This window comes from Anas platyrhynchos, chromosome 14, assembly GCF_047663525.1.
Source record: "Anas platyrhynchos isolate ZD024472 breed Pekin duck chromosome 14, IASCAAS_PekinDuck_T2T, whole genome shotgun sequence".
Taxonomy (NCBI): domain Eukaryota; kingdom Metazoa; phylum Chordata; class Aves; order Anseriformes; family Anatidae; genus Anas; species Anas platyrhynchos.
This window is the reverse complement of record NC_092600.1, coordinates 10500649-10572460: the sequence shown is the minus strand read 5'-3', so window position 1 is coordinate 10572460 and position 71812 is coordinate 10500649. Positions and strand designations below refer to the sequence as shown.

The 71812-nt window shown below is 40.5% G+C and overlaps 2 protein-coding genes across 6 annotated transcripts in view; both read left to right on the top strand.

Moving 5' to 3' along the window:
- The first annotated feature begins 21016 nt into the window (after nt 1-21016).
- On the top strand, nt 21017-64350 carry CPEB4 (cytoplasmic polyadenylation element binding protein 4). 4 transcript variants are annotated; one of them, XM_027468724.3, is made up of 10 exons: nt 21017-21158; nt 21267-24052; nt 33959-34040; nt 49631-49654; nt 51665-51838; nt 54160-54249; nt 54862-54980; nt 55883-55997; nt 56213-56394; nt 59835-64350. In XM_027468724.3, exons 2-10 carry the CDS (start codon nt 22931-22933, stop codon nt 60060-60062), a joined length of 2136 nt encoding a protein of 711 aa, XP_027324525.1. In that variant the 5' UTR covers nt 21017-21158; nt 21267-22930; the 3' UTR covers nt 60063-64350. The 4 variants fall into 4 exon arrangements, with proteins under 4 accessions (XP_027324525.1, XP_071879412.1, XP_071879413.1 ...); XM_072023311.1 differs by lacking the exon at nt 21267-24052 and having other exon boundaries at nt 21040-21158; XM_072023312.1 differs by lacking the exons at nt 21267-24052; nt 49631-49654 and having other exon boundaries at nt 21043-21158.
- A 6556-nt stretch (nt 64351-70906) lies between these two features.
- The window catches only part of C14H5orf47 (chromosome 14 C5orf47 homolog), a 12629-nt gene continuing 11723 nt past the window's right edge, over nt 70907-71812 (top strand). Inside the window, exon 1 of one of the 2 annotated variants that reach the window (XR_011803361.1) lies at nt 70907-71407. The gene's annotated coding sequence lies outside the window, so the exon portion shown is untranslated. The other variant, XM_072023313.1, reaches the window with a different exon arrangement.

The window sequence follows — 71812 nt, the reverse complement described above, 5'->3', positions numbered from 1 at the left end:
GCTCCTGGTAGGAGAAGCATTTTCCCTCTCCCTCTCCGAATGTTCTCCCCCAGCAGCAACCAGACCCTCACGACTGATTTTTATGTGAAAACACAGGGGATGTGTTTATTCGCCTGCAGAGTTACAAATCTGCGACTTAATCAGGCTTCGGTTTCTTTCATTGCCCAAGGAAAGCTGCAAGCCGTAAATAGCTTTTCTGGCCTTGCTCCTTACATTCTGGAGGAGATTTTTGCAAATCTCTGCTTTGGTGGGCAGGTCGGTTCGGGCTGCAGTATTGCCAGCTATTGCTGCTATGGTGAAGGATCAATAGCATTTTCCACTGTGAACTATTCCCCTTTTCCTTCCCTGCTCCTCCATCCTTTTGGCTTTGGGGGCTTTGGCTGCAAGGCAGACACTTCACCTGGGGAATCAGGGTCCTCTCCCACATAGGAAATTAATTTAGCCTGGGATTTTCAGTGCAGTCTATAGGTGCACAAATTAATTGATATGAATCCTAAAAACAGCTTTGAAAAATCTCTGTCAGTGTCCCTTTTAGTAGTGCAAAAGCAAAATAATTTGGGGATGACTTCAGATGCCTCATTTAATATCTAGAATAATGTAGTTCCTTGTTATTTATTTATTTATTTATTTATTTATTTATTTGAAATGTATTTTGGTGGGCTGGATAGATGCCTCAGTAACAACTGGGTTAACCGCTCGCTCTGCCAAGATGGTGCCAACAGGATTCAGCCTTGGGTTGGTGTTCAGAGCACAGCCCGAGGAGTTGGTGGCACTGAAGCTGAAACAGCCGCCTGGGGCTGAAAAGCAAAGCTGGGGAGAGCAGGCAGGGTATCACCTGCTTCTCCTTTGCATCGCCGTGCCTGCAGATGGGCAGGAGTCGTGTCAGAGCCTGGCACTGCCCTGCTGTGGCTGCACACAGCCTGGGGCAGCTCAGAGCTCCGCCAGGGCGCATCGGGGCTCCCGTGGGCCAGGTCGGATGCAGAGGTGCAAAGCCACAGGAGATGTTCGAGGCGAGGGCTGAGGCACAGAAGCTTATTACGTGGGTACGACTAGATAGAGGCAAGGACGAGCTTTACTGCTCCTGACAAGGGTGTTTTGACAGCTGTGGGAGCTGGGAACTGGCAGAGCAGGTAGAACTGTGCTGGATCTCGGGGCCACAGCGCTGGTACTGCACAGGGCTGAGCCAGCTCCTGCTGCCGGGAGCTCTGCCCAAAGCCACGTCCTGCCCAAACCTCCTGGCCTCACCCCATGCCTTCCATCTTCTCGTCCATAAACGCTGCATGCAAAGGGCAGGGGTGCAAGGGCATAGTTGGTGGGAGGCTCCGGAGCAGGAGCAGTCTGGATTGTATTGAACAGGTAACGCTGGTGGTGTTGTGGCACAAAGAGGTTTGCTACAGGCAAGTCACAAGGCAATGTGTGTTCGGATTAGATTTCTCAGTGTGGAAACAGAGGAAAGGCTAAAATTGAGCATAAAGCAGAAGAAATGACAAGCATGGATGTAATGTTGAGTCAAAGACTGAGTCAAGGAGGAAGGCATGGCTAGGACTAGTAGAGAAGGGGGCTAAATATTTTCTGAAAAAAAAATATATAAGAAGAGAAAGTTTGGGGTAAGAGATGAACATCCATGGCTGTACGGCATCAGAGGACAGCTGTCCTCTGCTTTGACTGTGTGCTCCCCAGCAAGGAGCCCTGCTCTGCCTGGGAAAAACCGCCACTATCAGTCCCGCAGGGCCCAGGCTTTTGGAGCAGCTCAGAAAGTTATTGAGGAGCCAGTGTTTCCCAAGGGACTCTCACAACACTCTCGCACTCACCAATTTCTCCCACACACAACACCAGATGAGGAGTGCACATAGTGATATATTTTTCAGAAGGCAACTGAGGAAAGGTGAGTTGTTCCAGTGGGGATTTGCCGTCTTTCACCCGGTTCTACAGCAACAACAGGAACTGAATCAGTCCCATCCTGCTTTCAAAGATGGGCCCTGGGAACGGGAACAGGGACAATTCCAGACTAGAAATCATTACAGTTCCAGGTTGCATGCGTATGGTTTTAAGAAGGCATTCAGGTCAGCCTCCGCCCCGCAGGGAACCAAGCACACGCTGTACTGGGAAGGGAAAAGTCTGAGCCAACTATGTAATCATTCTCCACCTTAGCATTGCCCCAACATGACTAATGAGCTAGGGACAGTCTGGAGGGAATGAGGCACATGGAAGCAGCGGGGAAAAGAAAAGAAAAGTAAAAAAAAAAAAAAAAAAAAAAAAGTAGGTGTTTGCAACACCTCTTGTTCTGAACAAGTGCACTGAAATAATGCAGCAGTCCTGCCTGCAAAGCAGAGGGAATAGCTCTGGGTGAAGCTCTAGCTCATTTTTTAATTTCTCCCCCAAAATGAACAGTTTTCTTCCAGTCTTTCGGTTGAGGTGGGGAGTAGAGGAGCTGTTATTTTATGTTTCATTTTTGATCTGATCTTCCTGTCTCGTGCCTTCATTTCAGTTTTTGTGGCAGACCCCAGAAGTCAGAATGACCTCCATTCTATAAGCACAGCTGCTGGTTACATGCATCATGTGCTTAATACATACCCATGGCCCAGATGCTTAGTGCCTTGAAGACCAGGTCTGAACGAGGTAGATTTGTGTGAGCAGTCTGCAAGCCGGGGACGTGCTCTGCCTGCCAGGCATCAGTGCTCCTTCAGCGCTCCTCGTCTTTCTTCTCAAGTGGTGGATCCCACAGGTCAGGGGTGAAGATCCTCCTCGCCGGTTATTTATAAAGTGCCTATTGACAGAGCTGGGAGGGAGGGAGAGCTGGGCTGTATTGTCAGTGACCAGAGCGAAAAAAGCCCTTGCTTTCAGGAACACTAAATTAACTGCAAAATAAATAAATAAAATGAAGAGCTCTCTCTTGTTATTGTGCTGCAGGCATCATTTATTAGATGCTGCTCTACTGCGGAGTCCTTATCTCTCCCTCCAGATAAAGTAAATCAGAACTCCCGTAGCTGACACCCTGGGAGTGTTCTCATCTGTCAGAGATTTAGCTGCCCTTTTCTTGTATGTTTTCCCAGAGAGTGATTTTTTATTTTTACTTTAACCCTCAGCATACTCATCATTCATGGCTTACACACTCAGGAAATAAAGGGCCAAGGAGGGATGCTCCAAGGTCTTTTGTTGCCGTTGATGAACGTTTCTTTCCATCCTCAGTGAGAGGATCTCTGTCAAAGGCGGATGCTTTTGCCATGCTAAATATGCGGTGCCTTGTGCAGCTCAGCCAGGGCTGCCAGGCTGCCTGCCTTCTCCCTTCTCTTCCCCATCCACCTGCAGCAGCCAGGCTTCACCCTCTGCACTCTGCCTTAGATTTGATTCCTTTAACAGGCTTAATGATTTTTTGTGCTTCTGAAACATGAATCAGACATACAAATTTCTCTTGGAGGTACTCAGGAAAAGCTGTCAGTTTTTAACTTGTGTGACTTCTCGTGAGAATCGCTAGAGACGAGGAACACACCCCATGTAGAGGGGTTATCCACCTCAGCCAGCAGTAGGTTTGGTGATTCATCACCTAGTTTAAATACACTTTCCATTATCCCTGATGACTTACTGTGGAGATTGGGCCAGAAAAATCTACTTCAAATTAGTCAGTAGTACTCAGACTAGAGTCGGACACTAGGAAATAGGTTTTCCTCTCTGCTCAGTGGATCCCTCCCTGACAGTAAGGGACTTTGTGCAGAAAAGACCCTTATGGAAAGCATGGACTTCATGGAGTAACTCTGCTTTTTGGTAATATTCCTTAAATACTTCGATGACCTTTTCCATCCTCCTTCCCTTGTGACTCTCTTATCTGTGCTCCTCTTGGCCTTACTGAAATCGATGTCTTTCTCCAAAGCTGCTCCCTTACCCCATCATGCTTATGTGTTTCACAGCCTCTCTGTGAAAAGTGGCATGAAAAGTTGAGTTTGTGAAAAAAAAAGAAAAAGAGAAAAAAAAAAGAAAAAAAAGGTGCCTTGTTATACATAGAGTTACTTTAGTGAGTAGAAAAAAATATATATATATATATATATATTTTGGTTGCCATGATAACCTGGTTTTAGCCTGATTCTTTCTTTCAGCCAAGGTTTTGAGTAAACCAAATAGTTGTACCTATTTTTACCCATTTTTAAAATCTGTTTGTGAAATGGGGATGTCCCCAGGTTCTTATGCTTAATCAGAAGACTGGAAAGATCTCAAACAAAAATGCACAAAGATCTCAAGCAAATTAAATTAATGTAATGTGTCGAGAAACAATCTGAGTTCTGGTATAGACATTTAAAAGTGTAAATTAGTGATATGTGTTTGGGTTGGTGATCAAGGACTAAGAAAAATTAAATGGTGCCTAGCTCTACAACAAGTGTTATGACAGCTAAATGACATACATGAATGCAAAAAGAAGGTTTGTTTGTATACACTGTGTATACATTTATATATACACACATATCACTTTAAATATGAGTAGCAGTGTGTATTTCATGTGTGCGCTCTGGACTGAGATATTCTGCTCCAATTTTAGTGCAACTGAACAGTGTCAAAAAGGCTGGTTTTCATTCCGGAATCGTTCAGAGACAGAGACTGCTGTTTTGTGCCCAGAAAATATTAGTCTCAGGAAATGGAGAGTCACAAAATCCAACTCCCTTTTATGGTGATTTTGATGCAGCTGTATTTAGCTTTCAGAGTTCCTTAACAATCCAAACAAAGCACCCATCACTTCAGGAGAACTTCAGAAAGCAGCTCCGAAGCCTCCTAGCAACAACCGCTCAATTATCTCTGCAGGTCGGTGTTCTCGTTTCAAGCACGGGTAAAACAATCTGTCACCAGCCTGATCGCTCGGTGCTGCAACTCCTGGGGCAGGAGCTGACTGCTGCAACCCCTTTGGAAACAGAGAGCAGCCTGGCTTGAAGGTCTACAGAACCTTGGTTGTATTTCAGCCCACAGCACTAGATGACTCTGGGGCAAGCCACATACACCTCAGGAACGCTGCCAGAATTAAGTCAAGGCTGCACAAGAAGTAAGCCAGTGGGTTTTTAACTGACCTGAGAGGTCAAATCTACTTTTACTATCCTGAAGAACCACCTATTAGGATGCCCAACAATAACATTGGAAAGATAGCTTATTATTTCAGGTGATAGTAGAGGACACCCAAATTGCTCTGCTACAGATCTATTGGGTGAATGTATCCCAGTCAACTGGGCTGAGGTACTAGAAGATGTTTAGGTTCTTGATTGCTGTTGATATCAAGGCAAATTAGATGCCCAGTTCTTGTTTAGATGCCCAACTTAGTCTGCCCCCACTCCTACTCGTCAAATGTGTTCTACTCTTATTTCCTTGCTCATAGGATGCCACAGATAAAAGAGGTACCTGTTTCAGTGGTGCATACCACTATTATATACCACTATTATGCATACCTCTATTTAGAAGAGGTGTCTACTTTCTCTGATAAGTATGAAGTGATGTAGGAGGACATCACGAAAACACAGGTTAGATTGGACTAGCTTATAGCAGATTAGGAGGTAGCTACTTCTCGTTCCTTTTGTCTTGTGCTGTTTAATTTGCTTTATTATTTTTTTCTTTTAAAATTATGCTCTTAATGCTATGATTAAAAGATTATTTTCAGAATGCAGATTAATTTCACGTAGTGCCATGGGCCTGGGACAGCAACCTCAGGGATGGTGCAAGTGCACTGCAAGAGGGGACCTGCCTTTACCGTACAGAATTGTGCTGATGCTGAAGCTCAGCAAAAGTGTATGTAAACCTGTCAGCATGGTCTGGCTTGGATAATTAAGTACTAGTTGGTGAGTGCTGCTGTCACCTTGTTTAACATCAACAGCTACTAATTGTTCATTTCCACAGATTGTTGCATTAACTATATTCTGCAGCTGAATACATGGATAAAAGCAGAGGAATGTTTCAGATGCAAAAAGTCAGCAGAGTCAGCTGGCTTTAACATAACCTGGAAACACAATACGGCTCAAAAATGGGACTGTGTGGCCCAGAGGATAAAGATAGAATCTTTTATCTGTTAGATATAGGCTAGAGCAGCAAAGTTCACCTACAGTTTTCATCAGTGATCTAGTTCGGTGTTATCCAGCAGGAATCTGACCCAACAAAAAAAAAAAAATGGTCTGTTTGCGGGATTTTGGAGGTCTGCTTTTCTTGCATGCTTCCACGCACGTTAGATCAAGGTCCACCAGCGTAAAGTGCAAAACTGGGTGTGGAGCCACCACCTTCCATGGAACTGGAAACATAAATGGGAAAACCACAAAGAGCATCTTCTGCCGCTTTAGTAAGTGGACTTCAGATTGCAGCAATGGAAAGCTCAGTTCCGTTGCTGAAATATCTCAGTTACTTATTGTATTTATTTTTATTTTGAGTGGCTTTTAGGGCCCCCATATTTTGTGGAGTACTTTACAAATGCAGAGGAAGAAATGGTCTACAGAAAGCAGACGGGAGAGAAGGGTCAGAATGAGCTGAAAGTTCCTCCAAGGCAGAGAGAGGACATCAAGGTGATGAGGACACGTACTGCTGCAAGGGAACTGTGATCCCAAGCTCTGGGACTCCAGACACCAGACATTTCACATTTCTGATACTTTTGGTGCTTCTCTCCCTTTATGTGCTTCACCTGCCATTTGTTTTTCAGAATTTCAGCTGTAAGCTTCAAATTCTCTTCATCCTGCCTTTACTTTATGAACGTCTAGGAGATTCTGCACTTCTCTGAGGGCTGCCGTGCCCTGGTTTAAACTGGAGCTGCCCTGAGGATGATTTTATATTTAGTTGCTTCTTATGCACTGCTGTCGTTTGAAGCAGCCCAGAATGCCTGATACACTAGTTGCTGTGGAAATCCCTCTCTTGCCTTTCCCTGTTGCAATGTAAGGATAAGGCTGACCTTGAGAAGGGGCCAGTGCTTTACCCAAAGTCTGCCTGGGTAGCAGAGCCTTGCAGGACACCATTTCTAGCCTCTTTATGCCAACAGAGTAACCCATGAGGTTTGGAGTGAGGGATAAAATTCTGTCCCACAAAATCTGGTGCCAGGAGAGCGTGGCTATCAGTTGGTGTCACTTAGAATATATAGGCATAAAAGGCCTGATTACATGCAACCTGCTTTTCTCCCCTCACATGTATTTTCTTGCATTTATTGCAAGTGAGTTATATTGATTTGGAGGACTTAAGAGTTCTTCCACAGGAATGATAGAAATGCAAAATCACCTGGCTTCTGCCATCCCCAGGGCTCAGCATTTTAACAGGGAGCTTTCAGGAATTCCCTTCTCAACTTTTTATACATTTTTTAGTATCCAAGTGCTTTGAGATGACCACTGCTCCACACGCCAAGTCCTTGAGATGGTGACGGGGGGAAGCTCTACCCCCCGGCCTTCCTCTTTTTAACAGGAAGGTCGGTGGTGAAAGTTCAAGGGACAGCAAAGGACAAACACCCTCCCCAGCCCTCACAACCCGCTGGGCTCCGTGCCCCAGCAAACGAGCTGGACCCTTATAAAACCATCCTTATTTCAAGCCTGTGATGCTTTTAAATCTGACAGCATGTGGGTGGGCAGCGGTGTATCAGATGGAGCACAGTCTCACTCCCAGCTTTGTGAGCCTGCAGAATAAAGCAGTGGCTCGGTGTTGTTTCGGTGGAGAGCAGCCTTTCCTGGAACATTTGAGCAAGGCAGCAAGGTGTTAACACAGACTGGTCCCTCTAGACTGGGTTCCTGGAAAAGCCGCTCAATTATTGATAAGGGTCGTACTGACATCACCCAAAGACAATGGGGCTCTTGCTTCCCTTCAATAATTTCTTACTCAGCAGATCTTCAGCTTACAGCTCAGCAGAATCAGCACTGCAGGCACATCAGCCGAAATACAATATGCATGCTGGAACGGCAGACAGGCGACTGCCCAGCTCTTTTATTTGCACACTGGAAAGGGATACGGACACGGCAGGCCAGGCCGATTCTGCTCTGCGAAAGCCTAAATGCCATTATGGGGTTGGCACTGCCAGGCTGTCTTTTCTGCTGATAACATTTGGTCCTTGTGCTTTGTTCAGAGCTGCTCTCGACTTCCTCCTCCCCCACTTATCACACAGGCTGGAAATGAGGATTTCCCAATAAAGGTAAAGAGAAGAGGCTGATACTAATGCTCCAGATCTAATTCAATTTAACAAGCACTATTCTAGCTCATAAAGCTGCTGCTGTTTTGTTCAAAGTATAGTGCTGACAGCTTATGCAGGGAGGAGCATTAACCCCATCCGTTCCTTGTGCTAGGTCTAGTATTCCAGGGAAACTTATGCTGGAGAGAAAGCTCTAAGCCTAGGTGTCCCTTTGGGATGTGGGACCAATGTGAACACGGCCCTACAGCATCAGCTCCAAGCCTGAAGCAAGGTGAAGTTTCAGAGGGCCTTCATGGGGTTCTGGCACACATAAACCTGAACCCATAGTGAGTTTGGACCAGAAGCTGAGCTGCCACCAAAAATAAATGCATACGAAGAGTGCCTTTTTTAATGTTTGCATTTTTCAGTGACATTTCTGAGTCTTCTGCTGGCAGCTGCTATTCACCCAGCTAATGGGATCGCTAGCCGCCTGTGATGTAAGGAGCCTAATGATTGAGGCTCATTAGCAAATGGAATAGATACGCTCTCTTATCAGCAGATCTGGATGTCAGGCAGGGCTTCCCATCAGTGCGAAAACAGGAGACCTGTTACTTGCCGGAAATTTCACCCAGTGCTGCAAAATCAAAACCGCACACCGGTGCCGTGCCTGGGGAAGGGGCAGCCTGGCGATGGAGCTTTACTTCTGCTCTTCCATTTCATCCGAGGTGCGTGAAGCCTCAGAAGCTCTCAACCCACCTGCTTTTCCACTTCCATTCCGTTTTCACAGCAAGTGCTCTGTGTGTGCTTAAGCAACCTGCTCACCGTGCAAAGGTAAACAGCCAGGTTCCATTTCCACAATTAGTCCTGTGTTAGAGGGAGACGCAAACATTGGGTTGCCAGCACTACTGCGTCACAGATGCAAACAATTTTCATCGGGGTGAAAGCCCGGATGATACCACCATGGCAACCAATTTTACATAGGAACAATAGGCTGGCTCCTTCGCTGAGATAAAGGCACAGGACCACGGGATCTGGGTCCATAGTAGCACAACATACAGTGCAATTTCTGAGCATTCCTATTTTTTGTGCCTTTGTCGCTTCTTTCCTCAGAGGATCTCACTCTGCTGCTTTCAATTCACATGCAGTAAGTACTGAAGAAACGGAGCCATCACTGCGTGGCTTGCAGCAGTCAGAAAAAAACACAGTGGATAAAGGAAGCTCTTGCCAACATCTTTATCCTTCCAGCTACAGAACCTTTAAGCCCCATGCAGAGTAGTTAGTCCAGCTTTCCCTTGAAAATCTCCAAAAAGTGCTGCATCATGCCTCCCACGCTTCAAAACTCGTGTTCCACTGAGCCTAATTATTTCACACTCGCTACATAAATCTTTGAGCAGCCTCTTCCAAGAATATTCGTGGTGATGGCTGAAACAGAAAGTTCTGACGAGGAGTCTAACATTGGGACAATAGTTCTGGTCAAACTTCACTGGAACCTAACAATGACTTATCTCATAGGAATGGGATTTTATTTGGCACCAAACAACTTCGAGCAAACTTCAAATGGCAGCGAGAACAGTGCAGTTAATGTGCAGCTGACTGGGTGTACAGAAACCGCAAGAAAATGTTGAACATATTTTACAGCATTTTAGCCTTTTTAGTTGGTGTATCTGCAATGGGGTGGAAATAGGCAGAATTCCACCAGATCTCCCTCTCTTGTTGCAGTCAACATGCCCTGACCAGAGCAGAGTCAGTGGACGTAGAAATAGGAATCTGCCTTCTGCTGTTGCACGGTTATTGGGGACGGGGAGCTACTTATTTATTTTTTTCCCCCTAATGATCACTAAACTACAGCAAGTTCAGGCAGGGCATGTATCAGGTACTCCACAGCCCTTAATTCCGAGAAGGAACTTCAGTGCTCTGCTATTGTTTTCCCATGTGCCATTTTAACCTGACGAGTAGTATCACTTCCAGCAACGATGTGGCTTTATTCCGTACTTTGTATTGCAATACAAATGGAGCTGAATGCTTGTCATAGTCCTCTGGGCAGGGCTCCTTACTGCTGCAGAGTTTAATATTGAGATTGGCAGCGCTGAGTTAGCTGATGTAATCCCTTCCATTACAGATATTTACGGCACGCCATATTACAATACAAAGGCAGAGCTTTAGACACTGGAAAGATGTGACAAGCCAAAAAAGCCAACCCATTCAGAACTGAGGCTGACACCATAGGGGCCTATTCCCCTCACTGTACATTCACAAAAAAAATTCCTTTTAATGCCATTAAGAGTATACATGAAGCAAAATTCAGGTCAGGCATAAGCAAACGGAAACTCCACTAAAACTCCACTAAAGTCACTGTTATCCACGCCACATCTGACCTTAGATCTGTCTTTAACATTAGCTGGTGACTCATGATCACCGGCATGTATTGTCCAAAGTCACTCCTAGGTTTCCCCATTCTTTGGCCAAACATCACAAGCCCTGGCTGTATTGCAATGCTGGGGGAAGGAGCAGCAGAGAGAAATGTTTGTTCCTCTTTCTAGCAGCCTCGCTATGCTCCTGCAGTAGCCCAGGAGCTGACACAGTGATCGGTGAGCTATTAGAAGTCAGGAGACTATGTGCAGCTGATTTATACTTTCAGAGCCCTGGGTATTTCCGTCTTGCTTGCCGTCAGCCCCCAGCTGAAACAAGGCTCGTCAAGCAGCTCTTTTAGAGTTGAGGGTAGAGGCTGAGTGACTCCCACCTGCTTAAGAGGCCGTTTCTTTCCTGCAGCACTCCGGCAGGAGCTGGGGCGCGTTGTGCAGAATTACCACTTGCCTTGGTTTCAGTGGAGCCTCTTTGTGTGGAAGACACTGGAGAGGCTTTGCACGTAGCTGAGGAGTTCCTATTACAGACCGTCGAGGAGATATACCCCACGGTGCCTGCTGCTTGTAATTGGAAGGGAAAAAAAAAATCTGATAATGTGGTTTGAATGCAGTGCTGTGTTTCAGATGCAGATGAGCCCAACGTGGGTGCATCTTTGCATCTTTCCATGAATTTTTTGAAGTTAAAGGGAGGTCGGAGCCAAATCGATTAGATGAACAGTATCACTTGGTGTTTACTTTTATTTGTGAAGGGAGTGGTAAAAAATTGGCTGTATGAAACAAATGTTGTTTGCTATACCATTAAATCAATTTCTTGCCTTTTGCAAGGGCTTCTAAGTGCTGTTGGTAAAATAATGTTGCTTTTCCAGTATATCATGTAAAGTGATTTCAGCTGCAGTTCTTCCATTCTTGACCTCTGCACTGCTTGTATTTCAGACAGTTTTATACATTTATTGATTACCTGATGTACTATTCTAATTTCTAGGAAGTAAGAACATAGCTCTTAAATCATCCAGACTCTTTGAAATGCTTTAATTTCCTCAAGTAAATAGAGCATATTTTGCCAGGAGCCTTAAATGTATGATGCATGGACCTGATTCCACTTTTACACAGGGCTTATACTTGCATAACTCCCTTCACTTCAGTGAAATTACTCCCGATTAGCATTCAGAATCAGGTCTGAAGTATGGGGAGGAGGGTGGTTAATGCCATTTTTTCCTGACATTGAGTGCTTTAAAAGCACTCTGAGACTGTAAACCATTACCATTTCTCTGCAAGTGCCCTCTGAGAGGATTGGGAAGGATTGAGGGGTTTTTAACCAACAAGTCACTCCAGGTCTTTTGGAGAACAGTAGAGATGTAATTTCTTGATACTGGCTATCTGGTGATTGTGTGGTAAGCTGGTGGTCTCAAACAGGTCCAAGTGGACAAGTGTCCACACTAACCACAGCTCTTGAATTAGGTCCCTCGCTGGCTGTCTGGAAAGAGGGTGGTGAATGGGGCACGGGGTTGGTTCTTTTCCCAGCCTTTGCAAGTTTTCCTGTCAACCATATGGAAAGCATTCTATAAAAATGCTTTACGAAATTGCATTATTTGCCTCCTGCAGAATTGTCATGCTCCAGCAGCTAAATACACAGGCTGATATTCTCTCAGAACCCCGTCAAACTCCCACACTGTGGATGACTGCTGGAAGTTATAAGCACTCCCAAAATAGGGCTGGATTTTCACAGTGATAATTGAGAGCCATAACTTTCCACCAGGCAGGCTCTGTAGGTGGAAGCAGCAGCAGAGACAGCAGTATCAACGCAGTCAGGGCTTTTTACCAGGATGTTATCTAACTTTATTACAGTACATATGCCACAATCCTATCAATGTATAGCCTTTCTTTACTGGATGTCTCCCGTACGTGTTCATGGGCCCACCTTTTGCCAGTGTCAAAAGTCTTGGGGAGCTGAGAAAAAGACTTTGTCCTTACAGCTGCCCTAAGCTCTGGTTCAGAAAAATGTTCTTATTCAGGACAGCACTTAAGCTTTATGGACATTGCTAAATCCTCTTGGCCTCAGTGAACTGATGACTAGAAAAATAATGTTCCTGCCGGGTTTTGTTTTCCTTCCAAAGAACTGAAAATGTTAGTGCTGAAACCACCACCAACCAACCACTCATTAGCTCAGATCTGATGTAAATATCAGAGTATTTAAAATGCAAGTTAAATAACAAGAAGCCAAGCAGAGCAATATCCTCAGTCACCATAAGCAATATCTGTTGTTCTTTTGGGACTACACGGCTAGGAAGATTGAATCAAAGAACACTTATGGGTCACATTTTTATCTGCTACACCGCTGTCTCAATCAAATAACACCAGAGCTGCGTGGTGGTAGCTGCTGTGGAGATCAGAAACTGCATATAGATATTCTGTCTATCAAGTTCTGAAAGTGCTGTGATATTTCAAGTCAAAGAGCAAAGAAAGAGAGAATAAATAACACAATTTATTGCTGCAGATTATTTTTATGCCTGGGTGCTCCATTTAAAAGAATAATCTGTAAATGACTTATTATCAAGAAAAGTTATTTGTTTGCACTAATCAAGCCTTAAACTTGAAGGCATAATATGGATCTAATTATTTTTAACTAACTAATCAACATGTTTCATTCATAAGTTGGGATTTATCAATATAGCACATGAAAGGGGAGAACATATTATTATTTCAATTTAGATAATATGCAAAAAGCTCTGTGTTTGTAATGACCTGCTTTCACTGAATATAATCAAGCTCCAAAGCTCTATTACAGGCTGGAAATAGCAGCAGCTTACTTTAATGAGATTTCTGGCTCTGGGCCCCAGCTGTTCTACGCAAGGCTCTCCCTTTGCTCTATGACCTACCAATATGTGCTGTCACCAGTAATGAGACAGGACCTATTTCCTAACATGGGGAAAGACTGGAAAGCATGAGTTCATTCTGCTGTCGGTGGAAACACACCCTCTTTCCCCTGCAAGGCAGAAGGAGGGGAACACTGCAGATGCGACGTCCCCCCTCCCTTGCCAGGAGAATATAACGTGAAACCCATAAGGTAGAGAACTCAAAGGTGAGGCTGAAACTCTCCTCTTAACTCATCGCCCTCGCACACAGCACCAGCATTCATTAGATACACACAGAATCTGTCTCTCCCCTGTGAAGTACCCCAGCAGAGGACTCCATCTGCGAGGGGAAGGGGGAACGGTAGCGGCCTCAGACTCTGAATTTTATGGATTTTGTGGAATTATGCTCATCTCAGAGCTGCATTGGGAATGTGCCAGGAGCCGAAGAGCTGCACTTAATTTGCCTAAAATGGAGCAGATTACCACTGCTCTCCTTTTTAATAATGGAGCTGCAGCCTGGAGACTCCAGATTTCAGCCAGCAGCGCTGCACAGCGAGCTGGGCGGCCGGGCCAGGTCCTGCGGGGCTGCCTTACGCTGTGCCGTGGCTCCAGGGGGAAAAGAGTTTGCATCTGGGTCCCCTTGGGACCCCTTGCATTTGGGTCACTCCGGGTTGGACTCTTAATATTGTTTTCCTTACTCTTTTTATTACAACAGCCCCCACTTTTCAGAAGTGGGGGAAAATTCAGTTCCTGAAAGTGTTTGATTAGTTACCATTTGTATTATTAGTGCTATTTTTATCCTTAAGCTGTCACTTGCAATCATTACCACTTCACACGTGAATCTCTGCTTTTTAGGACAAAAAGACACTTTTTTTTCCTTCATTTTTCCCTGAATAGCATTGTTAAGTATTTCAGGAATCAGAAATCCACAAACTATTTCTGTGCCCTGGATACAAACCTCTTTGGAAAAAGCTGATGAACATTTTAGTCAGAAAATTGGAAAGTGTGTGCTTAATGCACTTTGAAATTAAATGATTTGGTGCTTTTCAATTTGTCTTTTTGCCCTTCCCAAATACCCAAAGGCACTAGCCCACTTTGTAAATGAATAGGCTATGAAATCTTATTTTGAGAAATGAAGGTGTCACCGAGTTGCTGTAAAAATTACACTCAGCACCAGTGCACTTTGTAAGCCCTGACTAATTGGCCCTTGCAACTACCCTAATGCATTCCTCCTTTATTAATAGGAATTAAGTAGCCAGTTATTTTATTTTAGAAGTGGGAAAAAAAAAAAAAAAAAGAAAAAAAAGAAAAACAACATAGGGATTAGAAGCTGCCTCCTTCATACGAGCAGCTCCTTTCCCAGTAAAGCTACTGCTCTGCTCCTGCCACCAGACACCTCTCCCACTCCCATAAATTTGGGAAAGGGCCCCCTGGCTGTGCCCAGGGCCCTGCCTGTGGGCTGGTGGTGGTTGATGGCAGCCTGGCCGGTGTTGAAAGGGGCTTGGGGCAGCCCTTGGTGTGCAGACCAGGCACCAGAGAGGTGTCTGCCTCTTGCTTCCCCCTGGGCTCAATGCCGGGATGCAGTTGTGATTAACATTTAGGAACTTTCAGCTTCAGAAATCCCATTTTAGTACCATGATATCAAAGTGCTCTGCAAAAGCCCACGGTGAGCAGACGGATACCCTCCTCGTCTCCTTTTATTCCTCCTACAATTTCATAAAGAAAATTAGCTTTCAGATTTGCATTGTAAACCTCTCTTCCTCTAGCAAACTCTTTGTCCAGCTTAAGGGAGTGGTGTTCCCAAGCGAAAAAAAAAAAAAAAAAAGAATTTTCAAAGGCCACATCACCAGATGCTGAAGTACAGCAATAAGAACACCACTGCTGTCACAACACTATTTCCTCTTTTAAATTATTTATGTATTTATTGTATTTTACATGAGTCGTGGAGGCTAGAGGCATTTTTGCAGAGTCAGGTCATTCTAAAGTACATTCCATACAAAGAATAGGGCTGGAAAGTACAGTTGTACATAATATTGTTCATTAATATTACATAATTACCGCACACAGAATAGTTCTCTGGGCAGTGATAAGGATTTTCTTCATAAAGAATAAAGACTCCAAGGCAATGTATGCCATTAAGGGGTTGCTTAATGTATGAGGCTATATCAGTAGTATACGTGGTACCTTCATCCAGATGCAGAAATATGACAAAGCCAGCTTAGCCAAATGAAGCTATTAGCATGTATAATGTGTTTTACACAAGACTTAAATGGTTTACTGGGTTTATAAAATCATACTTTGATATTGCAGTGACCAAGCTGAGATATGATCTAGCAAACAGCAGTTGCAGCTGCATCAGCACAAAAATGAGCAGTTGGATTTTCTCTGAGGCCTAGAGAACACTTTCCGCAGTCTTTGAAAATTGCCCTGAAATAAAAATTTTCTTTATGTGCAGGCTAATATTAGCTACTGACAGCTTGCTCGGAGTTTGTAGCTCAGCCTTTCTGGAGCAATTGTTGAGGATAAAGTGTTGATGCAGCTTTTTGGGCCTGTTGGTTATCTTTATTACCATTGAACATGAGCAAGTTCTGTGTCTTGTGTGATACATAGACCTAAGGTAATGTGGAGGAACACCTGCGTGACTAATAATACCATAAATGATTCCTCTACATTTTTTTACAGCGCAGTGCACTCATCCTAAAGTCCTTATTTTCTAAGTGTAGTGTTGATTTTGAATTTTGATTTAATTTAGTAAATTGTCTCCCTGTGCTGTAGAGTGTTGTATGGACATGACACGCCTATGTATATTAAAATAGAACTGGAGGCTTGGACGTCCTGAGAGGGCTTTTGGCATTCAAGAAAACATCAGGCCTCGATACAGCTTTTGCTGCACAAGATCCAGTTGATAATTCTGTTCCTAGAAAAATGACTTTTTTTTTTTTCTTTTTTTTTTCTTTGTTTGTTTTTTAATGTAGAAGATGACTTTAAATTTACAGCATTGAGATTTGAATTCTGTTTCCCCACCAGCAGTGTTCAGTAGGTGCCTCAGCCTGATGTTTCTGTAATGGGCAGTGTGTGCAGTGCGAACGCCTAAAGTTCACATGTTGAGTCACTGCGGGTTCACCTTTCTTTCCAGATGACACCATGACAGCTGCAATCAGCAGATGCATGAGAGTTGACACTCCTTTGATTTAAAAAAAAAAAAAAAAAAAAAAAAAAAAAGCTTTGCTGGCAAGGCGTTTTCCATAAGGAGTTCCTTCTAAGCTCTGCAACTCATTTCTCTCAGCTCAATAGAGCCCTGATTTGCTAACACTGGGGTGTATCACACACTGCACATCTGTTCTCCCAGAGTCTCCCACGGAGAGCATTCTTGTTGGGGAATCCTCTTTTTCAGGTTTAGTTTATCTTTGAGCTAATTCTATGAAATTATCGCTAATGATTCCACTTGTTATGGGTCATATGATCTTTCCAAGGCTGTGCAGCCTAGCTGACAAAGTTGTTCTGTTGTGCACTGAAGATATTTACCCTTTGCTGTGTTTTATTGTGAATAATACTGAAAATTCAGATGGGCACTATATTAGATCCAAGCAAACCATAGATATCATTCTTGTTTCTGACTAAAAGTGAGCAAATAGATTTTTCTACACCAATTCTGCCATCCTCAATTTTTGCTGTGACCTAAATCCCAATTGAACGTTTATCAGGTGATGCGTTACCGTCAGAATAAAAGTGGACAAAGAAATACGATCTTTGGCAGAGACCTGTATGTTCCTACTTATAAGGTAGTCTCCCAGGGGCTTTGGGATCCTGGAGATTGGTTCTGGTAGGAGCCTGCCTGGTGCCCCTATAGCAATCATCAGCCACAAATGCCTGATGATGCCACAGTGGCCTGGGAATCCTCTGCTGTAAGGTCACTGGAAGAGTTGTGTTGCTTCCAGAAATGAATCCATTACGTGTTGCTTGAGATTAGTGTGAGCTACCATAATGACTAAAAGTACTGCAAAGGTAAGTCAGTTTGAAAACCCTTGGAGGTGAGAGGTGTACAATACACGGCAGCCAAACTGCAGGGGTCTATTTGGAAGATGTGGCAGTAAATCTGGATACTGAATTTAAGTTGTACATGAGCAATGGCTGCTAGAAAAACTTTAACCCTTCCTTTCTTTTGAGAACATTTTTGAAAACATTTTTATTTTTGAGGTAAAGGGAAACTTAATATTATTATTATTATTTTAATTATTTAGTTGGCCAAGATTTTTATTTTTTAATTATGGATCTTATGTTTAAAGTTTCACCCAAAAGTTAGGCAGAGAAGAGCAACCAAGCTCGCATGAGGAGCAGTTGGGGAACTGGAGTTGTTTACTCTGGAGAAGAGGAAGCAGAGAGAAGCCTTCATTGCTCTCTGCAGCTCCTTGAAAGGAGGTTTTAGTGTGGAGTGTGTCAGTCTCTTTTCTTAGTTAGTCTCTTTCCTTCTTAGAATAGAAGGAAATGGTTCCAAGATATGCTAGAGGGGGCTTAGACTGGATTTTAGGAACATTTTATTCATGAAGAAGGTGGTCAAGCATTGGAACAGGCTGCTCAGGGAAGTGGTGGAGTTTAGTGATGAGACCTGGTAGGTCAGCTTGATGGTTGGACTCGATGATGTTGAAAGTCTTTTCTAACCTAAGTGATTCTATGATAAGTTACAGGAAAATCAGTATGTCACCTACTAAATGAAAAAGGATCAATCTGACTGCAAAATTTGAGCATATGGTTTGAGATTAAAAATACAAAACAACAACAACAAAAAACAACATAAACAACAGCTTCCGCTTTTAGACATATATTGAAGTACAGCAAGAAGGAAGTTTTTAGGAATGCTTGCCACTATTTTAGTGTGTCTATAACAAAAAACAACAATAATAATATCTCCGTTACACCATGGAAACTAGCTTGGTTTTGCAGTTAGGCAGCTGTGAAAGACTCTCCCCTCCAAAAGAAGGTGGCAACTGAAATTCTAATGCTATTAATAATAAAGAATCTTAAAATGTTTGACAATTTTGTAAGCTAATCATGTAGCTGACTTGATGATTAGCTTCTGCAAGACTTATGTGGCAATTCAAAAAAGACCTTTTGGTTTTCATGCATTCCAAAAAAAACTCACGCATTATTTGAGACTCTCGTTACATCATCAATTCATCAAAGTGGCAACTTTCTCACAGGTTGTTAAATGCAGTTATTTATAGACACTACTCATTTTCTTTAGTGATTTATTCTTTGCAACTAAATGTGGTGACTGCAATCCCTTTATATTGTTCATTTTGTTGGCATTTTTTCGTCAAAGAGGTTGAATAAAATGACACAAATCCTGCTAGCAGCTGATACCATCAAAATGTCAGCTGTTAAGAAACCTCCCATGTTTTCAGCAAACCATGTTTGTCAAGTGAAGTGATTAAAGTCAGATTTTGGAAGTTCTTCTCCTATCACTCCAAGGGATCTGCATCTACCCTAATGCATTGCAAGGGTGTGCCTGAAATTAAGGCCATCCACTCAGTCTTTCCCAAACTATTCATGTAATAGCACTGTACTCCTGGAGCCGGGTTCATAGCTTCTTGACACAAGTGCTTGTTAAGTCTCAACCTGATGATGATGATAATAACAACACTATGACTAGAAAAGTACAGAAGAAAATAGTACTTATTTATACATGGGTTCACATAGGTTGCAAACAGTAAACAAAAGGGGAAGTTATAACCCAGTAATTATGCATTCACAATGATGTTTTCATGGTATGTAAAGAAGGCCATTTTCACATGTGGAAACAAGGTATAAATGACTGCAAAGAAAAAAAGATCGTTAAAAAAAATGCTTGAGATGTACTGGGTTTGGTAAAAATGTCTGTATCATCCAAACTCACAAGCAGGTGACTGCTCAAGTTGGAAGGAGTCTTGGAGAAAGTGGTAGTGAGCACCTCCACTACTAAATGAAAAATTTTCAGGACTGTTTCTATTCTATGTTGATTTTTCTACTGGTATTATCTACATTTAGCTATTTTAATTTGTAGATGTGCAAAAAGGGCACCCATCTCTAGAAATGAGCTATTTTGCAGAACTGATATGTAGTAGACAAAAGTTTTGATGTCTGTGCTTGAATAATCCCCATTCCTGTGCAAGAATTAATTTTAAAGAAAACAAGTGCATGTCAGTTTTGGACCTACGATTGTGCCCATGGAAGCCAATCAGATGTGCAATAGATGGTGTTATCCCTATGGTAACCACAGTTGAAAACTGGAATGTTCTTGGCAGGCAGAAACAACCAAGACCATTGCTTTTATACAGATTTGCTAAGCAAGGTGAAATAATAATCACTGACTATTTAGTAAATACCATAGCTGTATAAAATACACGCCGAATTGATATTTCAGACTGCACAGCTTGCTGTAAGCTTTTTCAAGCATTAGAAAAGGCCTAGGAAAGTAGTACGGTCCTCATCCCTAGGGGTATTTAAGAGACGTGTGGCCATGGCACTCATGGACGTGCTTTTGTGATGGGACTCGATAGGTCAGGTTGATGGGTGGACCTGATGATGTGAAGGTCTTTTCCAGCCTAAATGATTCTGTGATTCTATGAATACGCACTGACTTTCAGTCCAAAACCTTTTAAAGTATATCATACTATAAAAGTATATCAGTGTTGAGGAGTGTGACAAAGGGGCTTCTCTGCAGGCCCCATGCCATGCCTTCTCCTCGCCTGCCTTACACTGACATGTCTTCCTTTGGCTTTCTTCTGGCACGGTGTTGTTGTCTGTCTGTAAGGCACTTGCCTTCAGTGAGAATAGTGAATATTTAAAAGCTATCTACCCACCTGTGATATAAGCTTGTTCAGGGATAGCTCCAATTTATTGTGTAATTTGCTTCTGTACATATCTTTCACTAGTCTTTTGCCTCTTTTAAAATACAACTTTACTGGAAAATCCTTTACGATATGTGAGATAGAGTTTGAAAACAGACTTTTAGATAGACCATGTCAGAAAAAAAATAAAATATACATTTTCCACATATTTTTATTGTAACTCTTTGTATCCTATTTGCATGTTTCAAAACCTAAGATAACAAGTAGAAGTCAGGTTCTGTGGTATTCTCCAGGTCAGTAGCTCTGGATGCTTATTTGATTATTGATTATTTTACTGGCTTTCCCTTCCACCTGGGAGATGGCTTGGAGGCAGCAGCTAGGGCAGGGCAGTATAGGGAAGGCAAGGTCTAGTTGTGAGGACTCGGATCTTAATTGTTAAAAACAGGCAGCATTTCGGATGTGATTTAATGCTTAGATATTAGACGTGATAACAGAGGAGGAAGCAGCGTCAGCGGATATCGGAATGGCCCGGCCGGGCCCTCTCCGCTCCAGTCCTGCAGCAGGGAGGACACCGTGCCCTCCACAAAGATGGCCGCACGGGCACGGCAACCTCACTCAGCCCAAGATGGCCGCCGCGCCACCACCCACCGCCTAAACCCGCCCGCAACAAAGATGGCTGCTCGAGCCGCGGCAGTGGGCGGAGATAGAGGGGAGAGGGGAGAGGGGAGGGGGCAGCGCCCTTACCCAAAATGGCGCCGCGAAGCCGGGCAGGGGCGGGGTCGGGGCGGGGAGGCGGGGTTGGGGCGGGGCGGGGGCAGCGCCCGGCGGCGGAGCGGAAGTGGCGCGGTGCCTCCTCCAGCTGGTTGTCATTTCGTGCGGCGGCTCGCTCCTGAGGAGACCGGGCTCGGCGGCGGCCGGGCGGGGAGCGGCGGCGGCAGCAGGAGGAGAAGAAGAAGAAGGAGAAAAGAAGGAGAAAGGAGGAGGAGAAAGGAGGAAGGAGGGAGGCACCGGCTGCGGCACCGAGGCAGGAAGCGGCTTGGGGGGGGGGGGAGGGAGGGGAAGGGAAGGAGAAAAAGGGGAGGAGAGGGGGTTTGAGGAGAGAAAAAAAAATAATAATAATCATAATAAGCAGCACGGCGAGGCGAGCGGCAGCCCGGGACCCGTCGCGGCCAGGCTCGCCGGCTGCTGGAGCGCTGCTGTGGGTGCGTGGGGCGCTGCCCTGCTGCCGTCGCCTTCCCCCCCCCTCCCCTCAGGAGGCAGCGTCCCCCCGCCCGGAGCCCGGCTGGTTTACATGAGGGGGAAGGAAGCCCGCCTGGAGCCCAGAAGACGCTCAGCAGGGGAAGGACTGCTCCCAGGAGCCGCCACCGCCGCCTCCTCCGCTCCCCGAGCCCCGGTTAGTCCGCACGGCTCCCCCCTCCGCGGCAAGACCTGCGGGAGAGCCGCTTAAACGCCTTCCATGGGGGAGAGAGGAGCCCGGCCCCCCGCCGCCTGCACCTTCCCCTCCTCGCCGGAGGCTGCTCCTCTGCTGAGGTAAAAGAAACAAAAAGGAAAAAAAAAAAAAAAAAGAAAAAAAAAAGGCTACCCCCACTGCAGGACACTCGTGAGGGTGGGGGGGGACACCGCGGGGGGAACCCCACAGTGAGCCGGGGCCTGGAGAGCCCAGCCTGCCTGCACCCAGCCCAGCCTGCCCGGCTGGATGAGGAGACCCTGAAGGGGGGAAAAAAAAATAAAATCACCACGTCCACGCACATCCAGCCTGCACGGAGGGAACCCACGGATCCGGCACCAGGAGCACCCTCCCAGCTGCAGAGAGAGAGAGCAAAGAAAATCGCCTTCCCCTTCCTCCCGCACAGCTCGCTGTCCCCTCCCTTCCCTTTTCCCGAACGCTGAATGCTGATTTCTGAGATGAAAATCTTCCTCCGCGGACAGCCAGGGCTCATGTGAAGGACACGCAAATATTGGATCATAAATAAGAAGCGAGTCTGGCGAGCTCAGAAACCCAGCCCAAAAGGAGCAGCATCAAGAATCCACCCTTCTCCTGCACAACTCACTCCCCACCCAACACACACAGAATACTAATTTCCTGAGATAAGATCTTACCCCTTCTAAACAACCACACGCTCACACACACACGGAGTGTATATTATTGCTACACATAATAGGTTAAACACAGCAGCACGGTAAAAAGCCTCCTCTGCAACTCACGCCTCTTTTTCACCCCTCTGAATGCTGAAATCCTGAGGTAAATTTTTTTCTTACCCACAGCAAAGACTCTTTTTGAACAGGACAAATATATATTAGATTATAGAGATGTATTAAATTATTCCAGATTTAAATCTATTTTTTTGCTGCCAAGGGGTCGGGGGACCAGACGTCATTGTATATTTTTTTTTCCTCTTAACTCATTTATGGGCGAGTCAAGGCTGCTGAGGAGGAAAAAAACAGGATAGTTAGAATCTCTTTATCCTTATTCCCCAGAAGCTTTTTCTCTCATTGCTGTGCGTTTCGTTTAGAAAAAGGAAACCTCTTATTTTGTGAACCAAAGATTTATTTTTCCCTTTCTCCTGGCTGAAAGGAGGAAACGGGCACCAATTGACACATTTAAATAGTTGAAGAAATCTATCTTTTGCAGAAACAGAAATCTATATCCAAATCTGAAATAAATAGCGTGGAGGGAGAAACTGGAATATCTAGCTAAAACCAGGATACTTAATAATCTCTCCTCGGAAGAGGAAGAGGTAAACACTAAACATTGACTTGTTCTTACACAGAGGATTCAAACCCTAAATATAATAAATGGGGGATTACGGGTTTGGAGTGTTAGTGCAAAACAACACTGGAAATAAGTCAGCTTTTCCAGTCAGATTTCATCCACATCTGCAGCCTCCACACCATCATCAAAATGCAACCCCCAGCCCTGCTGCTTTTATAAATAATAACACAGCTGCCAATGGCAGTAGTGCTGGGTCAGCTTGGCTCTTTCCTGCTCCAGCTGCCCATAATATTCAGGATGAGATTCTGGGGTCAGAAAAATCTAAAACTCAGCAACAGGAAAAGCAAGAGTCCCTAGAAAAACAGCAGCTTTCCCCTAGTCAAAGTCAGGAAGCAGGCATGCTCTCTGAACCTGAGAAAGCTAAAACTGAAGAAAATCAGGGTGATAATTCTTCGGAGAACGGCAATGGAAAGGAGAAAATAAGAATAGAGTCGCCGGTGTTAACAGGATTTGATTATCAAGAAGCTTCGGGGCTGGGCACTTCGACACAGCCCTTGACATCCACTGCATCTTCTCTGACTGGTTTTAGTAACTGGTCTGCAGCTATCGCTCCTTCTTCCTCTACAATAATCAATGAAGATGCAAGTTTTTTTCACCAGGGAGGGGTCCCTACTGCCTCGGCTAATAATGGTGCTCTGCTGTTTCAGAATTTTCCACATCACGTCAGCCCTGGCTTTGGTGGTAGCTTTTCCCCTCAAATTGGACCCCTCTCTCAGCACCACCCTCATCACCCCCATTTTCAGCATCATCACAATCAGCATCAGCAACAGAGGAGGTCTCCTGCAAGCCCTCATCCACCTCCATTTACACACAGAAATGCTGCTTTTAATCAGTTGCCTCATTTGGCTAATAATCTAAACAAGCCGCCTTCTCCATGGAGCAGCTACCAAAGCCCATCGCCGACACCATCTTCATGGAGCCCCGGGGGCGGTGGATATGGTGGGTGGGGTGGGTCCCAAGGTCGAGACCACCGCCGGGGACTGAACGGAGGGATAACGCCCCTGAACTCCATCTCGCCCCTAAAGAAGAATTTTGCAAGTAATCATATCCAGTTGCAGAAATATGCTCGACCCAGCTCGACCTTTGCTCCGAAATCGTGGATGGAAGACAGCCTGAATAGAGCTGACAACATTTTTCCTTTTCAGGTGAGTATTCTCTGTTATATCCATAATAAAAGTAACAGGAGTGCATTAAAATGCCATAGAGGGGGTGGGACGGGGATTTGAAGTCATGGTGTGATTGTATGACTTCTGTGTTTGCAACTAAAAAAAGCCACACGGCTAACTTGAAATGTCATAGTAATTACACTCGGAGCTGTGAATCATGTGTTTCTTGGTTTTTTTTAATAGTAGTGGTCATATAAATATCTATATCCCACCAGGCATCTATAATTAGCCCGTTTCTTTCAGCTTAATATTTATTCACATGAAGAAATAACCAAAGAACAAATGTAGTTGCAAGTAGCAAGTACACCTACAAAAAGGAATAAGGAAAAAAGTGCTGCCTGATGAAGTGTGAGAGATCTGAGGCCTTCTGAAGTATTTGAAAACACACCACATCTGAGAAAAGTATTAAGCAATTGTATTTTGCTTTGCAGTACCATATGGACTTGTAGTGCAACAGAATTTTTGTAGCATTTTTTGGAAACTGTTTTTTTTTTTTTTTTATATGGTGGTAATCAAAACATTTTGCTTTCCTTAGCAATGGCAGCAAATTCTGGGTACAGGCCATTAAATCACAACCAGAAATAGATCTGGACGAATGTCAGATGGTGGTCTCCTGTGTTTTCATATGGCCTCATCCTGATAGGGGATAGCTTGTCTGACATTTTGCTCTTTCCTTCTAGGCTAACTTTTTAGGAATCTGAAAAGAACTGTATACTGCTGATCCTCACTTGCAGTAAAAATTAAAACTCTTCACCTGACCATTAGTTAAAACTTGTTTTTTTGTGTGTGTATGACTTTTGTGAAGTCCTTTAATGTGGATTCATAAGCCCAAGAATTCTTTGACATTTAGTGTTTTTGTTTTTTTTTAAACATCTTCAAATGAGGGCAAAAGTGAAAATTTCAAAATGACTGCAGTATTTCTAGCCATGGTGTAAGAAGCAGGGTGACCTACTTTAAAATAATTTGAGAGATCAGGAGATAAGAACTGTGCAATATGCCTCATGTTACCAACCACCCTAGAGAAATATAAATATGTGTAAGAATGGCACGGTGGATTTGGACGTAGGAAAGGTTTAGTTCTGAGTGTAACCTGTTCAGTTTCTGCTGGGTTTGCAGGGCCAGCATATGCAGCCTTCAGACACCAGGGCAGCTGCTGGCACTAACTTTCCATTAGAGACCTTTTTTTCCTACTGCAGAGCTGCTAGCTGGTTGGGTATCAGGTAGAGCCCATGCAAATTCACAATGCATCGCATAATTGATGTTAATATGGGGATTTCTAATTAATATAACGAACCTGTGTCCAGCAAACCAAATTTATTCACTGAAACCAGTCGAAAAAGGGACACAGCTGGAGTCAGTCTTTTTTCAGCCTCACTGCAGCAATACTTGGCTCGCAGTTTAATTCATTCTGTACCCTGACACATAGCTGATGTACAGAGTGACAGAATGAGATCGAGCATGTTCTTGCTGCTGTGTGTAAGGCCCAAATGTATGTGCTCCAATAGAAACGTGCTTGGTCCGATATCAAGGAAATTTCAGGAAATCGACAACGTCAACCTTGGCTTTTGGGTTGTGTTCCAAACATAAAACATCAGACACGCTTATTTTGGTCGTGGTAAAGAAATAATTCTTGTGTAGCATGTTGGTATCTGTTTACTTAAACGCTGAGATGAAGCTGTACATGTCAAGACCAAGTCTGACACTTCTTCATGCCAAGAAAAGGAAAGTGTTGGAGTGAAGTGCTTTCCAGTCTGTTACTATCACTTCTGTGAAGAAAAGGGCAGGGCAGCAAAACAGGACTTCAGCACTGCAGACCTAGAAAGATGCTGATTAATTTTGAAGCCATCTTGGATGACTGCTTTTTATAACTTTTTTTTTTTTTTTTTAATCTCCTTTGGTTACTTGGTCCTTTGTATTTGGAAAGCGTACTGGATTTTTGAATCACTGGAAACAAATGATGTAAAATTTGACCATTGTTGTATTTTTTATTTTTTTCTTGATTATGCTGATTATATTCCTGATTCAAAGCAGAAATAAGGAGTTTTGCTTATTGTATTTTTGTGTTTATGCATATATATGTATATATTACATGCACTATCCTCCTTGATACAATCATGTGCTGGACAAGGCTATTTTGTTACTGGAATCTTCTTAGATTCCTATTTAGGAAATAACTGAAAGCTGTCTTTGCTGCAGCAACATAATGGGGTAATTTGATACAACTATCCCTTTCATGCAATATTTATGTTTTGCTGCTTAAATCATTAACAAGTGTTGCTGCAGTCTAGTGAAAATTAGTACCTTTATAAAGCAAGATGTAAACCAGTAATTGCAGATATTTGGGGATCGCTTTTTTTTTTTTCTTTTTTTCCCCCAAAGGTTATCTTTACTCTAAAGCCTGGTGAAACAGAAGTCTGTGTTTTGATGGAAATCTTAGGGTAACCAAGCGTAAGTGCTAATTTCCTCTTTGGAGAGGACAACATTGCATAATGTCCCCATGAGCCACTAATGGGAACTGCTGCTCACTTCAAATACTTCTGCCCCTGGCCCTGGGACGCTTGAGACGAAATGGGCATTCCAAACGGCGCAGATAAAAGGAAAATGCTGCCTTGAGATGCTTGATAATCTTACAATTTGGTGGTGGCCTGGCTGGTATTTGAGAGCTTCATGCAAAACACTGTGGTGTTTGTCACAACTATTTTTCATTTGGAATTCGGTCTCGTAACACTTCAGAAGCAGCACATCGGTAGGATCCTCACGTTGCAGAGATGGAACTTGAGGCGAGGTCAGGGAAGACTATTACCAAATCTGTTAATGAAATTAAGTTTCGATACTGTGTTTTAACCACTCACTGGGCAGCCTTCCCCCTTCAAAGATATTTTGAAAAGAGAAAAGCCATTGTTCTTTGTGTATTCATTTTAAAAGGAAATGGTCTCCAAATGAAAGAATGGTTCCTGAATAAAAATTAAAAAAAATAATAATGTGTTTTTGGATACAACAGCCTTCCCTGGGAGTTAATAAAAGGAAATATCTTGACTGTGACTGTTACATCTTACAAAGCTACAGATTTTTAAAATTATTCCTTCTATTCCCTCCTTGCAGCACTGGCAAACTGAGTGTTCAGTAATTGCATTTTACTGCAGCGTTGCCCTCAAGATTGTTTTGGCTTTCCTTTTGCTATGTACTTGCACTTCCTCATGAGAGTGGAACATCCTGCCTGTTATGCAATGCATAAATCTTGCTTTGATAGGCATTTCCAGGTTTCCAGATCTCATCTTCACATGTGTGGTGCTGTTTTTTAAATCGGTCTTTTGAAGGCACTAGCAGATTAAGCAATAGTGTTCAGCTTTCTGTAAAAATAATTCAAAATAATTTGCGTTTCTTCCTGGAATCAAGCTTGACAATAACTGCTCATTTCAAAGAATTTTGTACTGGAGAGCAGTTCATTATATCCACTTGTTCAAAAATGTTTTTTCCTTTCTTCTTCAGTGGCTAGCTTCCAGGTATGTAACCCCTTCCAAATCCACCGAGGGGCTGTGCCAGAGGGACTTTCTCTCCCTCAGGCAGATATGGAAGGTTTGAGAAAACACATCCATGATTACAGACTGTGTTTTAATTCTAAGCTATACGTCATGATTTGTTTGCCCATAGAAATGGGCTGATTTAATAAGCATGTTAAAACAAACAAATTCCCAGGAATTTGGAATTAAAAAAAAAGCCCTCTTGAGTGCATTTGCCAAGCTTTCCTCTTGGAGGAATTTTGCAAGGAAATTTCTTTACCATGCCTTTTCATTTTAATATTTGTTCTTTGTTGCTGAGGAGCCTTCCCATAAGGCTGGTTGCAGAAAGCGAGGCTGCTGCTTTTGCAGAAAGTTTTGCGGGCTTTTCTTCTCCTTTCTAGCCGCAGCAACCATGCCGAGAAATTTCAAGCTATCATTTTAGAGTAAATACTCGAAGCTGGGTTTTTAAATGTCTGTTCACCCCTTTTTTCTATGACTCCATCAGCTGTGCAGTAATTAGTGTTTTGTGTGCTGTTCCCCACAGCTATTGGCCTGTGGAATTAGGAGCACTCTAATGTGGTATGACATGCACAAGTTAAGTACTGTGGAAGTTAACACTGTTCTTGTTTTATAAACTTACTACTGACGTTAATACGCCGGCTTTGGCCCTCCTGTGCGTTTTTGACCTCAGGGTTTCTTTTTAAAGGGAGCTTTTGTGAAAAGCTATTTGAATTATGTTTGTATTTTCCAAAGATTAAAAGGAGTACTCTTATTAAGCATTTTGCTTTGAAAATGAATTGCATACTTAGCAGCCCAGCACAAAGACCAAGAACACAAGATACTGTGGAACATAATTTATAGAAGGTACATAAAAAAACTTAATATGTGGCTAAAATAGAATCAGGCATGTTACTGGAAATTTTTATGGAGGTCTGTAATTTCTAACACTTAAAAAAACTTCAAGTTTGACAAAAGCAGAAGTGCTCCCTCCCAAAAAAGCTCCTGTGTCATCCATCCGCCACTTAACTTTTCCAACTTTTTCATATTGTTCCCTGGTGAAGCTCTAAGAGATGCTCAGGGCAGCATCCAGCAACATCCTTTCAGGAAAAACCTGTTTACTCCAAGCCTTTAATTCACTGCAGACTGGATGGGAAGCTGGAACAGGGCCTTTGCAAGGCGGTGGGAAGGAGGAGAAGCCTACCCAGAAGTATAATCAAGTCCAAATTTGCTTTGCAATTAATAGAAAGATGTCAAACTGCTGTTAGTGCCTACAATCTACCTCTCCCAGCACGCTGTACTTTGCCTGAGACATCAGGCTCTTTAATTGTGGGAAATGGGTACAAGGTTTCCAAAAGTTTCAGGCTTCCTGGGCTGTAATAAGGGTAGCAAATGCAGCTGTCAGTTTTCTACTTTTCACAGGTATTCTGATTTGACAAAGATTTAAATAAATAAAGCAAGCCCCGGTTTTCTAATTACACCTGCTTCGTAAATCCTGCTTAATCACCTTCAATAAATTGCCTAACTCAGTGGCAGACTTTGTGTTATTATTGATTCTTCAGTCTTCAGAGAAACCAGATTTCCTAAGATTAGGTACAGCCTCAGCTACCAGCAGGTGCTCATACCTCGCCAGGCTTTACTTTTTGTGCAGTTTGGGGTTTTAGCACCGGTGGGCTCATCTTGGGAAACACTCAATAGAAACTCTGAACTTCTTGAATATTAATTGTTCAGGTGATGATAATGCCATGGGTGCGGGTTAAATACAATGGGTCTGCACTTTAATTACTAAATTTAGACCTATGTTTTTTTCTGATGTATAGGAGACCTCAGGTATGGGATTTCTGAGTGTCAAGCATGATCTTCCTGTTCATCAAAAATCATTTTTAATATCTTTTTTATAGTAGCACATCTTATACACGTGTACGTGCTTGGTACCACATGACTTTTTTTTGGAACAAAATGTCTTTGAACTTTGAAAAATATAAATGGAATAGCAATTAAAATTCTTATTTACAAGTGGCTCCATTTTTCACAAGACCTCTAAAGGTAAAATAACCTGTCTGGATGTCAGTGGGGAAAAGCCTGTGGTCAGAGAGGTGGAGTGGTTTGCCCATACTGCATGAATCCCATGATGGAGTTGTAGCTCTGAAGTCCTGGGTTCTACTGACTGCTTTAACATGGAGATTGCATTGTCATGAACACTCTTCTAGTTATAAATGCTTTCTAGCCACTAGAAGAATCAGGATATTTTTGCTTTTTCTGTAGACAAAGCTGGAGAGGGTTTAGTTTGAAATTGGCATGTTTGCTGCTGTAGAATATTGACCATTTCGATGCTCTCCCTTAACCAGATCTGCTAGCTGCCACCTTGTATATTTTGTGAAAACAATGCCACTTTTTCAAAATGGTATTTAATGAATGTCTTGTAAAATATTGGATGACATTTTAAATGTAGTCATGTGTTAAGACTGCAGCTTAATTTTTTTTCTTGGTCTTGCATTCAGCCTGATGTCTTTCTAACCTCTCTTCCAGTTTCCCAAGGGTAAATGTGAGTGCCCTTTGAGCTCTCTGATAAAACAAACTTTTAGATATAGTAAAACACACTGTTGCAAAGCTAAGGTTTTGTGATCAATCTGTGTAAATAACATCAGATTGTAGTTAACTTACTTTGTTACTGGAATTTATACACTTTGCTTTCTTCGAGGGTAGTCATTATCCCTCTATCTTTTCCTTACAAATAAGTAAGTAAATAAGAGTACAGTAAGCAGTCCAGCTCCAAGGAAAGCATTGTGACTTCGTGAATCAATCCATTAAAAACATCATTACACTGTTATTAATTTTCTTTACAAGAAGTATCTTGAAGAAAACATACTTTTTTCTACTGAGCACAGCGTGACTCACTTGCTTTATAACTTGTAATTAATGTGTATCTGAGAATAGCTCTTTCCCAGATTTAGATACCTGCCAGTGATCAATATTTTGATTGTTGCAGCTTTTTGATGTCATGGAATTAAATGCAGAGTTATACATGTATCCAGTAGTACAGCCACCACTGCTAACACGGCTTCAGTCCTTAAATATATTCAGCCCTTAGATATATTGTGTGTAAGTTACATGTGTATTTCGATATATGTGTAAATACTGATAGAATGTGCTGATCATCTTGGAAATTAAGATTGGCAAAACTCACACGACTCTTTTCAAAGCAGTCTCAGAATAAAATGTATTTAAATTTTACAAAAAATCTAAAACAATACTACCAATGCTGACTTTCCCTAGTAGCATGGATCCTTTCAGTAGCTTGGTAGGTAGTCAGCTAAATTAGTGGAGTTCTTTTATAATAAGTGTGCAAACTGCTGATTTCATTTTGGCTAGTTTTTATTTAGGTCATTTATAAGAGAGACATCTTTTCATGGGATAATGTGTACAGGTTTACTTATATGCCAAGTTCTTGAAATTATTCTGCATTCCCAGAGAGGTGGAGCACTGCATTCATTTCAGGAACATACCCAAACTCAGTTTAACAGTTCATAGTGGTTCCTAGTGTTGTGTTTAATGTGGTTTGCTATCTAATCAATGAGTGGAGACACGGAGGAGCAAACTGTTTCAAACAGCTGAGGAATGAGACTCATCTTCCCACAAAATAGTACTGGATCAGCATCTCAAGAGTGCTCTAGCCTGTGACAGCTTTGTTGGTTACTGTGACAGGTTGCTGGGACCACTGGAAAGGGGGAATTTGAATGCAGGCTGTATTTCAGGTGTGTTCCCTAGCCAGTCCCGCTTTTTATGTCATTGTTAATGGCTGCAGGTAGGAATACAACCAATTAATCTTTGTGTTGGTGCACAGCGCCATGTTTTAAAGTGTCTGCAGTATGGTTAGAAGCGTATGGACTTTATGCTAAAAGGGGAAAACTGTAACCTCCTCACCACGCTGCTTCCACTGGACAATATGGTGTTCCTATCAGCTAACCACTTCGATTCCATTTTACTTTTTCCTCCTCAAATGTTTAAGCTCTGTTCTCAATGTTAGATACTACCTACTGCAGCAAAACCCTCTGTTTGTTACTATAGCTCAATCCAGCATAACACAGATATTTTAGAGACCGGAGACTGTCTTAGGGCTCATGCAGTGCAGCACATACGCAGCACAGTACATCAGAAGTCATTTGGCTTTGGTTTTACCCTTCGTTTCTCTCAGACAACTGAAATGCTAAGTGCCACAAATTCAGCAGAGACCTGAGACTGCTCAGTTTCCTCACCCTGTATGAATTTTACAGCTGTTCATAGGTTGGAGATGAAGTTAATTCCACACAAAGGAACACAAGGCAATATGAAAGGCAGAATAGCAGAAAGGAAGAAAAAGAGGACCTTCTGAAGCATGTTGGGTTTTCAGAAAATGTTCCCATCTGTGTCTTAGGCTATTTTTGTCACTTTAGGAAGACTGCTGAAAATGTAGAGACTCTTCCAGTATCCATTCCCCAGTTATAGAGCTGCTGGATCCCAGTGGGTCCAGCATGCAGACCACAGGACCCACTTCTCCTCAGGTATTTTAGTGTAACTGAAGTTTGTAACTAGTAATGTATAAACCAAAACAATAAACTAAATATTACCAGAATATCGCCATATTACTAAGAAACCAGTAGGAAACTTGTGAAACTAAAGAATCCAAATGCTTGCAATAGTTTCTCTAAGATGCATCAATGTAATGTAGATGACCAAGGAAATAAGCGCTGTGGGGAGACAGGGCCACGCTATGGTTTTCATAGCAAATTTAATTTTGGTCTAGACTAATAAAGCAAATGGTTCCCAACTCTGATCTTTCTGATGCTGTTTGAAATTCAGCACATCCGGGTAGAAATGCTTCGCCGGTCCTGCATCAGTAATACACTGTTCCAAGGAAAGGAAAACTGTCCGAAAATTTAGTTAGAAAACAGGATTTTTTAGCAGTTGGAATGTAACTTACAAATTTGAAAATGGATCAGGACTCTACTAGCTAGTGGATTCCTGCTCTTAAAATAGTATTAAGTGGTTAAAGTCCAAGGTGACTGATCGTTGTCTGATACAAAGAATGCCTCTTACAGCACTGCCATTGATACCGCTTTAGCACTCCATTACTGGCAGTAGGGGCATTGTGTTCAGCTGTATATCAGAGGGGCATTCCCTTTCTGAATTCACTAGTTTGAAACATGATCAAATCTGGATCTGTTTGCTTTGGAGAAGTTTCAGCTTCACAGCTAGAGTTAAGGACAAGAAATGCATTTTCACTGCGTTAATAATGGTGGTTGCAGAGAAGCAGGTTAGACCAAATAATGTTGTAATCTCCTGCCTCCTTATGTCAACAGATACTTTCCATGCTTGATTTCAGTTCGGAGATGAATCTCTTAAAAGATGCATGAAATAAAACCTTTGGAAACAATATTGGAGTCCTTGGACTCGGGAAAATTAAATGTGAGGTTGATTAATATACAAAATTCCAGCCGAGTGTTTCTACAAATCTCCAAATCAATAAATAAATGGATAACAGGGATAAGTGAATAATTCCATGAATGGGGGATTTTTTGTTTCCGTTAGCGACCTTTGGTGATAGTGTAAAGATTTCAAAGTTTGGTTATCCTGAATTTACTAATTAAAATGCAGAGCCAGGATATTTTGTGTTATGTCAATGTAACATCAGATTTGCGAGATGCGGAATGTGTTGTTTTAGTTGGGAAAACCTGAGACATATCTGTGTCTTTGGATGGTTAGGCACATTAGACATCTTGCCTCATATTTTCTGAAGCCTTCTGTTTGAGTAATGCTTGGAATATCAAACTTGTGAATTCAGGGAATTAAAAACCAGAGGTAACTTGGTCAAGTAGTCTGGTTTACAAGGTGGCACTACTCCTTGTGTGCAATACTTTATAATTATGCAGAATTTGATTTGACTGTGCAGAATTAGATTATTTAATTTTATGGGGTAGTAGTTTAGGTGAAGGTAAAGCTATGTGTTTCTGGAATTCAGATTTTCTCTAGTTCAGGCTGAAATGCCTGTTTTATGACTTCTCTTTGCAATTCTCTCTCCCAGGATCTATCTTCACCTCCTACCCATGAACTTAAATTATTTTTTAACGAAGTTGAACTGCAGAGCGAAAAAAAAAAAAAAAAATAAAAAATGAATTGGGGTTTATTAAAGAAATAATTGGTTATGATAAATATGGATTGGATTTATATTCAGAATATTCTAATTTTTTGTATTTGACTTCAGGGGCATATAAGCATGTGCTTTAGCTTAAGTCTGTTGTAGTGATATAGAAAAAATCTGAAGTTTTTATGTTTTGGGTAGTTTTTGTTGTTGTTTTTGTTTTTTTAACACTGTGTTTCCTAAACTGTGTTTGTTTTTATTTGCTTGCAGGATCGTACAAGGACTTTCGACATGCATTCACTGGAGAATTCACTAATTGACATAATGAGAGCTGAAAATGATTCACTGAAAGGTAAATTTAGCAAGAGACTATTTCCTGCAATAAATAATTGGGAAGACATGCTTACTTAGGATAAGAAACTTCAGTTTTGGTTAGGAAAAATAAAGTTATAATGTGCACCAAGTGCATGTGGGTCAGCTCGGATAGGCCTCCTTTTTGCAGTTGTCCCTAGATGAAGTGATTGCAGCACATGAGCACTGGAGTGTGTTTTGTCTTTATGTAAAACAATGCGAAACACAAACATAAGCTGATCTTTTGTGTAAGTTGCCAGTGTTGTTTTTAATAGATACAATGTGTGCAGCCTGTAAAAATGATCAGCTTCGGGATCTTAAGCAGATCAGTGAGACATAACTTTCTGCTTTGTAGTGCTTTCTTGCTTGAAGTCATAGTTCTTTCAGTCCTGGGGAAGAGTGAGTTTTAAGTACATCATTTTGAGAACACTGAGCATTTCTGACTTTTTAATCCCTTTGCCTTTCTTTTCATTTTTGCCACCTTGAATGCAGAATTCTTTTTGACACTGGGAAAGAAAGGGGGGTATGTTAAACTGACTTGCAGTTGGGACTTACCTTTTTTTTTTTTTTTTTTTTTTTTTTTTTTTTTTAGCAAAGGTAGTATTTCTTTGAAAATACCTCAACTTACAAAATACTCAAAGTAATGTCTACATCCTTATCTAAACCTGAGTAGAAACTACTTATGGGTTAAAATTCAGAAGTTTAGTTTCTTATTCTGTAAAATGAGGAATCTACATCAGTTTGAGGGTTAATTGTGTAAGTGAAAGTAGTCAAACTCTTATTTCTACTCATTTGTACTCCAGTGATTCAGTTTTGTTACCAGTCATGAGACCACTAAAAAACAAAGCTGGACTTGTGGTTTCTGAAAGTAAATTTCTTTTGATGTCAAGGCCTGTGGTGTTAATGAAATCTGGCATGTTCTAATAGTGGCTCTTACTCAGAAGACTGACCTTTGATTAATTGGCAATAACTTGTTTGTTGCATTCTCTTTGGTCTGAAATGCAGTTTGTGTTTCACATCCCCAGTACTGTGCAGTAATACAGGGTTGATTATTAATCCAGTATGAGAAATACCAAGACATACTTTGCTATGGAAATGACACGGGGAGCTCAGTGTGTACAGAAAGCAATGCTGGATGAACTAAAAATTTAAAAAAATAAAATCCCTATTTATGTGGTTGGGGTCAGGCTTTCATTAATGACAAGTAGTAAAGGCTTTCGTCTGTTTTATGTTCTGCCTGGAAATGGCATTATCCTATGCCCCAGCACTGTGCACTGAACCAAAAGTCAGGTGCCCTTCCTTGACTGCAGCACCTGGGATTTGCTCTGACACCTTCTGTTCAACTGTTGGACGGGCCCAACCAAGGTTTTAGCTACTCAAATCTAGCAAGGTAACAACCCAAGGTGACAAATAAAATCTCCCTTAAAATTTGAATTTAACACAGTCAGATTGATACGTATTTATATTCAGCAACTAAACCAGGGTAGTGTGAGTTTTAGATTAAATGCTTTGAAAAGATTCTTTGCAATTGCAATCTTTTATTTTTTTGAGTGCTTTCAGTGTTTTAAGGATGATGGAGTAAGTGTATCAGCAAAGAACACATAGTTCTGATAGACGTTAATTTCCTGCTTGAGCTTGGTTGTTAATCCCCTCTGCAGAGTCATCTGTGCTTTGTCTCGGGTTTTGTGGGCATTGCGTCGTACTGATGGGAACACAGTGATACCAGTCTGGTTTTGTTATTGGTATTATTTCTTGAGTTCTTTACACATCTGTTTCATGCTTAGTTGTTATAAAACACTAAGATGAAAAATTTAAGTGCCTACGTGAAGTACTTCATTGTTGAGAAGTCTCTTCATTTTTCGAGGGTCTCCTCAGCAAAAGCATTAAGTTTGCTTGTGGTGAAACATGCAGTACACTGAATTGGACTGCTGCTTATCTGGCATAGCAGACTTAATGCAGTAATGTATTTGCTGTAATGCAGTTAGGAATGGATCTTTATTCAAGCTCTCATCTCCTGTGTTGTGGTAATGCTGCAGTGATCCTCTGTAGGTAAGGCAGGATTTGAAAGAAGAAGAAATACCTTTAGTTAAACCAACTGATACAGCTGGGAAAAAAATTGAAACTTGCTGGTACAAAACATATTTCAAGTCACGTCTGAAGAAGGGCTTGTGTGACCACAAACATTTTGGTGTTGCCTTTTTTTCCCGTCAACATCAGTTGGTGTAAGATTATATCTTAACAGATTCTGTCTATTCTGTTTTCTCTCTTTGTCTTGCATCACCTTTATTTAAACTGATTGAAAGGAATCTTTTGAAACTTTTGATCTAAAACTCTTAAAATATCACAAATGATGACTGTCAGTTCAAAATCTTACTTTCCATTTCAAACACCTGCAGTTAGATAAGCAGATTCATATGAAGTTTTTTGTTCTGTGTTTTAACTAGGTTAATCTGTGCATATAATGCTTTTAAACTGAAGTTGGCTACTCTCATAAGGGAAAAGCTGCTGGGTTTGAGACTTTAAAAATAGCCTGGGCAAGACACTAATAAAGCATGCTGTAGAGAGCAATCTCAGAATGGCATGGAAATAATTTAGATGATCTAATAGGTCTCACTGCTATCTTCCAAGTCCTTGAGAGGCTTTAATATTGACTTAATATGAGTTTAGTATATAGCACTAACACCATCCCTTTTGTGCTGTAGTGGACTTCAAGAGAAAAAGGTACTGTGTTAAAATACACCTTCAAAACAAGAGTGTGGACAAGGTCACAGTTTGAAATCCGCTGGCTTTTAGACCTTTAAAGAAATCCTTTTTATCTTTAATTGCTATGTTCAGAGTAGCAGGTTTGGGATAATGTAAAAATTATAAGTAGAAATTCTTAAAAATTCCATTCACAGCATGTACCTCTTGACTGAGGTGATTAGCTGTCCTGGCCTCGGGTTTATTTAGGAGCCTAATAATTATGTTCTTGTGTTGTCTTGCTATATGAAATAGTGTTTCCTGCTTGAGGTTCGAAGATAAATATTAATTACCATTGATGTACTATACTCAATATTACCATTTAGCACTTATGATAGGTGTTTTACCATTTTTTCCTCGTTCTAATGTATATTTTTACCCCCGCGCGAATCCTTTTCCTTTGCGGAGCAGCTGCCATTTCAATATGTTATTTTTATCCACATGAGCAAGTGTGCTGCATTCTGCATAGCCAATGACAATCTGCAGAAGCCCTTCCCTGGAGACTAATTGCATCTTCTTCACAATGTATTCGGCCTTCGTGAGCTGAGCCCGGGATCCAGAGACTGATTTTTGAATCTGGGTCTTCCAGATGGCAATTTGAGCATTACTTTAATAGTAGTAGGTTGGCTAAATATTTCCTTGTTAAATGACACTGAAATGTCTTTAAATACTTTATGGCAGCAGACTGCTTTATTACTGAAATATCCTATAGTTCAGTTCAGGATATAAGGTTGTTGCCTGGAAATTGTGCAAAATGAAATGGATTGAACCAGACCAGCAAATCCGCTTCTAGCACTGTGAAGCGCTCTAAAATTGGGGTGTGAATAGCTCAGTATCTGTCTGAAAGCTGTGTGGTGAAAAATGAGGCTAAGGATTCTCATGCACAAAAAGAGAGGCTTTAGAGGTAGCGTAAGGTCAGAATATACATGCAGACACTGGTAGAGCAAGTCAAACAGCAGCTCTACATTTTAGAGATGAGAAAGCCAGAACGATGAGAACTGACACCCTTCAGGATTTTTCTGAGTGACATGACATCTACCTAACTGTATATTTTAAGCAATCATCAGCCCCTTCATGTTGATTTGAAAAGCTGTTTCAGATGTGAAGAAAGTAGGTGAGGATTCCACAGTGAACCTTATGAAGTGTTCTTTGATCAAAGGGATGAAAACTGTTTTGACGGCATTTTCAGAGTATTGGGGAAGAAAGTGAACTAGTTGTTTCTTTTCTTGTTCTATGGATTATGCAACATGTTTGTATTAATTGAGTAAAATAGGCCATTTGGTTTCCTAAATGACCCAGAAAATCAGTGAGACTGGTGAGAATATGGCCCAATTTTTTCCAAGGTTCTCAATAACAAAGGCTACGATTCTATTTAGGTAAGTGGCCCTCTATGCTCTCACAGGACACACTGAGCTATTTTATAAGTTAAAACAATACATTTTGAGGTTCTGTTTTGTTTCCAAACCATCTTTATGTTTTCATAGCAATGAGGAAAGCTTTAAGTTGGCAGCTGAGATGAATGTTTCTTCCCTACGGTTGTTCTGTGCGAAGAGGTACGCGATCTGTTTATTGAGTCCTGCAAGGCAGAGGCCTCTGGCAGATCTGTGCCTCCACGGCCCGACGCTGCAGGTGTCTTTATGGCCTCTGCTGCCCCTTGTATGGGAGCGGGTTCCACACAGGACCTGTGGTGGCCTCACCTCAGACCACGCAAACAGAATCACAGTTGGTCTCGTTTGTGTGCCTTGCATCAACAGTCTTAGCTAAGAATTACTCACCTGCAACTTGGACATATCTACCTTACTGTAAAATGTGCAGAAACTTTCACTTGACAGCACTGAACGCCAACAGGGTTTGCTGCAATTGTCTTTGGGATGACTTACTGTATCAGGTGTTTCTTGCTCGGGGTCTTGCTGAATTTTGCTGGCTACATTAGTAACCAGGAAAGGCTAATGGGATTTTCAGACTGGAGTGCACATGAATGAAGAGTAAAATCAGTTGTAGCATTATCTCAGAGTGCTGCTGAACTGGATCTGGAAGCAATAGCTTCCAACCCTTGCTAACGGGGCTGTGATAGGGGAAAGAATCTGGGTGAGTTTTATTTGTAATCAGCAGCTCCCAACTATGTTATAATCCACTTTCAGTTGGGTTAGAATGGAAACTCTAGCATTGCTATTAAATAGGGGTGTGCTTTCTTTCCATATATACCAAATACTCATAATCTGGGGGCAATATTCAATATTTTCATTTTTAAGTCTTTTGCTATGCTTTTTTTTTCCAGTTCCTTTGCTGGTAGCTGAAGTGTATGTTGATTTAGGCCAGCCTTTCCAACAGTGGGACTTTACCAGAGCCTTCACTTACAAACACCCAGCGAGGCGGTAGGGAGGTGAAATCCCCAGGGCAGCCAGAATTAGCAGAAATCTTCCATTAGTAAATATCGAGGTCAGGCCATAGACTGGCCTCTAACCTTGCGCAGCAGTGGTCACGATGTCCGTAAGGCTCTGGTTTTATATTTGCTGCCTATTCCCGATCTTCCAATGGTCTCATTTACGAGATTTGTTTTTGTGCCCTGAACCAAATGCCCCTCTGTAAGAGAGGCTGAATCTGGTGGGATTTAGGAAGGGAAAACTTGATTTGGGAGGCAGAGCAGTGCCTCAAGCTGCCAACTCTGGTCAGGCTGTGGGCCCAGAGGTGGCCCTTAGCAGGACCCAAGGTTTAGTGGTCGTCCTGTGGGCTGGGGGCTGCCACCAGCTGGGGCCTGGATGGCTTCTGGCAGCCCCCTTCTGACAGCCCCCTTTTGCCAGCCCCCTTCTGGAGGATTCCTGAGGTGGCCGAGTCCTGGGTCAGTAAGGGGAGTGGGGTGGGGGGCACCGGGTGCTTCGGCCCCTCCGCTGAAGTGTTGAAATGGTGCTTGAGTGGGAGCAGGCATTGGGTTTGGTGTCTGCAGTGAGCCAACGGGGCAGTGCCTGTAGGGTTTCTAATTTATGGTACTCTGAAATTGGCAGCGTTGAGGCTGATGGAAATGCAACCACAGCCTGCCCTTCCCTTGGCAGCCCCATGCAGGTGTTGCAGCCTGCCCCAAGGCTGCACCGTGTCATCGGGGTCAAGGTGTTTGGGATTTTGCCTTTGATTATTCCTTGGCTCTGGCATCTTAATTCTCTGCTATCGACAGCAAAAAGCCAAGCCCCATTTTACTCTCCCTGAAAATACTGTACATTGCCTAGTAAATAATTTACACCATATCCATGTGCCATGATGCATATGATTTAAGGGATAAAGCAGTAGGCAGGTTACTGCTGCTTTCCTTTCTGCCTGCTATAAATCTTCATCCTACTGTGAACACTGCAAAAATCCCAGGACAGGGATGCAGTATTTAAGATGTTATAATAAATGTCTTTGCAGTCATCCAGAATTATTTGGGAAATGTACTGAAATGTGCTGGATTATTATTTGTTTTCAATTACAGAACATAACTGTTGGAAGAGGTGAATTACTGTTTATAATAAATTAATTCCCCTGGATTTATTGACACTCTCAATTGTGTGTATCTCAAAAGTCGTATGTAGCTTATGGTGCTGCTCAGAGCTCGGGGATTTTTTCAGAATTTATTTGCTAGTGATAACATCTGCATTTCTACAGAAGTATAGATCTTGATGATGCAGGTGGCAAAGAATTAGATGTTTATACATCAGTCCTTCAGGATTTCGAGGTAAGGTATTAATTCAGCTAAGCGAAAGTAACACCTCGATTTCTGCTGTCAAAAAGTGAGGCATTGAGCAATGAGCTAGAGGGTATTAATGTAACCACCCTTTGAGGCCAGGAAATTCCTTCCCCTGCCACCACAGAGCAGTACAAATATCCCAGGGTTTTCTGATCCTGGTCCAGCTTTGAAATCAATGTGAAGATTCCTGTTAACTTTCATTAGAGTATGAGGCCTATGTTGTTTTTATCCAATCTTGAAAAACATTTCTCATAGGCCCCTTGCCATGCCATCCCACCTCTGGGGTCTGCATGGAAAATTAAACACCTTTCATATTCCTTAAACAAGATGTTTCCTAGAAATGTATGTCCTGCAAGTGATGAGGCAGTTACTGATTTTTAAAACACTACAAAACGTCAGAAATATTGCCAAAAGTTCCAATATCTAAATCAGTGATTTCATCTTGAAAAGCGTTAAAGCCAACAGAGTTGTGCAGAATACCATGTCAGCAGCCTTGCTAATCTGAGTAAAATCTTTTCTAAGGTTTTCTTGGTTTCTTTTTTATATTTTTGTCATCTTTTAGAGTTTAATCTTCTGTCTTGTTCAATACTACTGTCCACCAAATGCTTTTTTTTTTTTTTTCTTTTTCATTTTGAATTCTTTGATAGTCTCTGGCCATTCTGCATCATCTTCAAAGGAAGTCTTTAATTTGGAACTGTATTTCATGAGTAGTTTCTGTGCCTTGTTTTAGAAGACAGAGAGCTCGCCCTGCCTCTCTCCCCAAACTGCTGCAACTACCTGTCTTTGGTCTTTTTGCTTTGTTCACTTTTTTTCCTTGATGTTGAATTGTTAGCTCTTTGAGTCCCTTGTTAGCCACATTTTGCATAATCTCTACCGTCATGTTTATCAAGTTAGAAATGGCATGAAAGGAGCAGAATGAAAAGCCCGATGTGCTTTTCCTAAATGTGAAGATAAAGAAGAAATGGGAGATATAATGAAAAGGGAGATGGGTTTTAAAGAAAGCAAGCAACAAGTGAGGCATAAGTATAAATGGGAACAAGACTGTAACAGCACCACACTTCAATTTCTGTGGTCTGTTACATGCACTCTTCTAGAGAAGAAAGTCAGGTAACACCGGTTAGATATATGGTTGTCTTTTGGGACAGGCTCTTCTGAAAGTATCTTTGCTGTTACAGAAGATGATCAGAGCATGCGAGATCACTTGGATTACATGCTAAAGGCTTGCAAACTCTGTGAAACATTTTTATTTGCAAAGCAGCAAAACTTCTGTGATACAGCTTCTTCCTTGCAGCTACTAGTATGTCAGTGGTTTTCTGTTAGTGGTTTTCTGGCTAGGGTTCTGCATACCTGCAACAAATAAAATTTGGTTTCTTTGTCTTGAAAGCCTGGGTGATATATAATCATATATATATAATATAATGAAGGAGTTGATTCTTGAATACTTGAATACAGAAGACTTTAGCTTGCATGAAATATTGGCTGTGATAGTGGGGTGTGCTTGCCTAGGAGGAGCAAGTGAAAAGTGCACATACAAACAAGTACAGCATTTCCCACATTTGAGATGTCTGGTTGCGTTTCTTAAGCATTCTGAAATGCTTTTTATTGAAGGATTAAAGAGGAAAAGGTAAAACTAAGTTTTAAATGCTGTTTATTTTGCTGGGAACAGAAATAGTGATTCAGATAAGTCCATGCTTAACTTTTCTGTCTACGTTTTTCTTTTTGAAGAGATATTAAGAGCCTGTAAGACTTTTTTTTCCCCATTTTTGTTTGGAATTCAAAACAAATTATTTAATTCTTTTAGGATTTATATTGTGTGTCCTAAAACCACCAGCTGCTCTACCTAAAAAATAAATTCAAAATATTTCAATTAATTTTTAGTAGCCTCCTAGGAATATCATACTAAATCAAGTAATCCAGAAGCATTTTTTCATAGCGGACAGTCTCTGCATATACGTGAATGACAATGCAACAGACTGAAATCTGGTTACTTAAGATATTTTGAGAGACAATTGTGATGTATATAGATTTGTGTATTGTTTATTTACTTTAGTACTTAAGCATTAGGTATAACAGTAAGAACTTCTGGAGAGGGGGAATCTGAAAATACATCTTACAGTAGATTTATCCTTACTTATCCTAATTTATTTATTATTTGTTGGAGCTGTGATGCTAGGAGGTTTGGGGTTTGCTTTCAATATATAAAACAGTTGGATTTTCAGATGAGTGGCTCAGTCATTTGCATATTTCTAGATAAGCAAGAGGTGAGCGTCCTCACAGGCACGCAGAGCCAAGTTCTTTCGCTTTTACTTTCTTAGGAATCCTGTAAACAGGGATCTCAGCTCTGCAGTAAGATTGCATATAGGTGGGAGAAAAGGATGAATTTGGCCTGTGGCATGTGGGGACACTTGTGGTAGACAAAGTATATAACATTATTCATAATAAATTAATTAATTTGAAGTTTTTTATAGTAATGTTACATAATAATATTTATCTTGGCACTTGTGTTAGTGCACAAATGGCTTAGGGAGATGGAGTCAACTTTCTGAAAGCATTCTAAAAATGCCTTGGTTGTTCACGTGTGATTTTAAATTGTCGTAATAAATAGTATTGCTGTCCAGTCCTGTATACCATATTGAATCTAGACGGAGGAAATAAAGTGCTGACACATTTCAAAATGCAGTTTTCTGTTAATTTTCCCATTAGGAGTGGGGAAGTGTGTAGTACAGGTTTTTTTCAAATATATTCCTGGAAAAATCAGTGTCTTGTTTACACTGCTATTGTGAAAACAAAAACTGGGGAAATGGTTTGTTGCAGAGCCTTGAGCGTGCGTGATAGGGACTTGCTTGTGTTACCATTTCCTTATTGTTTGGGAGTGAAGTAAGAGGATGCTTAAAAAAGGAACAAAGCCGTCACGTTGCATTCCAGGCTGCCTTGTGATCATTCCTTCCACAGACAAAAATAAGTTGCTTTGAACTTCTTATTGTACTTAAGGAACTCTGGTTTTAAATCTTGCAGCATGTTAGCATATGCCAATGTAAATTGAGCTCTTGAGAGTCACATGCAGGAATCGCATTTCAAGTTATTCATTAAAGCCTGGGCATAATTCAGCCTGTTCTTTTACATAAATTGTTAGGCTGATGGTATAGGCAGATACCAGCATCTCTTGAGGGTATGCTATATATAAAACATCCAGGAACAGTGCCTGTGAACCAAGACCACAAATGGAAGGTTTGTGAACTTTCTGCATCTTTTCCGTGTTTCAGTAAATTCAGTAATAAGTTGTTCGAGGCTACCAATCATTTGTTGTTGTCGCTTAGTAAATAAATCCTGCCTACCAATTTTTAGCATATGGCATCCTATTGTTTCCTTCCTGCTGTCAGAAAGTCCATCATTAGTATATATTTTGGGCCCTGCAGGAAGTCACATTTGAAGTAGTTCTGTAGCGGAGAACTTGATTTGCTCTTTACTGGCGAAGTTGTGGCATGCTTCTCCTTCTCCCAGCTGTAAACTCTACCTTTAACTTTTTATTTTTGAAACGAATACAGTAATAACTTACATGTTCAAAAGATAAATGCTGCCAATTATTCCATATCGTAAACGGGGAGAGGTAGTGAGGGAGAAGATTGGATGTTTTTGTAACTTCTTATCTATTCCCTGGAAGTCATACATGAATATAAAATAAAGCTTAGCGCCAGCAGCAGTAGGGCGGCTGTTTTTCTGAAATACACGTATAATTCAAACTAACATCCATTTTGCAGCAGGGGGTTCTGCCTCATGATTTGCTTTTCTGCTTTTGATTTTTTATCTCTGACCCTGCGGGGGTTCCTGGAGGGAAGGGAAGAAATACATTCAGATATGAGTGATATTTATGGGTTCCATCCGGATTGATCCCAGTGTAGTAGAATGGGAATTATGGAGAAATATTGGTACCTTATAGACAAAGTTGTAGCTACGTGCAGGGTTTAAAGCAAGTCTGTTTTGGAAAAGATGTCTCTGTGTTATTCCGTTTGGTGGCAAAAAAACTTCAAAGTTACCTTTGAAGCTTCTGTATTTTTGAGATGAGCGAGACTCGGTTTGTCACCTTTCATGAGGAGTTAAGTTGCTGTTGAAATGTGTGAAAGATCATCTTTTGAGGTTCAGCCCGCGTGGCACTGTGTTAGTCTGGCAGACTACCTGAGAGCATCAGCTCTAAAAGGATAATAATGGTGGTGGTTTTTAAAGCTCTCACACAAACCTAATCCTGGCATTTTAATAGTTACCTTTTTTTTTTTTTCTCTTTATTTTTTATTTTTTTATTTTTTTTTTCTGAACCACGTCTAGGACTTTCTCTCCCAGTTGCCCAGCCTGGGAATTAGCTTAAGCTTCTCCTGGAGGTGGATTTGCATGCGTGTTGGGCTGGGCTGGCTGCTGGGGAAGCCTCTCGTCCTGCCTGGTGCAGTGGCAGCGACTCCTGGTACCTCTGCAGCTTCTGTCCCAAATGTAACTGCACAGACCCCTCGGAAAGGTAGTTCTGCTTAGGGATGTTAAAGCCCCAAATGCTTGGAGTGTATGGGACAGGTCTTGGGAACAGTAGCTTTGACTCCAGTCTTTCTCAGCTTCTCCCCCTGCTGCCCTCCCCATTATTTGGTGCCTAAAGTTGCCTACAACCAACGCATTCAGTTATTATGCTGATACTCCGTGCTATGCAGCCAGGTGCTGCCTTTTTGCATCGTAAACCCAATCAATTCAACATTAGCACAGGTGAATCGTTACGATCAGAAGAGCCAGCACTAGAAGGTTTTATAGCTGGCTTCTCTTTAGGGTTTGGGAATAAACGGAACGCGTTCAGCTTTTGTGTGTTGGCTGTGTTTTGTGTCAGTGACCTGGAATTGAAAATGAAGGATTCTTGTCAGACTTGTATTCTAGTGCTACCAAACACCAGCGACTTCATTTCATTAGTGGTCTCGGCAGAAGTAATGGGTAAATATTTGTCTTCAAGCATCTGGTTTTACTTGAAATAAAGCGTAATACTTGCCTCTACCATAGTACTCTTGTTTTTCAGCATTTTCTTGGTCAGTTTAGATATAAAGTAATGCTACATTTCTCATCGTGTTTTATATATATATTTTAAAATACATAGTGTCTTAAAAAGTAAATAACATTTTTTCTTCTATTTTTTTTGGCATCTCTGCTGCTTAATTTTGCAGATCTGAATCCAAAGTGCTTTCTTAATTTTACAGTGCACCCAAATGTAATCTGCTTTTCTGTTTTCATGCTGACTTTGACCCTGCTAAAAGTGTGACAGATACGCATTCTCCAGATACATAGGGGTGTTTTAATTTTTCTAAGGTTATCTTAGGTAAAGAAAATACTGTTTGAATGTTTTTCATGCTTTGATGTTTAGTAGTGTTTGAAATCTACGTCATTTGGAATCTCTCTTATGTCCCTTTTTAGTACCTTGCTTTTGACAAAAGTTTTTAGAACAGGGATCACATCTGACAATATGATAAAGATGTCTGTGACTGTAAGGTGCAAAGTTCTGATACCGAACAAATTCACTGTCAGCTTAGACTTGCTAAAAAAAAAACAACCCTGCTCATTATATTCTGCATTGACAGAGCTTAGATCATGCATCCATCATCTGTTTTGTTCTACAGCCAACATAAACTATATCATGTCCTCTGGATGATTTGACAGAAGTGAGATTATGTGCTTGAACTGAGTAAAAATTTTTTGCTCATACTCACGTCTTATGTCATGGAAGCATGGCCTAATTATTTTTTCCTTAATGTTGTAGAACTAAAATCAAGGACTGCATAACAAGCAGTACTTTTACTTGACTTGACAGTCATGCAACACTTTATGACTCTATCTACTTTCTGTTGAACTGTGATCAACCCCGGCTGCCCACAGGGAGTAGTAGGGAAAAAAGATAATAAACTACCCTAGCTTGTATTTAATGGTCTTGTTCGTAGCACTGTCAAGCTTGCTACAATTTCAAAATATAGTTCAGTACAGAATGTTTTAGAAATAAGTGTGTGCTGTCGAAATGTCAAAAACGATACAGGCATAATTTAGCTTTGAGCATTCAGTTGGGCTGCTCATTCCAGGGTATTGTTATGTTTATTAATACTAATTAGGGATGCTTTGTTTGGATGCTTGCTTGGTTCTCATGGTCGTGGTGTGGCCTTAGCAAGTTGGGATGAGACACAAGATCCAGAGCCTCCTGCTTGCTGATCCCTTTGCTTGAAGCAGTCTGTCTCCTGAGCTGGCCTTTTTGTGTAAATCCTGCACAATTAATGGAACAAAATCCACCTGCAAGGGCTCCCAATCTGCAGGGTGGAAGGCAGCTAGAGCCTGTAGAGCACTAGGTGCTCAGCCTGGGCACACATGTTGCAGGACAAGCTTGTAGTAAGTTTGGGGTTCAAGTGACTTAGGACTCCTGCATGCATCCATGCTTCCTCAGCAGGATGTCTTTGCCACCAGGAATGGTGTACTTCATGCAGAATTGCACCTCTGGTTACTCACAACATGCTGGCAGTCTTGCTGGTGCTTCCTATAGAGAGAAAAAGCTGAACACATTTATTCAGCACATTTGTTAGGTACAAAAAATTGTTATTTTAAGAGAGACGGAGAGGGAGATGGTCAGGAACCCATTAAGTGTCTCAGGTGAAGAGACAAAAATTTGAGAGGGTTGCTTATTCATTAAGTTTTTTATATAAAAGGCTGTAGAAGCAACAGATTTTTGCAAAAATATCAGAGGCTTTTTTCTTAGAAGAAAGAAAGAAGTGTGGCAAGGAGTGCTGAAGTGGCAGAATATATGTAGCAGCTGCTAATAGCATTTCAGATTTAAGACTGATTTTACTCCATAGGTTATTAATAAACAGTTGAACTAGTTGCATAAACACTTTATCTTTTTTAGGTTTATAAAGTAATTCTTGCTCAAATATCCTGTGAGTTTAATAAATCTGTCATAGACCCTTGATGCATTTATCTGAAACGCTAAAGAAATTGAGAAAAAAGATAGATTTGAGGAATCCAGCATTGCAGCTGTCTCATTTCTCAGCATGGGATGCTGAACATTAAATCTTTTTCTCCTGTTGGTAAAGTTACCTTAAGGCTTCATTTGTGTTGCAGCTAGCTGGGGTAAGATGTCTCTTAATATGCAATTATGAAAGCCAGAAACAGAACTGGTAAATCACAGTTAGCTGCCTCCCTGCGCTGCCAAGAGAGCATTCCTTTCTTTCAGTGCTGTATTACATTGTGCAAAATTAGTGGCATGTGATGAGCTCTCAATTCAATGAGCAGGGAAAGTTTGTATCTGTAGTGCACTGGGGTAGTTTGTAAGCTGTGGCTCCTGAGAGATCCTTTGAAATGTCAGATGTTGGGATTTGTGGGCTAGATGAAGCAAATGCAGAAAATAAGGAAATTAAGAAAAACAAAACAAAACAAAAACGTTAGTACTTAGTTCTCAAAATCTCTTCAGTAGTATTTGGCACTGGAAATACTTCATAGCTGGTGAAGAGCTTTTTTTTTTTTTTTTGTTTTCCATGCTGGGAAAGGAGAACAAAATCCTATTGTCTTGAGTGACACAGGTGGCAAAGCAGTGAGGAGCCCGCTGACCTAAATTGTGGTCACAGATCCGCAGCGAGAATCGCGGCTGTGCCGAACGCTTTGCTGCCAAGAGTGGGTGTTCCAAGTGAGGGAGATGTGCGGTTTTGTTAGTAATTTAGAAACCACAGGCAAGATTTTTATGGCTTTATGGGCAGGGCTGTTTTTGAAAGTGCTTGACGTTTTCTAAAACGTGCAAATGCTTCTGAGCTCTGTCAGAAAAGCTGGAAGGTTGCTGATTGCTTTCCACGAAAGACAAGTTTCTTCAAACTTTCTACTTTGAGGACTGAATGAGTGTCTTGGATCCCTAAATTAGAAATTACTGTGGAAAAACTATGCTTGTAAAGCCCTTTAAACTTCCCCACGAAGCTAGTATCTGTGTGAACACTCGAGGGTATGCTCCAGTCTGAAGACTAAGGCTTCGTTATTTTTGATTCTTGATGTTAATTGCGAGCTTATCAGCAAGACATCAGAGACGTAAATGATCTTACAGATGCTAAATAATCATGAAGTAAATTAGATTGATATGATTTTTATTTTGAAAGAGGAAACTGCTCGTGTTTTGTTGTGGTTTACAAATATTTAAATGCTTAAACTAATTGTCAGCCTCAATTTTGAATGAGGAAGCAAAATAAAATGTGCGATGTGCTCAGAGTTGCTCGTAGTACTTGCCAGCAGAATCCAAGTTCTGAAAACAGTTGGCCTCCTTTCAGATATGGATTTTAATGAGATTGAAACAGAAAGAATGTGCAAGTTTGATTACAAAGTTTAACCATGTTCTGACAACAGGTACTGGAAGCCAGCACAGAAAAAATGCTGTATTTACTGGTGGTAGAATTGATTTGTTTTGGAAAATGAAAAGTAGGAAGCAGTGGGGAGCTGTTGCATAATTCCAGTGAAGTACGAAGTTACTAGGAAAGATTCTGTACCAGGCTCTTGTACCAGGCTGCGGGAGGTCTGACAGGCAGCTTTAGTGGCCCGGACGTTTTTGCCTTGACTTTAGGTTTTTCAGCTGTCAGTAATAATTTCAGCCAAGGATTCAGTGGGTTGTACAAAACATTTGTTGCAACCTACTTTCAAAACAGAACTAAACACAATTGTTTTCCACGTTCCTTGTGTTAGGGCTTTTCCTGGAGTTCAGATGAAGATCAGTGTTAGACTATGCTTGATCTTGGCCAGGCATGGAGCATGGGGCGTTGCAGGATGAATGTCAGCAGACCTGGTGCATGAGGAAAGATCAGTTTACTTACATCCAGCAGATGAGGAAGGATTAGATACTACAAGAAATGTGCAAATTAAGAACTAAAATTGTTTTCAGAAAGTCTCCTTCAGTATATTTTGTCAGCTTCAAATCAACATGCTTCACCAAGAAGTAAGAGAGGTGGTGCAAGGAAGGCATGGTATTATGGGTGGGATGGGAGGCCAGCTTGTGCGCACCATCTGAAATGACCAGGCTTGAGAATCACTGAGTTAGTATAAAACGAGGTCTTTTGGTCCTTATAACAATGTTTGATAGGCTGTTTTCTTTCTCATTTAACATGCAGCAAGGACATATGGGAGAAGGCGAGGTAACAATATTCCTATTTAATTTTCTAATGTTGACAATGTCTCATGGGAGAAAAACATTAAGTTGTTACTAGAAGGCAAACTCCAAAATATAAGATTATAAACCATCAGTTTCACATACGTTTATGTAGTTTGCATGCCGTAAATAAACATTTTTACTGAATTAGGTAGTACTCCACAGTAGTGCTATGGGGGCTGAAATGATCACAGTCCTTTCAGTGGACATCATCCATATGATTTGTTACACTGCAGAGCTATGTTGCTGTTTGTGTGTATGTTATGAATGCTGGAGAAGCTTATTTTGGTTCTTTGGGTGCTGATGGTTTTCTTGATGCAGCATAGACTATAGCAAATATTTGTCCTGGCCTGCTAGCTTGAAGAACCAGATGCTGCAAGCATGCACATTGAGTTATCTCACAGCAGTGGGAATGCTAATGAACCTAAAAAAAGATATGTTTAGGTATGGAGAACTGCTCCCTTCCAACAATGCCTGCAGGACTGGGGTCTTAAGAGATGAAACAAATGGCATATGCATCAGTTCATTAGGGGAAAACAAAATAGCATTGAAGTCTATATTCCAACATCGTTATCATAATCCAAAGCCTGGTTTGCCTAGTTGCACAAGTAGGCCTTATAGATGACTGCTATTTTAATCAAAGGTGTAAAAAGATTCCTGAAATTTCCAATAAAGAAAGCTGACCAAGTCTTCCATATTTTTATTCATATAAATTCTGTGGACTGTTGATTTTATTTTATTTTTGCTTTCAACCTGTGAGCTGTTTGATTTTTGCATGGAAGATGTCTGGATATTGGAACCGGTCAAATTTTCAGTTTTCAAGATGTTTTTTCATTTTAAAAAATGAAGTACATGATAGTAATTTATTTTCAAAGAAAGGAAACAGAGCAGTATCAATTAACCTTAGTGTAATACACTACTGTGATAGATTGTAATGAACTCTGAAAAAGCAGACATACTATAGCATAGCATAGGCTATGTAAGAAAATCTACCCTAAAACTTGTAGCACACCTCATTTATTGCTTACTTGATGTATATTTATTCCTAAAAAGCTCATTAAATGAGTAAAAATCTGTTCAATTTGTTGTCCAGCTATTGAATAGTGTAACTAAAGAGAGAACTCATGGATGAGATCAGTTTGTGTGCTCTATTTATGATATTACATAGTTGCATTTATAAATTAGAGTATCTTATTAAAAGGTAATATTATTAATGAAATCTATGATAAAGGATTATCACAGAAGAATATTGGAGGGGAAGCATGCTTACAACATTTTCTGTTAGAGTGAGTCCATTAACGAAACTCTTTTGTAACATCTGAGTAAACTTCCTTCTTGGAATGGCACAGTATTGCCTAGCTTTCAGTCTTCACTTGTGGTAAATTACACTGGCCCTTCCTGTTCTTATCAGGATATTTTAGTTATTTACAAGTGGGTGGCTTAGGATATGTTTTGTTATCAGGTGATTTACATGTGTAATATATCTAGCTGGTAGAAGTCTTGTTTTCCCATCTGCACCATGAAATTTTATCTGCTCCTTGTAAGAAACTGTCCATTGGGAAATGATATATATGGCTTAGGTTTTAGTGTCTGCTAGTGGGAAACTCCCTAAAAAGGGCTTATATTCTCTTCTGTTTTGAAATCTTTTTAAAAGGAATCTAATTCGGAATGTGGAATTCATGGAAAATTGTCCATCTGAGCATCCATTCCAAATACCTTTTTGTTTCAAATTTTCATTAGTTATAGTGCAGTTATGAAGAAGGTAGTGACCTTTTTCTCTGAAATAGTACATTTGAGTTACTAAATGATACTGAAATCTATAGAAGGGTCATGTAAAATTGAGAACATAACTGCTCATTAAAAGGGAAGACTGCAAACAGTTCTATTGCCAATGCAGCAACTAGTGCATATTTATTTTTTTTATTCAAACAGTGTGTGCTTTGTTCTGTTAGTATGTTTGTTTTCTTTCTTTTTTCTTTAACCTCCCCCTATTCAGGTCAGTCTTCACTGTTTCCAATGGAAGATGGGTTCTTGGATGATGGACGTGGGGATCAGACTCTTCACAGTGGTTTAGGATCACCTCACTGCTTCTCCCATCAGAATGGAGAGAGAGTGGAACGGTATTCCCGTAAAGTCTTTGTTGGCGGACTGCCACCAGATATTGATGAAGGTATGCTCAGAAAGTCTTATTCAGAAAAGCTCCTTTTGGCTTAATGACAAAAATGTGGTGTGAAAACTTTTGTCTGTTAACTACTGAATGATTGTTTTTCGAACTCTACAGAAAAGCTTTGATGTGTAAATGGATCTTTGTATACCACCACTTTCAGTTCATGGCAAATGTGAGATAATTCAAACTAGTTTTAGCTATAGCAGTGTTTTGCTGCTGAAGAACAAAAGTACATGTTATCACACATTTATCTGACTTTTACAGTATAAATGTTACAAGGAGGAGGTGCAAAAGTAAACAAGTAAATATCTCCTGTTGAAACTCACAAATACATTGCAAACATTTTATAGTGACCAGAAGCTATTAGTAGGAAAAGTATCGCTAGTAGATTTATAAAGTTTATACTAACCAGTAATTCATGTTTGTAGGTTTATGTGTAGTTTCTTAGATGTGATTTTTAGCAGTGATCACATCCTGTGTCAGTTTCTAATGGATGCATGATGAAGGCCACATTTATGAAGCTTCTTTTCACCAGAAAGTTCTGTATTTTTTATCTGTCAAGTATGGTGGGATAATGGTTAAAAGAACTACAACAACTGTAAATCTGCAAAGCTGCTTTTCCTTAATTACAGAATTGTTTTAATACCCACTTTTTACATCAGGGAGAGTGACTGTGATACGCTGCAGCGTATATTCCTGCAACATGACAGCCTGACTTTCATGTCAAGCATAAGCATTACTTTTATGCTGTTTACCATAGTTTATGCTTTCAGCACTTAAAAGGTCAAATATAACACAGTGTTTACAAGATGGAAAATCTTATTACATTTTTTGGGTGGTGGTGGTTGTTTTTGTTTATCACCTTTGTTCTTTCAAAAGCAGATGAGCACAAGAGTAGTTTTGTCTGTGCGGACCCTAGTTATTGAAATTTAAGACTTAATAAACTTCATAAACATTGAAACATAAGACTTCATTATAACATTGCTAAACCTGTGCTAGGAGGGTAGCTTGAATTTTTCAGAGTTGCTTCTGTCAGCACTTTTGTTAAATGCACAAGTGCGAATCACTTACATGTATAATGGCTATGTAATAAGATTTTTCTGAAAGTATTTCTAGAAAGCATTTTATGGATGTGTTTTAACATGAAATTTGTTTAAAGAGCTGTTCTAAATGAAGGGTTATGTTCAGAGGTGTGTAGTAAGTATTGTTTTCCTTGGTTTAGATCCTCATCAGCGTGTAACCTTGACACACCGCCACTGCTGGGTACATTCCTGATGATCTGTAGTGCACAAAGTGGCTGTCAGTACAGTGGCTTGTCAGTTGCTGTTTCATTAGTAATGTCGTCAGAGAGTGTAAACAGACTGAGAAGAACATAACCAGTAGCACTTTCTCAAATTTCGAACTCAGAGTCAGAGGATGGAAAAATTCTTGAAATTGTTTATTGGGAACCCCCATTGGAGAAGGCCCTTGTAGTACCTGAAGCAGAACGCAGCTAAGCAGTGTTCAATTTAGGTGATGCTACAGCAAGGGGAAGTTTGTTCATTTTGTTTCCATATTTAATGAAAAATTCCTGTTAGGAGAACTTTTAACTAGTGGTGGTTGAAATGTTTTTGTGGAGAAGGGCATAATCACTTAATTTCAACAAGAACAGAATTATATCTAGTGGACTTCTATGGGACTAGGATATAAAAATGTTTACCAGCAATTTTAGGTGACAGGCAGTTTTGAAATGGATACAAAAATTGCTTCTTGAAATAGTAATACATTACTTGCCATGTCTCCTATAGCATTACATAACGATGTCATGTAAGTTTACTCTGTGTTAGTTGGAGGTCAGCCTCAGATAGTATTTGCTGATGTGGCACTGGCATGTGACATGAACAGGCGTGGCTGAGTCCTGTGATAGTCCTTTCATTTTTCTCTAGTCTTTCTGCAATTATAAGACATATTGGGAGAGCTGATTGCTTACTAGCAAGTCAGCGAGTTGTCTTTCTGCTCTTTGTGGAAGAATAGTTGAACAGGGGTTATAATTGCTGTGTAGATGCAGTGATTCGATTTTTCTGAATTAGTGGGTTACAAACTTTTGTATATAATCATCAGTAAACAAAAGCTTGATCTTTGAACTGTTTTGTTTTCTAACATTTATTCTGATTTGTCATAAAGATTTCCCATCAGCAATGAACATTGCTCTGAATTGGTAAACTGTTAAGAGTCATAGAATATTTATTTGTAGGATGAAGCTACCTGAAGTCTGTGTTCTTCAAGTGTCTTGCATTCGATTGATATTAATTTCAGTTGATGCTTTTTTTATACTTTCATTATAGATGAGATCACTGCTAGTTTTCGTCGCTTCGGACCTTTGATTGTAGACTGGCCGCACAAGGCAGAAAGCAAATCTTATTTTCCTCCTAAGGGTAAATATCTGATAATTAATATCATATGAGAATTCTAGAATTCATTTTCCTTAAAAAGTTTCCATGTTAAGCTTTTTTTTTTCTTTTTTTTTTTCTTGCGATGATGACCCAGTGTTTGGGGGAAAAACAGTTGAATCCTTGGGATTATAAACTGATGGATTTTAGAATGTGGCTTTGCAATTATTCTCCACTAAAATGATTCTTCCGTAACTTCCTGTTTTGACTTTATTTGGTCCCCCCCCCCCTTTTTTTTGGTGTGTTGTTACTTGTTCTGCTTTACTCATTTTTATAAGAATAGACAAAGCTAGTCCTCTGTAAAGGGGCTAAATGCTGTCCACAGAAGCCAGGGAAGACTTATACTTTGTATTAACAACTGTTGTGGGAAGTGTGCCTCCGCAGCTGTGGCTTTTGTTCAGTTCTTACTACTGGCTTATCCTTCTCAAAGGAAATGGGGAGAGGATATGCCGATCAGCAATCTCCCTGCTTTCCGTCATGACTGCAGAGGGCTTGTATATGGTAGCATGATGACATGGTGCCAAGCATAATTTTGGGTTAAATTACTGTGCTATAGGTGAATAGAAGAAATAAATTGTGTTTGTTTTCCTTTTGTAGGGTATGCATTTTTGCTGTTCCAAGATGAAAGCTCTGTACAGGCACTGATTGATGCATGTATTGAAGAAGATGGAAAGCTCTATCTTTGTGTTTCCAGCCCCACTATCAAAGACAAACCGGTAGGTAGAATTTTCAGGGCCTGCACAATTCCTGTATGATAACCAGAAATCATTCTCTTCAGATGCCTATTTTTTAGTCTTCAGAGTGCTAATGTTTACATTTCCTTAAATCAAATTAAGTTCTCAAAACAAAGATCAAGTTACATATTTTTAAAGTAGGCATCAGCAAGTTTTTACGTCTAGTTACAATTCACACTTCTGTTAAAAAAAGGTTTGCTAAATTTCACCTTTGATATAATAAATATATTTTCAGACAGGTGCTTTAGGCTTATTGAATAAAATGTAGAGTTCATATTGTCTATAGTGTTGTTTGTAACTTGTGTTTACAGAGACAAATCCAAAAAACATAATACGGCATGGAACTACAAGTTGCTAGTACAAACAGTTTTGTGGCCAATGCAAGTCTGTTAATAGTTGCAGAGGCTTCAGCTATATTCCTGTGCTTCAAATTTGGCCAGCTGTAAGCAAATGTACAGCAGCTAGTTTTGCATAGTAAATAAACATACAACTTTGCACATTGGAGCCTGTTCCATTGAGATAACGGTAGTCTAGTGCTTACACTTGGCTAGACCAACACAAATAGTCTAGATATGTATGCAGTAGTGTGGTTCGTACAGCACAGTTCAGTCATGATTAAGTAAGTGCGTAAGTAGAGGGTGAGTTTCTTCCCAGAAATTTGGGTAACAGGGAAGTGGTGAAATTTGGTACGATCAAGTAGTCTGTCTTTAACAGAGCTTATTGCCATTTCATTCTGAGAAACGATTGCTGAACAAGTAGAAAGCAAGTTAAAAAAAATAGTGTGAATTAAGAGGTTTTCTTCTGTGTAGGATACTGTTCTAATTTATATTACTAAGATACTTTGAATTGTGAATGGTTAAAAAAAAAAGGCTTTTTGTCCATAGGTTCAGATCCGGCCTTGGAACCTTAGTGATAGTGATTTTGTTATGGATGGTTCACAGCCTCTTGACCCACGAAAAACCATTTTTGTTGGTGGTGTTCCTCGGCCTTTACGAGCAGGTACACTGAGTGTTCCGCAGCACTGGGCATGTTGAATATGCAGTCTGATATGGGGAGCAAGGGGGGAGAGAAGTTGGTTCAGCAAAGGAACTATTACGTGTTCTTGATGCTCACAGTGGGGAACATGAATACAAATGGACTGTTGTATTTGATGCTTTTTAAAGTGGAGGAAATTTTACCAAGTCTACACTGTTTCATTCTCCTTTCTGGTTTAGTGGAACTTGCAATGATAATGGATCGGCTCTATGGAGGGGTGTGCTATGCTGGAATTGACACAGACCCTGAGCTGAAGTACCCAAAAGGAGCTGGGCGGGTTGCGTTTTCTAATCAACAGAGTTACATAGCTGCTATCAGTGCTCGCTTTGTTCAGCTGCAGCATGGAGAGATAGATAAACGGGTAAGGTCTTCAAGCATATTCTATTTTTGTTCAGTGCCTTCTCTAGAAATGGTTTTCCATGTAAATGTGTGTCATTGTGAAGACTGTAAATGTTATATCAGATTCATTGCATATTTAGGGCTAGATTGTGCCACTTAGATACAACACAGAATAAAAATGAAGGAGTGGTGCAAAGCTATTGCTTCTGGAACGTGGGAGGCAACTGTGAAGCAGACTTTCTCAAATTGCTTAGCATAATGGGAAGCATGTCAGCTGCCTTCCCCTTTTATAAGAATATTGCATTCGTCATATACTCCCACTGCAAGTATTTGTACTTGTAGTATTTGTAGAACGTTAGGGAGGAAAGTATCTGCCAAGGGTGGAGCAATTCTTACTCCTGTTCTGCATCTTTTTAGAGAGAGGGCAGAATCTAACCCTAGTGTTACACATGGTGTGCTGAATGTTCCTAAAGAACACCATGGTAATGCATTGTGAACTCCTTACCGTGCATTACAGCTTCACAGCCATCCTGCACAGCTTATGTAAAGACTGTGCTCAGTTAATTGTTTCAATGATAATCTACTATAATTATTTCTTGCTTGATTTTATTAATTTGTTAATATAAATTAATGGGATATGCCAAATATATCTGCCATTTGCTTGCGTCTGCCCTCCCATCTATATAAAACGTGACTATGCCAATTACAGGGATCTTTGGGCCACGATTTTGATAAATTGGGATCCTTACATCTAGCGTTCTTTCTAACTCACATGCTTGGTCTTTGGATTTTCCTTACCTGACTCATTATTGATTTTAATTTGATTATTACTACAAAGGAACCCCCCCCACACACACTTTGCTGGTGATCTGATTATCATTTCACTTCTCCTTTGGCTATAAAGCTTGGGTAGAAGAATTATAACAACAGTTTGACTCAGGGCCTGCGAATTGGAATGTCTTTGTTCCAGTCTTGGCTCTGAAATAACTTCTGTATGGCTTTGAACAAATAATTTGCGCTGCCCTTGTGCAACTTCTGCTTGCATAAGAAGACACTTGGGTGAATAGGTCCATTGAAGCTGTTGGGACTAGAAATTGAAGTAAGTACTTGTGAACTCTGACAAAGATTTTGCAATCTGTTTCCTCTTCCTTCTTGCCTCCCACTCCTTATTTCCCCATTCTGTTTGTAGTTCAGAAGAAATGTGGGGAGATAAGAGCTTAGAGGGTTCATTATAAGAGTAGTTGGTTGCATAAAACATAAAAATGCAACAGTTGCAATGCTACTTTTTACTAAGATGCTATTTATTAATTTTTTTCTAATAAAGTTTTTTTTTGTAGAATAAAAATGAAAGTAGTAACAAGAAGGGATTTCCTGTAAATTTAGGCAAGGAAATGCTTCTAGAGGGTATGCTCTTCAAAGAGGTAATGCAAGGTAAACACTCAGTGGCCTGCAGCACCCACCACTACAGAGCTTTTGATGCATGCCACCATCCTAACAGTGCCGGATGAAGTTGCTGTAATTTAAGCTACTTCTTGGGAAGCCTCCATATACATAGCACAGGTAACAGTTGCAGGCCGTATTGTGAATACGCACTTCAGCACACACCGACTGAATGTTTTGAAGACTCTGACTAATACCCATGCTTTGTAAACTTGCACAGAAAACAGTGGTGTAGTAACAGGCTAAAGCAAGCAGAGATGTAATTTAATGACCTGTGCTGTAGTTTGGCCTTTAGGTTACAGCCTAGACCAGCCTCTGAATACACAGGTACAGATGTAATGAAGTTGCCATGTTAAGGAGGCCTGCGCAGCGTAGCTGTAGTTTCTCCTCTTAGCACTTGGAGAAGATGCTCGTCATTGAGTACCTGACCTCAAACTGCTTAGCAAACTAGGTGATGAAGAGAGAAAGTGGTAAGATATTCAGAATATTTGCCTCTGCTCTTTTCCATATTCATTCTCCTGAGCTGGCACAGAGGGGTGTTTGAGAAACAGAATTCTAGCAATGGAATAGGGAGAGGAAGGCTGCTGTATTGTCTCCAAGCAGTTTGTTTGTACTGTTAGCACAAATGCCATCAAACTACTGCAGTGCCCTGCCTGGATTGTGATAAAACTGGGTAAGTTTAAAAATATGGGAGCTTGTGAATGCCCTTACTTGAATGAGCTGGCACGCCACTGAGATCTGTGAGATGTAGAAGGGCCCATTCCTAAGCCAGATGCAGAAGTAGCAGGATAACATAGAGACACCAGTCACAGTCTGTATATTTGAACATGGTTGTGAAAATACCTAATGGCACAAGCTTCAGAGAAGGTTCACAGGCACTTCTAGAACAGGAACTTGTATGTATGCTTTTTTAAGGGGAGGTTTTGTGTTGCACTTCTGAAATGTCACATAGACCTCTCATAGTCCTAGGGAGCAGAGGAGTGGGAGTGCAGGTGATTACTGGTTATGAGGTGAAACGGAGCCTTTAGGGGATGGCAGTGCTGCAGCTGTGATTTAAACACGTAGGCATGTCTAAACGAGCTGTGCTGTAGCCAGCTTGTATACCGAGAGCAGCGAGCATTGCCTTCCTGTCACACAGTAAGCATTCTGGAGTGCTGTGGGCAGGGTTTTGTAGCCCACAGTACAGCAGGCTTGTTTTTGGTATGCAAATGTCTAGATTAAAAGCTAGTAGCCTGCAGATGTTGCAGCGTGGATGTATCCTTGGAGCACCAGCTGGTAAGTTCCTGTGAGTCATTATCAGTTAAGAACTTGAAGAAATTTTTCTTCTCCTTTTTCTTTTGCTGTGCTGAATTACTTCTGCTCATCTGGCTCTTAATGCCAACTGCGTTAGGTAGTCATCAGTCCCATTTTAAGCTTCATATTTGACACCAGCGAGATTAGATGGGTCTCTTTTTGCTGAGTGGACTAAGCCACAGAAAAAAAAGAAAACAGAAAAATATGTTAATGATTTATTTTTTCTAAGTTGAGAATTCAGGCATTGCAATTTGCAGACTATATGCATATTTAATCTGTAGTTACAGTGTTGTGTAAACAGTTTACATTCCTACCTGAATGGGTAGGAGCTTAACTGTGCATCACCATACTCAACAATAAACCCCCAGAATTTTCCAGTAGTTTGATGTGAATCTGTATATATCAGCTCTGTAACAACACGTTTGTTGTTCCTTTCTATAAATAAATGACAACATGTGTGAAACTGATGCTAAGCATTGGTTTCTGTTGTTTTTTTCATCAAGGAAGATGGTGGGAGCAGGATCATTCTCAAGTTAAGTGCCCAGAGTTTTTGGTGATTAAGGGCTATGATCAAGTGTAATGAGGAGGATAATTCTCGTCTGTGTTGTTCCCCACTAGAGGACTATGATTGCAATCCTGCTAGAATACAGACAGTATGTGTTGTGGAACTGTCATCATCTACATTGTAATTAAGAATTGTAAAACTTTCTTCTCATTTTCTGTATACAGGTGGAAGTTAAGCCATATGTCTTGGATGATCAGCTTTGTGATGAATGTCAGGGGGCCCGTTGCGGTGGAAAATTTGCTCCATTTTTCTGTGCTAATGTTACCTGTCTGCAGTATTACTGTGAATATTGCTGGGCTGCTATCCATTCACGCGCTGGCAGGGAATTCCACAAGCCCCTGGTGAAGGAGGGAGGAGATCGCCCAAGACATATTTCATTCCGCTGGAACTAAATGATCACTGCAGTGCTCATATGCAGGCCTCAAATTAAGTGCACTCTTCTGTTATCCTGATTATCCCTACCCCACCCTGCCCTTTCTCTTATTCAAGATAGCATGTCCTTTTGTAGTAGTCTGTAATTTAACAATAGTATAATGAAAGAATGACCTATAATATGGGTATTTTGTAGAATCTTGTCATTGAAAACTGTATTGGGAACTCCTTTTCGTATTGATAACATGTTGCAAGTGAGTTGCATTCTCTTGTCTTTACTACGGAGAGAACACTTAATTTCATGCAACATTTTCTTAGAGGAGAGAAAAATATTAAGAAAAGAGAATTGAAACAATAGAGTATTTTGTTTTTTTAATTAAATTATTGTTAATAAAGAACATAAGAATACTTTTATTAAAATAACAATGTAACAATAACACTATCAGTCTGTTCTGACACTTTCCCCCAGGGAAGCCTGTTTTTGCCTCTCTTTTTGTTTTGACTTCACATTTTTCCAGCAACAGATGAAGTTAACATTTACCTATCAACAGGAAAGAGCATGTTTAAAGCAACAAAAATGCATGAGCAAAGTTGAAGCAGCATTATAGTAATGTGTTTTTTTTCTTTCTTTCTTCCTTTCTTTCTCTTTTTATTTCTTTTTCTCTTTTCTTTTTTTTTTTTTTTTTTTTTGGTGTAAATCTTTTAAGGGTTTTGAGGCTGAAATTTTTGCTCGGTATATATCCGACCTTGCCTCTGACTACCACCCACATCCAAATTAGTGATGAGATAGGCAGAGCTTATATTTTCATCAAAATTATTACATTTTAAGAATTCCTGAATGTAAAAGTTGAGTAACGTTACTACTGAGGGGGGGGGGGGAGTGCACTTTTTTTTTCCTTTAAGAGAATTCAATTGTCTGGTTACAGCCCTAGAAATCCTACCAAAGCTAGAGTAATGACAACTAGTTAACTGGCATTTCCTCTCCTGAAGGATAAATATATAGATTTTATTTTTGATGGCTATATATAACATAACTCTATATCCTAATATGCTAACATTCATCAGGGGCCAGCCTTTGCTCTCCATTTTGACATGAAAAAGTAGAAAACCTAAAGATACCTCAAGGATATCGCTGATTTTTACTGAAGTTTTGATATTCAGATGTCACGCAAAGTAAAATTGGCTGCTTATTGGTTTCCCATCTTGGATGTAAAGTTAGTTTTAAATACCCTCTAACTTAGTTGTAACAGAAGGCATGAACCTAAGTAGTTTCCAAGCTTTGTTTTGCACTGTTTTCTGAATTATTGCATGAAACGGTGCGAGCATGCATATGCCTTTCTTACTCTTCCTGTAGAAAGAATTCCAGCTAAGGTTCCTCCTCTTCAGAACTTAATATGGAGAAATAAAGAAACACAGGTATTTGAAGTGCCAAGATTGCTAAGTTAATGCCTGCTTTATTATAAATAAGTTCTACCTTGAGAAGCATTAACACAGTACATGTTAATTGAATGATAAAGAGTGGGTGCAGGGGTTTAGTTTGAAATAGTTGAATGAAGGAGTAGTTCTGAAAATTATTTTTATTACTTTTGAACTAACGCCCTGGCCAACTTCTGAACTGATTATTTAGCAGTGTGCAAACAAATTCAGTGGCAATCTTCTAAGCTGCCTGACTGGCATGGTACCATCCTAGATTCTCTCAGACCAAAGACTTGCCTCAGCACTGCTCGGAAAACATCTGCTCCGTTGAAAGCCTTTGTCAGCCCCCTCGTCCTGTTCCCCCAGCCCAGATTATCTTTATGAGAAGTAGTTTTTATTTTCAATACAGGCTTTAATGAACTATACCTTATCGAGTTCCAAAGGTCAAAATGGAGACATTTGCTGTCTACTAGTCAAGTATAGAAAGGGAGCTGCTTTTAATGAAATCCCTGAAAATATTGACAACAGTAATGCAAATGCAGAGTGCTCTTGTGTAGATTGTCAGGGACTTTTTTTTCTCTGAAGTACATAATTATAGTTGGAATGTTCCTTTAATTTTTTTAATGCTTGTAGGTGGCTTGGGGTGTGCTATTGTGCCGATCCTACCCAGTAAACAGGTGAGATGGGTTACCATTACAAGAAATAACACTGTTTGAGAACTAGCTTTGAATAATAATTTTCCCTTTGTACATGACCTGCTGAATTTCGGTACAGTGTTTTTGTAGCTAACTTATTTTGTCATGCACATAATGTATATTTGTTATGCACTACTTTTGTATATCTTGTTTTTCCAACAGTGAGCATTTTTAGGCACACTTTTCACTGACGGGATATCTCTTTATGCAATACCTCAATTTTTCATATTGCAAAGAGTAGCTTTTTGTACTTTTATTACTGAGAGATCTTCATATACTTCATTTTTTAATATAAATAATTTTAATAAATTTTATTTTCTTATATTCTGCTTTTTATACATTTCAGTGCTCTGCATACATTTTGAATTATGGATGTTGTGCACTGGCAATGCTATTTTAGAATCTGCAGAGAAAAGAAAGCATGTTGCTTAAACATCTTAGCCCAGCACCAGGTATTTGGTGTACATATAATTTAAGAAATAGTATATGTAAAGTTGAGAATTAAAGAAGAAAAGCATGAAAGTGACAAATGACACTGTCTTTAGACCCTGAAATTTAAATGCATAAATATAGTGTAGAATTTAAAAGTAAAGAAACATCAGAATTGTCTACCGCTTCTTACTAAGTTTTTAAAAATTATACACAAATGCAGACGTTTTTGGTGAATGTTTAGCCATTTTTAATATTAATAAAAAATTGATGTTAGGTGTTTGATGCAGAAATGTGTCTGCTCTTTTAAATTATATTTAAAGAATAAAAGAGAGCCTGCTAGGTGGCAGGCATGTAATGTTAGTATGCATGACTAATGTAAGAAATTGTTATTCTACTAATATTCACTTGTGATTGTGTGACAAGCGTGTTTACAGATTATTTGGTTACACTTCGATTTACAGGGCATAAACAATTATATACATTACTCTGTACTTAAATAGTGATTACATGTCCTTCTGATTACATGGGATTTGTAGTTGGGGTTACCATGTAGCTCCAAACATAATTAACATGTAATTAGTTTACCAGTCTTAGGGTATCACTTCAATTTGCAAAGGGGTTAATAATAAGCATGTAGTTTTATCACACTAGCATGGCACTGGCCATGTATTTACAATGTAGTTACAGAGTAATTACATGGTTATTTTTGCAATGTAAAATAAAGTGTTTCTGATTATTTTATATGTAAAGGAACCCCACTGCCCTGTGCTTTTTGGTATAGTATATACTTCTCCATACACAGACCTCTGCAGAATGCAAATTTAAAACTTGCAGTGAATGAATTTAGCGTTTTATAAGGATGCTGTTGGAAAGACTTGATAATTCACCCCTTTTGTTTTTAGAAGAGTTAAAACCTTCTGTTATAAGGTGATTTAAAACTTGAATGTGATGAATTGTGGCAAGTTAACTTCAAGTTATGTGCAATACCTATTTCAGACTTCTGGAAGATCTTTGCAGTGTAATTCTTTGTTTTTAATTGCAGACATTTAAAAATGTCATTTTCTACTGTTCTAGTAAATCCTCTTTCTTGCTGGTGTTTCTAAAGAAAAGAATCAGAAATCAATCTTTCTACTAATGTAAATTTGAGATTATTTTTAAAAAAAATGGAATAAAAGGTTTTGGTCATTTGCTTTATTTTATTATCTTATTTTAAAGCTACTGTGATAGCATTGTAAGAATTGGGACAATATTGTATTCAACTGTTTTATTTTTTATATTTTTAAATTTTAAAGTATAATTAGTTTTTATAATTTTCATCAGATTTTTTTGTTATATTTTTTGGAAGTGAAACTTTTAGCAAGTGGGTGTCTAGTTTTTACTAATCCCTAATATGTTTTTCCCCCAATGTATTGCTCATATTATCAGAAGGAAAAGTTATTTAAGTATGTCAGTTAATTGTACTACTTGGCTGAATTTCCATATAGTTTTTACTGTGTATGGGGAGGTTGTAGTATTTATTATAGCATTTTAAATAAGGGTAATTCATTTTTTATTAAAGTCATTTTCACGTTTAAGTTCATATTTTTGTATGTTCTACTCTAAGTTATATAACACAAGTTACTTTTTTTAAAGAGTTCATTTGTTGAAGTGCTAGTGAAAAATTAATGTTATTAAATAGTTTGCAAATGACTATTTATACCAGTATGCATATAATTTTTAAATATTTGTAATGTGAGATGTTGAATGAATAAAACTTTTAACTCAATGCTTCTTCTTAACCTTTTTTATTTTAAGCTTCCTGTAGATACATGTTCCTTTGTGGCTGAAGCTCGTGGGCCTTGGGAAGTGATTTTGATGAAGTGTATGGCACACGATATGCGATATGTAAAGTGCCTAAGGCTGAGCTCCGTGGCCCTGTTCTGGTCAAAACCTAGGGCATGGTTTTGTAGCAGACGTGTGAGGGAGGTTGTAACCACTTGAGAGATGTTGAGTGCCCTGTACACTGCATTAAATTGCCACAAAAATAAATGTGCAGAGCTGCAGAACTGGAAAGGGAGATGTCTAGAGGACTGTAGGACTGTTGTCAGTTGAATCAGGCCGTAAGAAACATCTTTACTGCTTAGGTCCAGATGTCTTTAGGGAATGTTGAACCCTATCTACTTAATTTTGTGAATTTGGTGCTTGTTGAGAAATTTTTGTGAAGCTCTGGAAAAGCCTTTCAGCAGTTTCAGCACTGCTGTTTCTGTTTTTTCCTCTGCCTCTGAAGCGTATCGGCCTAGCCAAGAATTATAGTTTGATCAATTTCTTCTACTCTGTGCTCTCTGCTGCTAATTCATAGGGACAAAGATGAAAACCACTACACAGCAAAGAAGTCAAGCTAACTGGGCAGGTGACGTATTTAATGAGAAGAATACCACTGAGGCACATGCAATGCATGACTTGACGTAAGTCAGAAACCATTGTGCAGCTGGGACAAAAAGATAACTAAGCCAGAGCCCATGAAGGCCAAGCATGGCATGGACAGACAAGGATTCTTTTTTACTTGTCTTGCAGTTGTAATCTGATACTCCCAGAAGGAAGACGTCTGGAATTTTCACGAATGCTCTTAGATGAGCTTGCTGGTGGCAGCCTTTCATTTAAAGTATCTCATCTTGAAATGTCTGAAGTGTCTTGTGAAGTGTTGCCACCTTATGGATCTGCCCTTTGGGGACTATTCAAAAGAGTTTTTCATCCTCAGTGGCTGCCAATTCCCCCAATATATTTATATGTATTTTTTTCAGTTTCCATATTTTGGTACAAATAGCTAAGCTTCAGTGTAGCATAATTTTGATTGGTCTGGTAGCTGCTCCGAGTGGAACTGTGAGTTGAAACATGCACGTGTACCTTGTGAGACAAACTCCTGCCCCAAAAACAATACTGGAGTCGAAATTGGTATATTGCTGCAGTGGCCAGCACTTTGTTGTTGGCATCTGAGCTACTAATCTCTTGTGCCATCATCTGAGGGATGGTGTTGTAAATGTTTGATAGATGTTGAGTATAATTCTTTTCCATGGGTGCTTCAGGAAATGCAGATCTTACAGAATTGAGCTATAATGGGATTAGTTCTGCAAGATGGTAATCACTTGAATTCCCATTGGCTTCAGATGATGTAAACTTAGAAGCTAATGCCTTTTTAACAAGAATCAAAAAACTGCTGGAGAATCCATGCATAGATTCTCAGTCCCTTGAAATGGCTATTTAAAAATAAGCATAAAATGCTGGTAAGCTTTGGATCAAAAATGTAAGAGGCTAGATATGGGATGTCTGCCTAGCAAATAATGACAATATATAGACGGTACTGACCAGTTACTTGGCTGGTAATGGAAGTCTCTCTCTATTCTCTGTGTTGGCATTGTTAGGAAATAGTTGTAGTTTGGCCTCTCTCAGAGTGATAACAAGTTCTTGATATTACTTTCAAGTGCAGAGTGGTCTTTCAGAAAGCATGTGCTCATCAGTGTTTTATCTGATAATGGTTTCTAACAAATACGATAGGCCTGAAATTTGTCTCATTGGTATCAGCTTTTCCCTGATGGTGGCACAGTGATGTCTTCCACAAACAAGGCACTCCCAGAGTGATTTTAGTTCACAAAAGATATAAACTGAGAGGTGTTTATCAGGATAAATCATCTGATTTACATCCGGGGGTGTGTAAACTAATGCTAAACTTTTTCCCGTCTGAAGACTGCAAAATACTTTGTGAATGTTTAATAAATGAAATCTCATTACACAGGCAGAGTCTAAAAAATTCACCTCAGAAAAGGTGAAATAACACAAGTCTGGAGCGTTCAAAACTGAAAATAACCACACTTCGTAGTGAGGGCTTCGGCCGATTCTGAATTGCTGAGGAGTAACTTTCTAGGAAAGCTGATATATCGAATCCCTTTTGGGTTTCAGTTTGTCCAGAAACTATAAATAAATGCTAGGGGCAGACTCCAGAAGGTGGAGATATGCCTGCGGGGTAGAATTTCAGAATTTCCACAGTACATGAATCTCAACTATTTTCTTTCAGCACAAACTGCTCGCTGAGCACAGTCAGCCACCAGCTTTCTCTTGGGTGCTACTTTCACTAAATGAACTGCTACATTCCACATCAGTGAAGAAACTCAGTTTGGGTGGAGATGGATAAAACCCATCTAGTACAGAGTTAAAGGCGAAGGTATATTTTAAAGAGAGTCTCTTAGCTGTCAAGTTGTTGTTGGACAGTTTCTACTGTCTGTCCTGATTCTCCAGCTGCTGTTTATTCAGTGCTATGAAAGCCTGCTCAGGCGCAGTCCAAAATGCACATTGCTTGCCTACAGGAAATCTAAGACAAATAATAGCCTCAGAAAGGACAGATGAGGAAAAAACACTGACATCTCTTCCTCTGTATAAAATAAGCTGATTCAGTCCGCCGGCATGAAAAACAGCCTCTGGGATAAGAATATACTTGCAGCTGTCTTCCCAGTCACAGAAATTGAAGGGGGTAGAGGGGCTGAATCGGTGCTCTAAATATGTTACTGAGCTCCCTGTTTAAGATGGAGAGTCTTTCCGAAACGTGATGCTCTTGTTAGTGCTATCAGATACCACCTGCTTTCGTGACGCCCAAACTATAATTCGCTGACTTTTTGTAGGTCTTGTCGGAGAGAGTCTTTTGAATTATAAATATTAATTTATTTGAATGTAGCTATTATTAAGGAAAGCCCCCTCACCCATCTTGTTTACTGAGCTTGGGAAACCAGTGTATTACTACTCTGTTCAGGTTCCTTTCCAAAAATTTGCTAGTCAAAAGTTCTCAGTTCTCTTTGTGTACATAAAATATGGAAATATATAAAGTTTGTGTTTGATTGTTTTTTTTCTTCCTGAAATTTAATTTTAGTGAGTCATGAAAGCTGAGAGTAAATCCTCTGAACACAACACAGGTACCGGGGAACTGTGAGAACAGGTTTTTGATTTTGCATGAATGTTGATGTTTAAAATGGACTTAGTTTTGTTGCTCTTGGTAATGTGGCATTTTTTTGATTCCAAATCTGCATAGCAGAGTGAGTTGGTTTGCTTTTCATGTGGGCGAAGAACATTGGTTTCACTTAAATGGCAGACTGATGGTGTAGATGCAGTTCTCACATGCTGTGTGCCTTAGTAACTCTTAACACAATTTTGCAATCTGTGGGGGATATCAATTCACACATAGAGCAAAACATTAAAAAAAAAAAAAAAGTCCGCCAACCTTCTCCAACCTAATGTTTGAGAAATTGTTTGCTTGATCTAAATCGCCATCTCACACTGCTGCTGACTCATGAACCAAGATCAGTTTGCTTAGTGATTGTTTTTGCCTTGCTATGCATGTGAAAGCATTAAGTTGTCAGTTTAGCAAAGTGCCATTTTTCAAGACAGTGCTTGTCGCTTTAAGCACTTTCCTGGTATTGGTTTGTGTATGGAGTGCATTCTGAATTTTCTTTCAGTGAGTTAAATGTGATTTTTAGGTTTTTGAAGAACATTCTCATCGTAAGCAGCAGGCAGTAGCCCCCAGCTTTGCTTCAGCAGGCCAGCTGTTCACAGGCAGATGCTGCTCTGTACACACTGGCAGAATCAACTCAGTTCTTCAGTCAGTAGTGAGGAAATTTGCTCAAGGGTTGCTTTCACAGGAGGATGTGTTTGGAGGAATTTAATGGCAGAACAAAGCAGGGACTGCTTCAATTTTCTCTGCAGAACTGGCAATCCCCGGAGACAGAAGCCCTGCTCTGTTCCTTTCCTGGCAGCATCCTTTTGTCTCTGGAGTTAGGGAAGGGAATGAATGTTCGGGGACTGGAACAGTTGTGCTCAGGCCCCAGTGCCATCACAGAGTGCACCCGCTGCTGAGGAACGAGTATGTTCAGTGCTATTTATACTGTACTTACACAGAACTGTCTCTCTTACGCAGGCAGGTGCATTGGTGGTTACATATTCTTCCACACTTTGAGAAGACAATCTGGAGTTTTATCTCAGGTAGGCCTGACCTTCTCCATCTGCTTGTTCATGGAAGGTCTGAGTACACATTTCCCAGAATTACAATAGTAACATTCAGTATTATAATCCCCGCAGCCTAACTTTTGAAAGAGACAAGGTAAAGTATTCTTATCACCGACTTGGAAACAAAGGGTGTCACCATTAAATAAAAGCAGTTTGCACATTGACATGGAAAAGAAAAATCAGAGAAACTGAAGTCCTTACCTGACTTTTGTGATATTCCCAGGACGAGTTTTTTTCCAGTAAGAAGGCTGTTGTACTCTGGCGTTACTGCAGTGATCATTTTGCCTTTTTTGAGTCACTCTATAGTTTATATTTCAGATTGGGAATCTTTATTTAAATACCTTAACATGAAGTTCTTCCAAACCGAGGGTTTCAGGCTCATTGACTTGGGTTTTGGTTATAAAGTCCATGGTTCTTCCCAGTGACTTGAAAATCTCTCAAGGGGGTGCTCAGGCTTTTGTGTAACAAACTTGGTTTATAATGTGCTAAATATTTTTATGTGCAGCATGGATAAATGGGAAAATATGCCTCTGCTTATGAGTGGTGCGGATGAAGTGATTCCCACATGCATGGTTTGTAAGGCAATCTGAGATATGCAGGTTCATTAATATGAAATGCAGGTGTGTTAAAATGGCAGCTGGCCATTTTATGCCTCTGCTGCACTGTGTTGTTGCTTACATAATTAACTGAGATCTATTGTAAATTATGAAATGTTACAAGTAAGCAAAAACTGAAGGCATAATGCATTGCTTAGATCTACCAGAAGTGGTGGGTTTTGTCTTCATAATGATTCCTAGTTATACTAATAAATGGTCTCCAGTGTGTTCTTTAAAGTAACCACCTTCTAATAAAATACCTCACTCCAGCGACTCTTATTAAGTCTTCTTTGAGGACGACAGATACCGTAATTGTTTGTCCTACTGGTGAGGATATAATTAACAAGGTTTGTCTGTAGCTGTTCTCAGAATTAGCATACTTTCTACATTAAAATCTTGGTTAAGAGTGTTAAAATTCATATTTTAGATGGATTCACAATTTGAACTTGATAACAATAATGTAGTATTTAATAAGCAATCTGCCTTGCCAGTATTATGTTGAGTAATTCTTTGCAGTCCACAGCAAACAATCCTCACAGAGAAACAAATCTCAAACGAGAATGGGTTTCCTTTTTGCTGGGGAGTGACATGAGATAAATCACCAAATGCGCATGCAGCAGTGGCCTGTTGGCTCTTTCCTTCCTCCTTGGCATAAATTGTAGGCATGCTACCACCAAACCTTTGTTATTTTAAAATGGTATTTGAGGTTAGCAGAAGATGATGCATACTTGACCAAGTAAAACTGAAACAAGAGAATGCGGGAAACAATGCACGTTCTGAGCTGGAGAAGCTGACATCTGAATACAAAACAAACTATGACAAGGTGCAGACTGAAAGCTACAGTCGGGTGTATTTTTAACTAGACAGTTGAAGATGTGGTGAAAAGCTGAGAGATTTGTTCAAAGTAACAAACACAGAAGTAGCTGGTAGTCAGTTCACATGTGGAAAGGAGCGTGAAGAAGTGTCCAGTTCTGCAGATTTCTCAGAGACTTTTTTTTTTTTTTTTTTTTTGTTAGCAGTAACAGATTTTACATGGGATCTGAGATGAATTTGCTTTTGGAATCAAAGTCCTGGCAATGTGCTATTGAGGAACGTAGACAAAATGCGTCACAAAAGGGATGTGTATTTGTATTACAAAACACAAATTGTGTGGAAGAATATGCCATAAATACAGGTGCTGCGAAAACCCACTGACGTGGCAGCCCCGATGCCCTGAAAGGGCCACAGGACAGGAGCAGCCAGGTGGCAAAGCGAACTCCTGGTCAGGATCATGCAGCAGCAAGTGGTCATGTAAAGTGTGAAGAATCAGGTACTGAAAATGGGTGCTGTTTAGATTTATGTGCGTGGATTTATGTTCTCTGGGTGGTTGTGGACTGAGACCTGTGTATTTCAGCAAAAAAAGCACTTTCTTAACCAAGGCTTTGTGATTAATGGACGTGACAAACTTTGTACGCTGGGATCAGTTTTTAATGAAGTTATTCGTTTGTTTCCCTCTGAGCTTCATTCCCCCAAGCTGAACACACTGGCTACCTCTCTAGGCCAAGCTGTCAGCTCAGGTCTTTGAAAAGGAAGGAGTGAGACATGAGGCTGTGGTGCCTTCTTTTTCTCTCTCATTTTTTTCATTTTTTTTTCTCTCTCTCTCTTTTTTTTTTTCTTTTTTTTTTTTTTTTTTTTTTTTTTTCTCCTGTGTGTGTGTGTGGCGGGGGGCGGGGGGACGGACAACACACACAGTCTCGGTGGTTATATTATATAACTACAACCTCCTTTTCATTCCATGTGCTTTGGATCCTGCAGTAGATGTCCTTTTATCATTGGGACATAACAAATTACCCTGGCAAACTGTCAGGCTGAGCTTCTGGAAGTTATTTCCCTCTTTTTCAACTGCATACACAAGATGCCTTTTTCCGACAGTGTATAAAATAACTGAAAATCCTGGGATACTTCGCAGAAGAGTGCTGTGGGTTTTTCCTTCCCCTTGGCTCCCCTGCCTACATCTCAGGTTCCTGCGGGGACACGGGAGGCTCTTGTTTGGTAGGTAAGGCTGCCATCTCGTGGGGTCCTTCTGCACAGCACCCTGCCTTGCCAAGGGGACAAGGGGACAGCAGCTCCAGAGACCTTGAGGGCTCTCAGCATTATGGTCTCTGAAAGCTGGGGAAGATTCCAGGGTGACAAGTTGCTGGTGCCATTCACGTGCTCCTGTTGGTGAGTCAGAACAAGTCTTCTCACGGACTTTAATTTGTAATGCTTTCCCTCCTGAGAGCTAAGGGTGCTGAAACACTGAGAAATAATACAGAGCAGTATTACAATGCTAAAGCAAAAATCAATGAGAGGTGTGCTGTTGTTTGAGAAATCCTGCTTGTCACTGACAATATGTCCTAACCACGGTGCTGCAGTGGGACTCATCTCGTTAGAGCCTGACAAGGAACGTCTTGCTGTAGTGGTGTCACACAATGCTCATCAGCTGTTGCTAGAAGGACAAAATGACAACAGTTAATTAAGATTCCATAAATGCTGGTGGCTGGAAACCCACCCACCCGTGACCCATGCACTGGCAGGTAGGCTGTTAGTTTGGGATATACTGGTGTGAAAACTCACGGTATTAACACA

Excerpts from the sequence above, each read along its gene's own strand:
- CPEB4 (XM_027468724.3), top strand. The coding sequence starts at position 22,931 with ATGGGGGATTACGGGTTTGGAGTGTTAGTGCAAAACAACACTGGAAAT. Across the intron at positions 34,041-49,630 it reads TGAAAATGATTCACTGAAAG|CAAGGACATATGGGAGAAGG; the intron begins GTAAATTTAGCA and ends TTTAACATGCAG. Across the intron at positions 55,998-56,212 it reads TCCTCGGCCTTTACGAGCAG|TGGAACTTGCAATGATAATG; the intron begins GTACACTGAGTG and ends TTTCTGGTTTAG.